The sequence below is a fragment of the Lissotriton vulgaris genome, chromosome 6 (assembly GCF_964263255.1).
Source record: "Lissotriton vulgaris chromosome 6, aLisVul1.2, whole genome shotgun sequence".
Lineage (NCBI taxonomy): Eukaryota > Metazoa > Chordata > Amphibia > Caudata > Salamandridae > Lissotriton > Lissotriton vulgaris.
Genome location: NC_141694.1, coordinates 313,252,695 through 313,324,783, shown reverse-complemented (window position 1 = coordinate 313,324,783; position 72,089 = coordinate 313,252,695).

Sequence of the window (72,089 nt, the reverse complement as noted above, 5' to 3'; positions counted from 1 at the left end):
GTCCACCGTTTTACACGAAATATCTACCCAGGTGGAATACTTTCTACTGGTTAATTAGTAAGTGGTAACTCATTGGGTAAATACCCAATGCATATTCTACACCACACCTGTGTAATAGAACAGGAGGAGATGTCTCCATTGTCCTTTTGAGAGTTTAATTTTGGCAATGTGATTGTTTCTGAAGCGTGTTCTTCCAGTAATCTGTGTTAACATGAATTCTCCTATAGAGAAGATGACGAGACTACAAAGAAGTGAATCTACACCAAACAAGGGTACTTCCTCTTAACTATATAATGTAACTGCTTTGGTGGAGATGTCCTCATTTTCAATTCAATTCAATTCAATAAGCTTTATTCGGTTCGTATAAAAAACAACCATAAAGCACATGGGAAATTACATCATCATATATATGAAGACAAAACTATACATATATGATTAGGAAACCAGTAAAAATTACAGTTAAAATATCATGCTCTTCCTTGCGTTGATCGATGAAAGGATAAAGGTTGCAGTAGAGAAACATATATCTGGTTCCTGCATGATGAAAAGCAGCCTCATTGCTGCATCCGTGGTAAAAGTACCATATTTTAAAAACAGTGGTTTTAAAAATGCGATGCGAAAATTCATATAAAGGTCACATATAAGAAGAAAGTGCAGAGTGCTTTGTTTCGTGTGGCCATCACAAGGGCATGGGCAAGCTGGGTGCTGTTTAAGTCGTGGGAAAGCTACCAAATGATGGACCAGCCCGAACTTTAGTCTTGTGAGAACGTATCTATGTGAAATTCTAGTCACCTGGCTTAAATATGTCTGGAAACCTTCATAGACTGAGTAGCTATTATAAAACTTACAAGTTGATAATTGCCCATTGTAGCTCATGCGCCTCTTTATTCCTTGTAACAGAAACATATTCCTCATTACTGCTTTGGGCATCTCTGCTCCGCATTGGGGTCGTCCAGAATGTTTAAGTCAAAGACTTCCTTAAAACTGTGTATAATATACTTCAGCCAGGGAATTATAAGACAATTATCCAGTTGAAGGCAATCTTTAAATATTATTCTATTAAAAGCAGTCTCTTCTTTTTGCCATATGAATCTCCAGATAAGTAAGGGCTTAAGAGCTATTAGGCCCAACTTCCCTATGGATTAACTCTGTGGGCGCTGAAGTTGGTAAACAGAGCCATTTTTTAAGGAACTAGGGGCCAGATGTAGGACACCAAAGATTTCGGCCGTTACCGACCGGTATTTGGTTTTTGATATGTAGGGGGCCTAAAATTTACAGAATCGGTAAATTTACCGATTCGGTAAAATACCGAATCGGTAAAGTTACTGAATTGGTAAATCTAGATGTAGGTGGCACTGAAAACAGTGCCACAGGCCCTTAAGAATTCGTTATTTACCACGAAATAATATTTGGTGGTAAATAACGAATTCCTGTGTACATGCACACAAGCCAGAATCAGGGGTGCAATAGGGTGTCAAAGTGACACCCTGTCCCCCTTGACAATTCGGTAATTTTACCGAATCAGTATTTACCGATTCGGTAATTGACATTGATTCCTATGGCCCTCAAGGCCCATAGGACTTAATGGCAATTACCAAATCGGTAAATACTGATTCGGTAAATACTGATTCGGTAAAAATTACCGAATCATTTCCTACATCTCATTTACCAAATCTAGAATATCGAATCGGTAAAATTCGGTATGCTAGAGTCGGTAAATGAGATTTGCCTACATCGGGACCCTATTTTCCACTATGTGAAGACTATTGTCAGTATAATGACCCCACACCCCTGCTCCATAAAGTGCAATACCCCACACCCCTGCTCCATAAATGCAATAGAGGTGCATCTTGACCGGTAAATATGAGTCATATCACTGATACGTCTATCACTCAGCTTGGCTGCAAATCTAAAAACACAGTGGACACTTTTTGCCATTTTTGCCCGGACATTCAACATCTCATGTGACCATGTTCTGTCTCTTGCAAAAGTAATCCCTAGATAACAAAATGTGTCAACCGATTGAACTTTCTGCCCATCTATGTAAAAAGAGTTCGATTTTTTATGACTACAGCAACAAACCGTGGTATAAGTTTTACTCTTATTGATCAGCAACTTCCTTTTGGTTATAAAATCAGCGAACGTGTCTATCAAACGCTGAAGGCCTAATGATGTCCTGGACAACAGCACGGCGTTGTCTGCGTAAAGCAGTACCGGTACTTCGATGCCATTAGCCTGTGGAGCATCTGATTTTACTAATTTGAGTGCTGCATCCACTTCATTAATAAAAAGAGTAAAAAGTAGAGGAGCAAGGACGTAGCCTTGTCGGATGCCACAGCTGACATTGAATTTAGAGGTACATTCCCCCTAGTCCCATACCGTACAGAAGTTTATAATCTTTCATAAAGCAGTGCCCAAAAATAAATTATTGACTCAGGGGCCCCAAGCTCTAGTAAAGTTTGCCATAAAATAGAATGGTCCACTAAGTCGAACGCACTGCTTAAGTCCGCGAAGCATAGATGAAGGGGACCTTGCTTAGCGTAAGTGTATTTCCCGACCAATAAATCTAGATTGATTCACTGATCAAGCGTACCTCGCCCTTTCCTGAAGAAGTATTGTGTATTAGCTAAAATCCCTTTATCCTCCGCCCACTCCTCTAGTCTGACAAGTAGAATCCTGCTCATGATTTTAATAGAAGAGGCTAGAACTGAAATTGGGCGGTAATTTTTAGCAGCCAATTTATCCCCTTCTTAAAAATGGGAATGATAATGGATTTACCCCATGTAGAAGGAACTCCATCAGTTACTGCGGCATTAAAAACAAAGGTTAGTAGAGGGCCCCATAAAGCTGATACAGCTTTATAAACATCAATTGGGACCCCATCCGGGCCCTGGGCCTTACCTCCTTTACTGGTTTTAATACCTTGTTTGACCTCTTCTAGGGTTAAATATAGCGGTACAATAGGCCAGGTACTAGGGTTAGTAGAATTATCGCTTGTATAATTACTAGATTTAAAAATACCAGAAAAATGGGTTACCCAAGCCTCGCTACTGACATGTGACATTAATTCGGGGACCGCCTCATCCTTTAAAAAAGGGGAATTAACTGTCGCCCAGAACAGTTGGCAGTTTGAGGTCTCGGCAGCCTGAGTACGGTTATCCCAGGCCTCTTGTTGCAGCTCTTTTTTCCTCTGTTTTAGTATAAGTTTGTAATCTGCTCTTAATTTTGATACAAGCATCAGGTCCCTTGGTCTACTCGTCAATGCCTGTTTTAACTGAAAAAGAGAAGAGGTGCAAGCATGGTCGAACCAACCCTTATTATGAATAAATTCCCTGTTAGTGGTCTTGGTAAAAATGGTATCAATGGATTTGTTAATTTTACTAAAATTCATTAGGATCAATGCAGCCTCACAATTAGCATTCAGGTTATCATGTATCTCCACAAAACACTAATTAATGATCTTTTTTAACACCTTATCCACATTCACCCCTTTCCAATTAATTCTTGTACCATTGGGTCTATGCGGTTCTATGTTACCCACATTAACCGTCGGATTTGCAAACCTAATTTCCCAAATTTCAACTGTCAAGATGATACAGTTATGGTCGCTGAGTAGGGATTCTTCAATCCTGGGGCTGGTACACAAAGGGATGATATTAGAGGATACCAGGACATGATCAATAATAGAATTCTTATTCCTGCCTGTAAAAGTGGGCATCGGATTATCTATATCATCTCTTGCACATTGCATAAATTCCAGATCATAGTCCGCCATAAATGTGTTGAGTGACTCGCCATATGAATTGTGGGGGAAGTGAATGTCATCCTCACCTATATCGCTCCTTGCCCCATAGACCCTTGTGTTGGACATAAGGCATATAGGTATATCGCCGACCCAAATTAAATAAAAAATAACATCCTGCTCTATACTTAGCTTATCAATGGCATTCTCTAGGTCCGTAACAACTTTAGACCGTGAGCTATCGAAGATGTTACTATGGAAATTAATTAAAAGAACATCCTGGGTGTGTTTTTGATAAAGCCAGACAATCTGCGAATGAGACCCGATGTTCATGTGCCTTTTCACTTCTATAGGTAAGCTGGTTAATAAAAGAATTAAAAGGCCCCCCTTAGCTCTGCCAGCCACAGAGCTCTGGGCTGGTAGGTCGTACGAGGCGAACCCCTCAAGGCTAATCAATTCCGTGCACCAGGTATCTTGAAGGCAGATAATATCATGAGATCTAAGGAAATCCGCCCATCCCAACATTTCCCTCTTTTGAGCCAGCGCAGCTATATTCCAACTAGCTATAGAGATCCCTTTAACAGGACATATAATTTCTCGTTCTATGGGTTGGGCGATGTTACCTTCGGGGAGCACCCCTGTCTCTTGGCTAGGTTGTCTTTCGCCAGATGAAAATGTAACATTCTGTAAATTAACCAAATCCATAGATCCCTGTCCTACTATAATTTCGCCCTCAGATGCAGATGAAACAATCCCACAACTAAGTTGGGCGGTGTTACCTTCAGGGATCGCCCCTTTCTCTTGGCTAAGATGATTTTCACCTGATAAATATATAGCATTCTGTAAATTGGCCAGAACCACCGATCCATGCCCCACTGTCTTTTCGCCCCCTAGTGCATCAGACCCCTAGCTATCCGCCATATCTGTTAAATGGCGGTCCGGGTCCCGTCAATCATTCTCATCAAGAGAACTAAGGGGTTGAAATCGGTTAGATGCAGGTAACTTAAACAAAGGCTGGAACAGTAAATCCTTGCTAGTTATTTGTTGGTCCTAGATTGTCCCTCTAGGGAGTACCTGCTTTAGATGGCTGTAAAAGAAACCAAGTGGGAGTAAAGAGGCGCCCTGTTCATTTATGGGTAGAGCTGCTGCTCTGTTCAGGGAGGTCCTAGCATAATGTGGATTTTTAAAGTTAATATTAACACAGTCACCCCCTATGTGTTTTTTTAATGGGCCTATCCAATTGACCCTTCTTGTAGTAAGGATCTGTTCAGCGTGATTTACTGGGAACCCACAGTGATGGCTAAGCCAGTGAACCGTTTTGTTTTTAAGTGATTCATGGGTTTCCGTTAAAGTCGGATTAAGGGCGGGAACATTTACCAAGAATGCCACATATGGCGAACAGTCTGGGGGTAAATTAATTGAACTGCAACGTTTCACCTCCACAGGTACTCTCTCTATCCGGGTTTCAATCTCCAGTATGCTCTCCTTTCTACTAGTGTTTGAATTACTGTCAACCCCGGTATGATTATTCCCTGCCCCACGCTTGGTAAGGCCTGGAGGGTCTAAACTATCCCTCATAGCCAAATTATGAGTATTGGAATTGGTCCTCGGCCACCTAGAAGTACCAAGTGCCTCTTCCGGACTTTCTACTATTCGAGGATTGCTAATGATTTGGGTGCATCTATCACTCAAGGTTTTCAGTAACTCATTATGGAGTGTCAATTCCCCACCTAGCCTAGTGACTTCCCCATTAAGTGTATCAATTTTATCATTCAATGGTTTTAAATATATTTCAATTTTAGCAACTAGGGCGTTAATAATCTCATTGACTTGTATATCATTTAATGCCCCGGAATTAGCTGGATACTCTCCTGCACTAGAGGCAGGGGTAGATATAGATCCTTTACCTTTGCTAGTTGTTCCCTGTTTAAATTGGGGTTTCCTACATCCCCTTTTCATTCTTGGGGTGGGCACCTCTTTGACTATCGGCAAACAGGAGTCATCTCCATGCTCTAGAGACAGTGATGTTAAAGCTACCACGGCACAATCCACATTATGTATAGTACCTGGGCTGGAGGGTTGACTAGGTTCTACGGAGGGTTCAATGAGGATAACAAGGGCCGGCAGGCTACCTAAGCCCAGGGAAAGTCGGGGTTCGGCCCTATCGATTTCAACATTAATGGCTCTCACTGCCTGTACAAGATAAGTATCAATGGTAGCGCCTACAGGCTCAACATGGGTTTTGTTTCCTTTGCGCTTTGACATGTCTAAAATAACGTATTAAGCAAAGCAATATAACATAAAAAGTCCACAAACCGCAAACACAAATCTTATAGAATAATTTTATAGTAAATAAATTGTGAAATTTAAGAAACACAGTCAACCAGGCTCTGTGCGGCCAGTAGGAAATCATTTGCCAAAAAGGTGTATACTAGTTGGAGTTAAGGGAGCCGACTACTCACAGTCTCTGCAATTTGTCCATGGGGGCATGCCAGAAGTAAGGACCAAGAGGTATGGCCCAGCCTCGTACAGTCTCGGGCGGGCTCAGACAGGCCCGCCCTTGGCCCGGGCTTTGGCCGGCGCGCACCTGCGCGCGTCCCGCGGAGCGGTAGGTGCGAGTTGATTAAATGCTCCTGGTGCTGGTGAGGGAGGGGCTGCGGGTCGGCTTCCTGCCCCGCTGTCTCCTGGGGCTTGCAGTCCGTTAGAGTGCCCCCACAAGTTGCACGATGCGTCTCCCGTGGAGCTGGAGGCGCAAGAGGTCTTGTACTGCTCCCGGTGCTGGTGAGGGAGGGGCTGCGGGTCGGTTTCCTGCCCCGCTGTCTCCTGGGGCTTGCAGTCCGTTAGAGTGCCCCCACAAGTTGCGCGATGCGTCTCCCACAGAGTGGGAGGCGCAAGAGGTCTTGTACTGCTCCCGGTGCTGGTGAGGGAGGGGCTGTGGGTCTGCTTCCTGCCTCGCTGTCTCCTGGGGCTTGCAGTCCGTTAGAGTGCCCCCACAAGTTGTGCAATGCGTCTCTCGTGGAGCGGGAGGCGCAAGAGGTCTTATACTGCTCCCGGTGCTGGTGAGGGAGGGGCTGCGGGTCGGCTTCCTGCCCCGCTGTCTTCTGGGGCTTGCAGTCCGTTAGGGTGCCCCCACAAGTTGCGAGATGCGTCTCCCGCATTTTCATTGCATCAAGAAGATGTCACCAAATATGTTAGGAAGCGAGCTGGGGTACCCTTTTGGTAAACTGACCATCATACTGGAAAAGGCAGGTATACCTTTGCATATTACTAAGGTGGGTGGGGTGGGGCAAAATGGACGAGGCTTCTAGGTGATTTTTCACATGTGGACACTGATAGTAATTTAAAGGGATAACCATGGCTTCTGCTGCCACCAGGAGAGGACAAGAATGAATCCACTCATCACAGTCACTACAGATTGCCACTGATAGATCAACAATGCATTCAGATTTACCAAGGAGTTCAAATCATTTTTGAATGTGGAATTGCCAAGAAAACACACTTGCTTTGCCTTCGTCAAACCCAGGAAGATAAGATCATTTTTCATTTACAGAGGTGAAGCTTCTATTGGGGCACCTGCTATATTTATATTTGTTAGTGCTTGCCTTTGAGGTTTAATTTTTGTTAAATAAGCATCAGGACCAGAAAAGAACCTCACCTGCCAGTTTGTTGAACAAGAGTCTACAGTTTTGCACAAAATGTCTACCCAAATTGAATACTTTCTACTGGTTAATTAGTAAGTGCTACCTCGTTGGATAGATGTCCAGAGCATATTCACCACTACTGCTTCATAATGGACACAAGGAAATATCTCCATCGACCTTGTGTGCATTTCAGCAATGTGATTGTTCCTTGTGCCTCTTTATCCCAAAATCTGTGAAAATCATAAATCTTCCTCTAGAGAAGACAACAAGACCTCAAAGAGGTAATTCTCAACCAAACAAGGACCCTTCCTCCTAACTATATGAAGTAAGTGCTAATTTGTTTGGTGGAGATGTCCTCATTATCCTCTGCATCAAGAACATGTCACCAAATTTGTTGGGAAACTTGCTGGGGGGGTTCTTTTTAAGTGTCCATCATCCTGCCAAAGGACGGGAAGACCCTTTGCATACTACTCAAATCTACAGGCCAAATGGGTGAAGTTTCTAAGTGATTAGTGTATTTCCATGCTCTAGAGTTTGTCAGGGACAGACCATAATATATAATATCAAACACAATTCCTTTAAAATATTATAAAATATTTCAAAAGATATACCATACTATTAAATATTGAATAATATTGTATGATTGATTGTTGAAATATTCAACTCCCAATGGATTGACTTGATCTCCAGCTGACACATGAGTTCACCTGTTTACTGCAACCATTGCCAATAGAGCCCTGAATGGGCATTTTCAGACAAATATATTCACATTCTTGGGGAGTAATACTCCACTTTTTTCCGCCGTAACCAGCCATTAAGCCCTGAATTGGCATACCCAATGATTGGTCACTACTCTTCTAGCCGCTATCTGGACAACATATTCTGGGGTTTCCCAATGCAGTATTTACGTTGTATGTGCAGTACAAGATACAAATGAATGTTCATTGTCAACTGCTCATTACTACCATAGTTGTGTAGCCCCACCCAGTACTTGAAACATCCAAATATTGTGATTAGTGTTGACCACCCATTAAAAACATAGATCATCATTTCATTAGAAAAGTTGCTATACAACACATTTACAAGGAGAGAATGACCTACCAGAAAAAAGGGAGAAAGGGTGAAAAATGGGGAAGGAAGGGGGAAGGAGGGAAAAGGGAAAAAGGGAGGGGTAAAACAGAGAGGGAGAAAGAGCGGGGAAAAAAAGGAAGTTATTCTGACTGTGGGGGACGGGGATTTACTTCAGCCTAACCTATATGGACCCACAGTTCCTCTTCACTATTTAATACTAGTGGGGCGAGGGATCTCAATTCCACAATATACTTTGAAATTTTCACCCAATCAACACCTCTTTCTGAAATTGATACCTGATCAACACAAAAGAAGCACAGGAGATTACTGTTACTCTGGTGATGTGTGACAAAATGCCTAGCTACCCGGTAACTCTTGTCCACATTGGTATGGCCTGCATGTGCTCTAGCACCCTTTTCTTTGCCGGATGCACAGTACTCCCAACATATCTGAGATTACATGGGAACTGTAGGCAATAAATCACAAAATCAGTGTTGCAATTCAGTAGCTTCATGATGGGCTTCCTGAGTTTGTTCCCTCTGACCCCATAATCTCTAACTTTCCCACTTCTTCTACATGCCTTACATTTTATGCAAGAGAAAAATCACTTCACTTTAGTTTTCATAGCACCTCTCCTTGAGAAGTGACTATGCACTAAAATATCTTTCAATGAGGTATTCTTTCTGTATGTTATACTGGGTAAGGGTGAAACCACTCGACCAATCACACCATCTGCCTGAAAGATGTTCAATGCTTTAACAGGATACCACGTATCTCATGGGAATCTTTACAAATGTGAAGACTAATCTAGTAATCACCTCTTGTTCTTTCCTGCACTTTTACATTAGTAGATTTTTTTCTGTCTTGTTGTTCCACTCTGGCTGCAGCTGTAGCCAGAACCCTGCTGGGATATCCCCTTCTCTAAAACCTGGAAATCGCCTCTTCTTTCGCTATCTCATGGTTCTCTTGGGTCGTACTATTGCGTTTGATCCGCAGCAGTTCCCCACACAGCATGTTATTTACCAAGGGGGATGTTGGCTTGTAAAGTGTAATGTGGCATTTACGGCCGTGGGTTTTCAATATAGTTTGGTCAATAACTGAGTTTCATCTACATACACAATCAAATCCAGAAAGGCTACCTCTACATCGCTGATATGACTGGTAAATTGCAGATTGAATTAATTCATATTCAAGGCAATATAATCTTCAACTCCCGACTGGTACCAATGCCAAACAAAGAAAATATCATCAATGAACCGAGCCCACACTGCCACCTTATGGGCCCAATGTTCATAGGTTTCCGCCCAGGCCACATGCTTCTCCCAGTAAATCCACATAGCTGGGGGCGAAGCACGTGCCCATCGCAGTTCCTTGCTTCTGCAAATACAGCTGGTCACCAAACAAAAAGATGTTATTACGCAAGCAAAATGATATCAGTTGTCCCTACACCTGAGGCTCTTTCCCTAAAAGACGCGGATGTGGCAGCACAAGTTGTGCATGATTCCATCTTGAATGCTGTGGAAAAACTTGCCCCTGCATCCCTGCGGTATGTAGCCCGGAGGAAACCATCAGCTCCTTGGTTCTCGGACCATCTTAGATTATTAAGACAGGGTTGCAGAAGCAGTGAGAGGAGGTGGAGGAAATCCTGGGATCCTATTGATAGGGAGGCTCATAAGTCTGCTCTACGGGAGTATAAGCAGAAAGTGATACTGGAGAAGCAGGGATACTTCTCCAACCTCACTAGCTCACTCACTTCCTCCAGGGAGCTTTTTAAAATTGCGGACTCACTATGCTCCCTCCAACTTCCAGACCCCGTAGTCAGCTCTCAACGTCTGTGTGACGATATTGCAGACTTTTTTCATAAAAAAATCTTTGATATTCATACTTCCTTAGAAGTACAACGTCTCTCCCTGACTGAAAACAATCCCCTAGGCATTAGCCTTTTGGAGTCACTTGATACAGCCCCTTCCAGCTTTCTGTCTGATTTTCCGCTTATGTCTCTGGAGGGGTTGAATCTTCTCTTAGACAAGACCAAATCCTCCTCCCCTCTTGACCCACTGCCTCTTAAAAAACTAAAGGAGTGTAGGAACAGCCTCCTTCCCCTTTTACTTGAGGTGATGAATAAGGCAATTGCCCAAGGCACTTTTCCATTAGTATGGAAGAAGGCAATTGTGAAGCCGCTTCTCAAGAAGCCTTCACTTGATCCCGGTCTATTGAAAAATTTTAGACCCATTTCCCTGCTCCCTGCACCTGCTAAAATTTTAGAAGCACATTTGAATCGCCATCTATCTTCCTTCCTCGAAGCTTCAGAGTACCTGGACATTACCCAGCATGGATTCCGAAAACATCATAGCACAGAATCTGCCCTCACCTTTGTAGTCGACAACATCCGACGCAAGGTTGATGTTGGACAAACAACTGTTCTGGTGCTATTGGACCTCACGGCCGCATTTGACACCCTGTCTCCCGCCATTTTAACATCTCGGCTTAGGGAGGCAGGTGTCACTGGTTCGGCCCTGAGCCTCCTCAACTCCTTTCTCCTAGATAGGGAACAGAGAGTGATGCTCGGCAACCACCTCTCCCCAGCAAAGTCATTGCAATGTGGGGTGCCACAGGGGTCGGCATTAAGTCCGACCCTATTCAACATCTACGTGGCCCCCCTTGCTAGGCTTGTAAGATCGCTGGGGATGGAGGTGGTATCATACGCCGACGACACCCAGATTATGATTTCACTCACCCAGTCCTCTGTCATAACATCTGCCTCTAGCTTCAGGTCCTGTATGCAACATGTTGCAGATTGGATGGTTACCAACTCCCTGAAGCTAAATGGCGACAAGACTGAGGTTTTGGTCTTTGGGAAGGACCAAGACATCTGGTCGAGTGAGTGGTGGCCTTCCTCTCTTGGTACTTGCCCCACTCCCTCTCAATCCGCCAAAAATCTGGGTGTGGTGTTCGATACATCACTCTCAATGTCTCTACAGGTGAATCGGACTGTTGCGACCTGCTGGGGCGTGATCAGGACACTCAACAGAATCCGCAGCTACTTGTCTCCTCAAGCACGTAAGCAGATTGCAGTCGCCCTTGTTGGTTACAGGTTGGATTACTGTAACTCTCTCTACATGGAGGCCAACAAGGGCCTTATACATTGACTGCAAGTAGTGCAGAACGCTGCTGCACGTTTTGTCCTGGATCTTCCCAGGTCTTCCTCTGCTACTGCTGCGAGGAGAGACCTTCACTGGCTGCCTATCCAGCACAGAATTCATTTTAAAATTCTGTGTCTGACCTACAGAGCTCTCGAGGATGGACCTAAAGGCGCTATCAGCTCCCTGCTTACCCGCTATCACCCCCCAAGGTGTTTACGCTCTTCTGGACAACTCCAACTTGCCGTCCCCCGCTTCAAGCTCACCAGATGGGGAGCTAGGGCCTTCTCCGTCGTTGCTCCACAGCTTTGGAACATCCTGCCGACGGAGATTAAGACGCTATCCTCTCTGGCGCTGTTCAAAAAGGCCCTAAAAACATGGTGTTTCTCTAGAGCCTATACAGGTTGAGCTGCAGAGTTCTTTTGTTATGAGCTGGATTTGGAATTAGTAAAATATGAATTGGCCAGCAAGGGATTTCATTTATATGAGTTTGCAGCACTACTTTAGGACTTGTTGAAAAACAAACAGAGTACCCAAATCTGAGTTCAATCAGCGGCTGTTCGAAATAAAAAAGTCTCTAACAATGAGAAAACACAGGATGTTACCACACTAACATCATAACTAGAGTTAATGAATAATAAAACATGAAACCAGGATAGTTTTTTTGTCTGAGGAGTTATTATTTTTGAATTCAAAACAAAGAATAGTTCTGTACAAAAAAATCAATCAACAGTAACATAAAACAGGGTACATACAAAGATATATGTTGGATATTAAAGGTTTTGGTTGCTTTTACAATAGTATATCCAAGAACAATTGTCCAGACTGCTAAACAAGGGGGTGACAACTTGATTTCTACTATCAATCAGGAGAAAATCAATAATCAATACTCACCTTCCTAACCATTGGATTTGGAATTAGGCGCCTTGATGCCCATTGGGCTAAGTTCGCGCATGATAAGATCCCTTTATTATTATTATTATTATTATTGTATAATCATTTATTTGTGATATTTCAAGGGTCTATCCATCGAGGAAAGTTGAAATCGCCTTTATTCCCTGTTCATGATTAATGCTAGTGTATAGGCTTGTGATGTCCAATGTCATTTGCAGAAAGTTCTCTTCCCATTGGATGTTGTCAATCAAACTGATGACATCTGTGGTATTCTTGATGAAGAGACCAGGTCTTGTACAAACGGTCATAATATAGCATCCACAAAGATTGACTCATTCTCAAGAAGACCAGGTTGATTTATATCATCTTTATGGATCTTAGGTATGTGGTAAAAAATAGGGATCACTAAATGATCCACTTTCAGGAATGTGTATACATCTTGCTCTAGGATCCCTCTATCCCTCCAAATAGTGATGAGTTGGAGAAATGCATGAAGACTCTGATTTTTTTCCTTCGTGTGATGGGTTTATAACAACTCGTGTCACTTAATTGTCGTGGGGCTTCCTGTTCATACTGACCCTTACCCTAAATTACCACATTGCCTCTTTTGTCGGAGAGTTTGATCACCATTGTTTCATCATTTTTAATTGATATTCCTTCCCATTCTTTCTTGGTTTTGTTCGATTGTTTCCAACCTTTATTCACATTTCCAATTTTTTGTTGTCTCATTTTGTCAAGATCTTTAATGACAACCTTGTGAAAACTGTCAATCATATAAAAGGTAGACCTTGGAATAAATTTAGATTTGTTTTCAAATTGGCTTCTGCCACTTTTCTGAGTGATGTCCATTTGTTCCAGGAACTGGAGACTGCTTTCACCTAAATCATCTACTGATTGCATTGAAAAGGTCTCTAACGGATGTAAAGTCCATGGGATAGGTAGATCATTGACTGTAAATATGTCAGTTGGTTCTATCCTTTCCACTGATGTACCTTCCTGCTTCTTGATTTTACCATGGAACATCTTTTGCAATTCTAGCTTCCTAATGAATCTGTATATGTCAATTCTTGTTTGCACATAGTCCCACCTGTTGGTTGGACAAAAGGTTAATCCCTAACGTGAAACTTGTGTCTCATGTGTCGATAGTTTCCATTTCGAGAGGTTGATCACAGTGAAATCCATTAGTCTCATTTCCTAAATGTTCTCCTTTTGCTTCTAATTACTCTTGGCGTTCCATATTGTTTTGTTTCTTTTGTTGCACCTTCTTGGGGTTCCAGGGGTTTCATTTTTTGTGGAAACTGATGCCACGATGATTTGATACTCCTGTGGAACATTTACAGCTCCTCCTGAGGTTTTCGCTGGTGTGGAGTGGGCGCCCTCTGCCTCTGATTGATCAGCTTAAATCTCTGATTCCGATGTGTCCCTAACAGTTGGGGGAATGGCTCTATTACTTGCTTCCTGTATTATTCTCCCTGGCTGATCGAATATCTTGGCAAAAGTCAGAACTCTACCAGATTCATAATCTCTTTGATCTCTCATAAACTTGTTGTGCTTATGTTGCATGAAGGTCTCTTCATGTTTAAGCAGATGAAATTTCATTTATTGTCTCAAATTTTCAATCGTCTCTTTGCGCGAATCAAGTTAAATTGTTTCTTTTAGGCTCTTGATTTCCTCCAGGAGCTTGTCTCTATCCCTGACAGCATATTTAATAAGGATCGCCGCCATCCTCTTTGCTGATGCTGTTGTGTGCTCCGCTCACTCTGACAGGAGAGTCGGATCAGGGTTCTGGTAGGAAGGTACCTTATAGTTCCGGAGACCCCTTGAAATCCGATTGACCTCCAAGTAGCGCTGCAAAAATGTTGCCTCCCACCATTTGCGTCTCTCTTTCTCGTATGTTTTCTCTAAAGTCTGAGATAATCCTCGTAAATTGCCAGCGGTGTTCTTTTTTTGTTGAATCATTTTTATTGGCATTTCTATTATAGTACAGTACATAGTTAGCAATTGCCTCAAAGACAAACATCATACCAATTGTACATCATGCCATTGTTTAGAGCCACGCCTCAAAACATGACCCATACATCATTTCTGTAAGTGGCAGCGCTGATGTGAGAAGGTGTATGGGTACAAAGCATGTGTCCATAAGAGGTTGTCTATGGTCCGTACTGGGAGCTGGGCATAATCACTCAACGCCAGCCCTGCCATTTACTTGTTGCTATGCTGTAAATAACGATCCGAACTCTTCAAACTGGGAGAATATAACTGGGGTACACTGTGTCTGAGTGAATGTCACGTGATATGGACCGACAAGCGAATGCATCTCGATTGGGCTACTGACAGGGAGGCTGTTCTGGGGGCGGTGCATGTACTGTATATCCTCTGCTTCTAGCTCCGACCCGTCAGGTGCCTACTCCACGGAGGTACTGCAGTGGATAGACGCGGGGTGTGCGTGTGCTATGAGGGAGCAAATACTCTGGGACAGTGGCTCCTCCGTCGTTTCCTGCTTGAAGGAATGTAATAGGATAGCCCATAGCATGGATATGGGGTGTTTTCGGATTCCTTTAACTTCTTCAGATCGAAGCACCTCTTCCTCCGCAGCACCCCATTTGGTGACCGCCCCACCCAGGCCGCTGGAGGAGGCTCTCCCAGCGCCCGCCAATGCATTGCTATGCACTGTTTAGCTAAAAGAAGCATCAGGGAAGCTAAGCACGTCTCTACTTTTCAATTCTTACGGCGTTTGTTTATGCCCAACACGCAGGCCTCCCATGTGTGAATGTCAATAAGCCCTGTGACTGCGAGGAGGGTGGTGTGGTTTCTGGATGCGTTGGGTTATGGGCATCTGGGGCACATGAAGGACGTGTCTGGGTAGTGCTGTTGGAGCTTCTCAGGGGTCAGGTAGGCATGGTGCAATATGTGAAGTTGTATGTTTTTGAAACAATAGTTGTCGGACACCTTTTTGGGGAATTCTAGTGCATGGTCCCATTCTTTGTCGTGGAGTGGTCTTTGAAACTCAACTTCCCATTTCTCCTGAAGGGGCACTAGGTTGGCTGGATTTAGGGCTCACACCGCTTTGTATATCCAGGTGACCAGATGACACCCCTGACCCATCTGCAGCAGTGTGTGTATCACCGAGTGCGTAGGGGGCTCAGTTGCTATTGTGTGCCACATTCTACAGCAGTCTTCGAGCAGTTGCCGGTGTAGGAGAAATTGCCCCCTGGGAAGCTCCATATCAGCTACCAGTGCTGCAAATGTCTGCAATTGCCCATTCAGATGTAGGGAGCCTACCTCTGTTATTGAGTGCACTGTCCATTCTCGGAATGCCAGCTCTGTGTATTGTATTGTATTGTAATTGCATTTATATAGCGCTTACTACCCCTGACGAGGCGCCTAAGAGCTTTTTCGGCGGGTAGCACTCTACTCCTGGACACATAGAGGATTAGGGTTGAATTAGTATAGTGAAACATGCAAGTACATTTTAAGTGGTGGATAGGTTAGTCAGTTATTTGGAATTGGAATGATAGCAGAAGGATAGAGGAGGACAAAGGTTTGTATTTATTTATCTCTTGTTGACGCACGCTATTCATAAAGCCTATAAAGGATTAGTGGTGAATTAATATGGTGAAATATGAGGTAATTTCAGTGGTGGATATTAGTCTGTTACTTGGAGTGAGAAGGATAGCGGAGGGATGAAAGGGGAAGAAAGATTTGCATTCATATAGCACTTGTTACTTCTGATGGGTGTTGAAGTGCTTTTCTGGCGAGTAGCACGCCACTCCGGAACCATAAAGGATTAGTGTTGAAAATTAGTATAGTATAAATATGAAGTAATTTGAGTAGTAGATATGTTATTCAGTTTTTTGGGCAGTATATTAGTATAGTTGAATATGGAATTTGAGAAGTGAACATGTAAGTGTTAATTTTGATTGAAAAGGATAGTGGATGGATAAAAGAGGGAAGGATTTATTATTATTTCTTTAGGTCTTAGCAGTAGGAAGAGGCTTTTGGATGAGTAAAAAGGAGTTTTGGAGGGGAGGAGTCAGAGGGGAGAGTTTAGAAAGGTTTGTTTTAGGGGATCGGTGTAGTAAAAAGAGGTGTCAGATGATGCAAGGAGGGGTAGAGCAGGAGAGAGTCTAGAAAGGGTTATTTTGGCGATCAGAGTAGTGGTATGGGGTTTGGGATAAATGAGAGAGTAGATGTAGAGGATATATTGATAGATGTATAGGATGAGAGATAGGGTAGTGCATAGGAAGGAGTAGTAGAAAGAAGTTTGAGATGAGTCAGAGGGTTGGGCTACAAGATATATTGAGCAAAGTATAGGCTGAGAATTAGGCTAGTGCATTGGAAATGCTAAATTAGAAGAAAGTGATAAATATATAGATCCATAAGTACATTGAAAGTATATAGATACAAAAAGGAAGTAAGTATATTTAGATTAAATATATTATTAGAGGCACAGGATGAGAAATAGGGTAGTGCATTGGGTATGGTTTTTCAGGAGAAAAGTAACAGACATACAGATCCAAGTACATGGAAGGTACATGAATGCACAATGGAAGTATGTACATGTAGACCAAAGATGATTTTTATTTATTGAAAAATATTCTTCTTCTTCTTATTTTTTTTTCTTTTCTCTTAACAACATAATTATTTTACATGTTTTATAAAGTAATACACAAAGATAGGTACATATCTATAGTGAAAACAAATGCTTATATACAGAGGGATATGCTGTAAATTTCTGTTTCTGCATGGTGCTTATGTGGGGAAGAGCCAAATCTTGAGTAGTTTTCTGAAGATAAGGTGGTTGTCTGTGGATCTTATGTTGGGGGGTAAAGAGTTCCATAGTTTGGCTGCTTGAACAGAGAAGGATGTGCCACCCATGGTTTTTTTCTTGTATGGTGGGATTTTGAGGCGAGATGCTCCTTTAGAGCAGAGGTTCCTTTGTTGAATGTGTTTGGTGATTTTATTCCTGATGAAGAGTGGTCCTATTCCATGTATTGCTTTGTGGGTAATACAAAGCAGCTTGAACGTGGATATTCTAGAAACTGGTAACCAATGCAGGGCTTTCAAGGCAGGGGAGATGTGGTCTTGTGGTTTGATACGCAAGAGTAGTCTGACAGCCGAGTTATAAATCCGTTGTAGTCTTTTCATGGTCGTTAAAGGTGATCCGTGGTAGAGGCTATTGGCGTTATCGAGTTTGGATAGAACAAGGGAGATGGTAGCTTGGACCTTGTGTGGAAATCCCAAATTAGGGAAAATTTGTCGAAGCGTTTTTATAGTAGCAAAGCTTGATCTTGCTAGTTTATCCACTTGGGCATTCATCGACAGCTTGGAGTCCATGGTCGTTCCGAGGTTTCTTACTTCCTTCGATACTTTAGGCAGGTTTCTGGACCAGGGTCAGCAGACTCGATAATTCTCTCGCCTCAGTGCCCACTCTGATCAGCGATCACTCTCGGCAACTCTGGGCATTAGCTTGCCTCATCTTCACTAACGGCCCCACCAGACCGCCGGGGATGCCTGGTCTCACCCTGGAGATACCCATTAAGGGACCATCTCTCAGGGAAGCCAGGAAGGGTTTCGCAGCGGTCGAAGCGCCTTGGGACCCTACGGGTAAGTAGTGCGCTATATAAATGCCAATACATTTACATTTACAGTGATCCCAGTTCATCAGGCCATGCGGCAAGCGGGTTGTAATTTTTCCAATCGCCACACGTGAGTTTTTCAGTTTTTGAAGCATTCAATTTGAGATGGCTCCAAGTCATCCTCTGATCCACGGCTCTGAGACAGCTGAAAATTGGTGATTTTCCAATGTCTTTGGGGCATTCCAGTTGAAGGAGTATTTGCGTGTCATCTGCATAGTTGTAGCACGTGAGGTAAATTTGTTGATAGGTACTGGTAAAGACGTCATGTAGATGTTGAAAAGCATGGGCGAGATGATAGAACCTTGAGGGACCCCTGCTTTTGTGGAGTACGGTTTGGACGAGAAAGGTGGGGTATGGATGACATTAGTTCTGTTTCGCAGGTAGGACGCGATCCAGTCTAGACTCTATGCTGGCTTCATAAAGTCTTTGTTTCAGAGTGTCATCGTCAACTGTGTCAAAGGCAGCTGAGAGGTCCAAGAGGAGTAGCGCAGCAACCCTGTTGCGGTCAACCGTATTCTTTAGGTCATCCCAGATGGCAAGGAGGGCAGATTCAGTGCCTCTTCCCGGACGGAATCCTGTTTGGAAATCTGAAAGTATGTCATTCTCTTCAATGAATTGTGACATCTGGGCGAACCCTGCTCTTTCTATCAGTTTGCCCAGGAAAGGTCCATTTGTAATGGGTCTCTAGTTCTCAGGGTTCAGCGGGTCCAAGTTTATTTTCTTCAGTAAAGGGCGTATGTATGACTTTTTGAGTTCTTCTGGAAATATTCAAGTAGTTAAGGAATTGTTGATGGTTGTTCTTACTGGAACGGCAGCAGAGGTTGTTAAAATAATTGTCTTGAAAGTTGGTGGTGGACAGGGCTCAGAAGGGCTGCCGGCAGGCCTGCTTGCTTTGACCAGGTCCATAAATTCATCGTGTGAGATGTGTTGGAAGGAACGGAGGGGCTTGATTAGAGCATTCTTGGATAGCTGTTTTATACAAGGGTTAGTGCTGGTGCTTTGTTTCTCTTTTAGGTACGAGTCCAACGTGTCTGCTTTGTCCGTGTAATTATTTGCCAGTTTGTCTGTGAAATCTTGAGTAACAGGATGAGTTCCTTCTAGGCAATTTGGTTTTTGAAATTTATTGAGTATTTTATAGAATTCTTTATTTGCACATTAAGAGTTTTGAATTCTGTCTGAATAGTACCTTTTCTTAGCTTTTTTGATAGCTGACTTATGTAAGAGCCAGGTACGTTGCAGCTTTCTAATTTGTTGTTTTATGTCTTTTATTTCTATGTTTCTCCAAGGAGCTTTTTTTCTTTTGTTCTGTTGTGTGGTTTTGAGTGGTATCAGGATGTCAAAAGCTTCCTGTAGCCACTCAAATAGATTCCTAACAGAATTTATGGTTTCCAGATTTATACTGGATGTTAGTTGTGTTTGCAAGTTTTCCAAATTGAGTTTATTCCACGGCCGATAGGTGGATGGATGTAAGGTAGTTTTAGGTGAGTCGCTTAGTGTTGTTTTATGTTGGAAAGCAAGCAAGTGGTGGTCTAATCATGTGACTTGAGTTATAGTTTGAAAGGTAACTAGTTCAGTATTAGCAAAAATGACATCTAGGATATGTCCAGCGGTGTGTGTCGGATTGTGGACAATCTGATGCAGGTTCAATGCGTCTAGGCCGGTGATTATTGTTTTTGGATGGGTCATATTGGTTTTATCAAACCAAATGTTAAGGTCACCCAGAACGCATAGGTTGGAGTGTATTGTTATCAGGTTTGAAACTGTGTCTAGAAGTGCGTCTGGGAATGTTACCTTGCTAGGTTGAGCTCTGTAAAGGAGCAGGAAGTTACAGGTGGAAGACGGTGTAGGATTGCATCTTGTTAGAAGAGCCTCAGAATTCTTTATGGCGATGTTGTCAACTTTAGTGATATGTATTGTTTGCCTGAATACAACAGCTAGATCACCTCTATTTTTGGCTATACGATTTTGGGTGATTATTTGATAGCCTAGAGGAATGGCTTCATGTAGGACTGGAGCCATATCTTCTCCCAACCATGATTTGGTTATGAATAGTATGTCTGGTTTTGCATCGGTGAGAAGGTCGTAGATGTGATGCTTGTTTTTAGAGAGGGTTCGAGCATTTATTAGTAGACAGTGTAGAGAGTGGCCTTTGGTGATAGTGGGACTTTGTTTTGTAGAAGAGTGATCAGAATTGTGTGGGTGTGTAGCAGGTGTGTTTTTAGTGCTGGTATTAGCTGTATTAGGATAGCAATCGTGTAGCTGTTCTGTATCGTGTTCCTCCTCCAGCATGCTAAGAAGACATTTTGCTGGGTCTGCATGTGTATGTGTTGGAGATGGTGTTTTAGAGTAAGTTGGAGTGCTGTTTTGCTTTTGTGGTGTAACATTGTTGTGAGGTAGACTTGGGGAAGCAAACTTGTGCGGTGTGGCATGTTGCTTATATTTTTTGCTTGTGTTTAAGGCGGAAGGTGTATGAGTTGGTGGTGCAGCATGTGGATCATGTAGTAATGTTCTAAATTGTCCAATGGATGCGAGGCGGTTAGAAGAGAGGTGCTGTATTGCTGTATCTGTGTTAGGTGTGGTGGAAGAATGAAAGCTTGGCATTGGAGTGTGTTCCTTTGTGTGGTTTGAAAGGTAGGTATATGTATGTATTTTGTGATGGTAAGTATTATGAGGTTTTGTGCTCTGAAGATCTTGTTGTGCTGGTGTGTGTGATATGTTTAGCTTTTGAGGTGTAGTGAAAAGGGGTGCTGATGTATATGTATCATGCACTGGATTTGGTTGTGTAGTATTGTTTGTGAGAGGAGGTTGTGATGTAGAGGGGGTGGTGATGTGTTTATGAGTAGACTGTATGTTGTGTGTAGGAGGGAATGAAGTAGAGGTGAGAATGTTTATCTTAGACTGGTTTGTTTCAAGAGTTACAAAGTGTGGTGGTGTGCAGTGTGTGTGTTGTGTGTTAGTGTTATTATTGTAGAAGGGAGAGGAGGGTGTTTGTTGGACAACTGATGGAAGGATCATTTTATGTTTGTTAGTGATAAAAGGTGGTCTGTTAGGTGTAAGTACAGCAGGGGGATTGTGTCTGAATGGGATGTAGATATGTATGGTGTTGATTGGCGTTGTGTTAGTGATGAGTGTATTGGTTAGTGGTATAGGATAGAGTTGTGTACTGTTTGTGGTTGATGGTGGATATGTGTGGTAGTTTGGATAGTAGGGTGTGTAGATGTGTTTTGGTTGGGTTGGTGGTGCATGCTGGTACATTAATCTGTGCATAGTGTTGTGCGTGGTGTATATTTGGTGTGAGTGTATTGCTCTGTTTATGGATGTGGATGGTATGGGCTGGGTATTGCTAAATGAGAAAAAGGGCAGCATTTCTGGCCCTGGTCCTGGTCAGTTTCGAACAGGCTCAAACAGGCAACTACCCTTGTCCTCTCCGCCCTTAACAGACTCAAACAGGCAACTGCCCTTGTCCCCTCTGCCCTTTACAGGCTCAAACAGGCAACTGCCCTTGTCCTCTCCGCCCTTAGCCTCGACGCCCGGGATGAGATGCCCTAAGCCTAGCATTTTATAGCCCTAGTAATCAGGTGACCCTTTCAGCCAATGGGAACCCTAGCCCTAACACTATCCAATCACAACACTAGCCCTAAAATCTAGAACCAATAGGAGACCAGGACCTTACAGCCAATTTTAGCCCTAGTCCAAGCACCGAATCAGTTCAAAAACCCTGATCTCTACGTCCAATAAAGGCCTTAGCCCTACCAGTAGTCCCAACCCATGTCCAAGCAGCCAATGGTACAGGTAGCCCTAGTCCCTACTTCCAATAGAAAACCCAACCCTACTCTTAGTCCCACAACTAGTCCAACAACAAGTTACACCAGGAGCCCTAAATAGCTACTTCCAATTAAAGGTCTAACCCTAGCCCTAGTCCTACCCCACTCCCAACAGATAATAACATAGGAAGCCCTAGTCCCTACTTCCAATAGAAATCCTAACCCTAGCCCTAGTCCCAACCCTACAATGATTTAATCACAGACCCAGAAACCAATAAGAACCCTCAAATACCCAACCAATGAGGACATTAACCCTAACCCAATAGAAACACCAGATACAACCACCAATCAGTGTACACATGCGCCAACCACTAGCAGACCATATAAGGTCCCAGCGACCACAGGCAAGGTTTGCTGGCAAGGGAGTTGGAAGCTGCTTCTCCTGTTCAGAATCTCCTAGGATACAGACAGGCTCGATCCACACTTTGGACTTCTGCAGGTAAAGGCTTCACTAACTCGAAATCTAACAATACTGTTTGAATAAAACCTTACTCCCCCTGCTGGCCAAAAAACGAAGTGTACAGGCCCCAGTAAATACAGTTTATACAGCTCACATAAGCACCCTCTGATGTAGAATATCCATGTTGCTGGGGGGGGGGGGGGGGCAGGGGGCTGGCCTCACTGGCTTGTGAACACAAAATGGTGGCTGGCGGTGCACTGTTTTACCACACAGGTCCTAGCACAGAGCAAAAGAGAAATTTGGAGGGACACAGATTTGTCACCAAGAAATGAGAGGGACAAACTACAGAGGTTGGACTGCAAATCTCACAATTCAACACGTTAAATGCATGCAATCATGGGCAGGGAAAACCACAAGTTTAAAACACAAAACAGGTGATAAAATATGCAATCACAGGCAGGTCAAAACTGCAATTTTAAACTGTAACAACCAGTGCCCAACCTCTAGGGAACCCCACCAGCGGCAGGTCAGGGGAGTACATGGGTGCCTTGCGGTTCCTTCTGAGGACGCGTGTCAGGCAGGCACGCGCCACTGTCATTTGTAGGGGCCTTTCCCTTATTGACTTCGCCCCTGGCAACAACATGCGGAGTATGGTTGGGGTCGGAATTAGCCCGGTGGCCGTGGTCGTTTGCCCTAGTGCACGGCCCGCTTTCCATCGCGACACCCATTGAAGCTGGGCCGGGAGGAAATATGCCTCAAATGAAGGGGTGCCTAGCCCTGCCTGATCCATAGGCAACTGTATATATATATATATATACATATATATATATATATATATATATATATATATATATATATATATATATATATATATATATATATATATAAAAGCTACCTCGACTTACACCTACTTCGCGTACTCAAGGGACGGGTGCTTTCGCGGACGGTGTCTCCCGCAGTAAATTAAAGCTCTGACTTGCCTCGTATTTAGAAAGAAAAGAAAAAGCACTCTCAGGAGCGGGTTCAAAGTTTATTTCAAGACCCACAGCGACCAGACGCGTTTCGGCGTTTTGCCTTCTTCGATGGTAAAAGTGCGCGTCTGAGGCAGCCATTTTTATTTACATCGTGTGCAATGCCCATAGACACTGCATGCAATATATGTTAGTCACCCCAACAGCAGGCCTTATAGCCCCAAAGAAGGTGCAATATATTGTGAGTAATTTCAATAAAAAAGAGGGACCCCCTGAGTCTAGATATAGTTCCTAGGACAGGGCAACAGTAGTATTATTACGAATATTTTTCCTCGGCCACAGAGCACCTGTTTAACATCAGGTTACATTCACAGAAAGATAAGTAGCTACCTTAAAATATTTTACAAACAATACAATTAAAATGTAGAAAACACAATTTAACAAGCAATACAATTAAAATGTAGAAAACACAATTTATTCTTTTTTGTAAAAAAAAGAGAAAGAAACATAATAAATACACAGATAATTACTTAAAAAGGACAGTGTAATTATTACAACCTTATCCAGCTACAACACAATTTATAAAACATATTCTTTTTGTTAAAAAAAACACAAAAATGTACATAACTAAAAAAAATTTAACAAAGATGTTCAACAATGTCAATGTGAATGGTGACAATCTCTACGCGCGTTTCGGCGAAAAGTCGCCTTCTTCAGAAGACCACCAAGATGTTTCTAAAAAACAATATAAGTATATCAGAGACAACAAAATGATACAATTGCAATACATGAGGTAGCGACTGATGGTGCTAGTAAGTGATAGACTTTCAACCAAGATTCATGTGATTTCCCCCTAAAGACGTTACACCGAAGTATTTATACTAACGGATATAATGAAAATTGAATTAATAAACAAACACGTAGATGTGCAAAGATCTAATAAAGAGTGAAAGTCACCCAAAAGATGCAAAGAGCCAGAAAGATGGAGTCTTACCTGTACAGCCAAGGGGCTGTGTATATACTTGACAATTCTTAAAGATCAGAGTAAAGTCTATCTATGGATGCTATAAAGATGAAACAAAAAGCCACATGAGCGTACTGATTTAAATGGGAAACGAGCTGTCTATTAACATCACTTTCAAAAGATGATAGATAGCCTCTAGATTAATAGGATAGATACCTGAATCTAACAAGGTGATTTGCAAGAAGATAAGAGCATGTTGATATTTCAGATAAAAAATATGGAACTGAGCCTCAAGGGATGACGAATCTGCAAGAACGATTTAATGAAAAAATATACAATCCAATTCTAAGTACAAAGAAATGGCCAATGGGCTTATCTATATTCAAATAAACATAATATATATATATATATATATATATATATATATATATATATATATATATATATATATATATATATATATATATATATATATATATATATATATATATATATATATATATATATATATATATATATATATATATATATATATATATATATATATATATATACCTGATAAAAAAAGGAAGAAGAGACAGAAAAAAGGCCACAGCTTCTTCCCAACGAGGGACAAAATGACTCGCACGTTTACAGATGATCTACATAAAATAAGTAACAAGTATAAGTAGGACCAAGCTCATACTACTAAATTGCGGCGCAATTATTCTCTATCGTGATTAGTTTACCTGAATCGAAAGGTGTCACAGCACTTCAAAGATGTATGAAAAGCTAGGCCCCTATTGAATTATATATATATGGACAATGATTACCATATATCAGGATAAATCTGCAAGAGAAAATCGTGAGATATCAGGTGCTAGTCCAGATTTAAAATGCCAACAAAAATTACTGCAAAAACCTACTAACTAAAAGCCAACTCTATGCTTATAGATCATTTAATTACCTTTGATATTGCTATAAGCCCGTGTATATTCAGAGTGATTTGGGCTTATGTAGAAGGCAAAGGGACGTGGATCATCCGGATATGATGATCTGAAATAAACATCACATCGCAATACGTTTTAGTGTGGATTACTGAAAGTTGGAAGAATAATAAACATTTGTGCATTAGAGTAAAAGCTATACTGATGATATCCGACAGAACTAGGTATACATATTGAATGTATAGTAGCCTGAAGCAATTCAAATTTAAACGCAACAAGCTCTCATAGAAGTAAAAGGGGATTATGAACAAAAATAGTATGATACGAGCGCATTATATTGTGAGGACATATCTGCATGAGCAGATATGCCCCTATGCAGTTTAGTTCAATTGCTAGATAGTACGAGTAAACAGGGACACCATCTTAAGTATATGTACTAGGCACTGGCCCATATGAGTTACCCTGCTACATGATGGTTTAACTGAACCCTATTGTGTTTGGTATCTTATAGATCCTTACTGATGCCAGTAGTGAATTTAATAGGCATGCACCTAGAGGGCACCTTAGAGGTGCCCCCTGAAAACCTACCACCCTCTTAGTGTGCTGGCTGACTGGTGTAGTCAAATCTGCAACCACAGACATGTTTCTGACCTGCTGCAGATGAGAAACCACGCTCTCTGAGGCCAGAAACAATGCCTGCTCTGGAGAAAGGTGTTCATGACTCCTCCAGCTGGATGGCTAGTGAATCTGCATTAATTACAAACAAAATCTGGTGGTCAAATAAGAAAGGCGCAAAAACTGGTTCATTACCACACAAACAATGTGTAAAACTCCAAAAGACTTGCTCATTAAGTAAGAACGACATATGAGAAAGTGACCATTACGAAGAAGTGCATCTGCATACCAGGTCCAGGAACTTCAAAGTCCCTGCCACCTTTGATATGGGATCCTGGCTTCCCCAGAACTAGGAGAGGCCACCCCTACCCTGGGGCCCATTTGGCACCAGGACAGGTGAGAAATTAGCTATGCTAGTGTTGCAGGGATTCTTCTCAGGAACAGAACTGTGCTTGGGACCATAGAACATCAGCATGTAGGAACTGAGTCACCTTACTACCTTGGTATCTATGAGCCCAAGTCCAACTAGCTATAGTGCCTCACTTGTCCTCCTAACCTTCCAGAGAGACAATGTGAATTTGCACCCCAGTACTAGACCCTCTCAGAGATCGCAGTACCAGGACACCCCTTTCGCTCTCTCACTTGTACTTTTCCACAATGAGATAAGAAAGAGACACAAAGGAAGTTTACAATATTTATTTAAAGTATTAGAAAACAAATGCATACCAAAAATACCTTTAGCAATGGTAATGCAACCATATACCATAAAAAGCCATGTCATGTTTCAGACAGATTAGCCTAACTACTCCTTCTAATGAAGCTAAATGATTCTATAACAAAGATCTCCGGGATGAGTTGCGGAGCCCGTACCTTAGCATTCACAGATGGATGTTCTACATCACACCTGACACAGTAATCTTTCCTCAGGACCTTCGCTCAGTGTATATTTCTAGAACTCTCATCCTGATTAATATGACAAGACATGTTTGCTCACAAACAACAGCTGCATTCTCTTGTTATGTCTAGGTGCTCATATCTGACCAGAGAGAATAACAAGGGACATTGTTATTGTACCTTGTCTATAGTGTTCAGACTAAATCCAAGGAAAAAGAATAGAAAATAAAAATATATGACAGCTCTGTGTGAAAATACAATGTTGCACAAAAGCAAGCATGTTTATATGGTAATGTGCGCAAATGAAAATGTACCCTATAATGTGCACGACTAGGATAACATAGGGAAAACGACAACGGGACATGTAGAAACCACATGATACTAGGAGGCAGGAGGCGTGGTGCACTACCAGGCCAGTCACACCTCTAAGGTGGGCTGCCTGATGTACCCCATGAAATAAGGGTTCCACCATTTTGATTTTGTCGAAATAGGAATTCTGGGACAGGGTTAAGCCCACTCCCCACAGTAAGTGGTCATATAGGGGCTATCGTGACCCCAAGGGCAATTAGCCCATTGGCTACTACCCCTCACACCCCTAAATTGAGTATTTAGGTGTCCCCCTGACACCAGGAACTCAGACTCATCTGATTGATGATAAGAAGAGGACAAACAAGAGCCGGAGAAGCTAAAACTGCGGTCTGCTGGTGGACTTTGGCACCAAACCCTGTCGGCCTATCTGCTTCTGTCCCGATAATTGCAGCACCTGACTTGTCCTTCAGCTGTGTATCCTCCAAAAGCCTTGGAGGGCCTCCAGAACTTCGCCAAGCCATCTTCATCTCCCTTGAAGGGGAAGAGTCACTTCCCTGCAGCCTGCAGACACTGACCGCAACATCCAGTTCACCAATTTGCTGCTCATTGGGTCCACGGACGCAGCAGCCAACCAGGAAGAGGTCCTTGTGCTCCTGAAGGACAGATCTGTATGCCCACCAAGTGACAAGATGTTAGGAGCAACCAGAGCCATCCTGCACCAATCTTCGGGGTACCCCCCCTCGCTGCAACCAAAACGTGTTTGATTCCAATCTAGACTGCAGTGCGGCACAGACCGAGCAGCCAATTAGGGACATCAGCATCACAGAGACCAGCACTAAGACTGGCTCAGGTGTCCTGTCTTGTCCCCCTTTGCAGGTCTTGCCAAGATCTGAGGATGCCTTTGACGCATGTGTACCAGCAGACCAACCCTCTGCACCCAAGCTCCCCGACATGGGTCCACAACAACCAACAGTGCTCCCCCTGTTTGATTTTTTCCCGATTTTCTACGTTTGAAATGTTAGGACCTTGTTAAGTCCCCCAGTCCTATTGTATTACAAATGAAACAAGAGTACTAGTTGGTTATACCTTAAACGTCTGTTCAGAAATTTTTTCAATCTTCTAAAAAGATCCCAACTTTGCTAGAAATGAATTTCGCAGGGGAGATTTTTCAGGAGCTCGACATGACCCCTTATTTACAGCTCTAAACACAGCAGTTAAGGATCTCTGTAAAAACTATAAAATTAAAAATGACTCAAACCCTACAGAACTCAAGCTCCAGGAGCTTCTTGCAGAATTTGTTCCACTTATTTTACAGATGACACGGACAATCCCATAGATGAGGAAATGATCAGTGAAGATGAGTCTGGAGACAGTACTCCTGTGGGTAGAGTCCCTCCAACCTATTTAGAGAAGGTGATGAAGAAACCCCTCACATCTACCTTAGAACTGTACCTGGAGTGTCTGCCCTAACCAGGGGTAGGTCAGGTCACTCAGGACAGGAAGAAGAGCTGAAGAAAGAGGACCTAGGGGCATAGTTACAAGGACTTATTGTCACCAGAACGTCACGTTTTATGGCGTTCTGATGGCGATAGGCCCTTTGCCTTATTTACAAGGCAGGGTGAAGCTACTTTGTAAATAAGGTCCCTTTTATCATAGCACTTTGCGTGAAACGGGCGGGCAATGGGTGTTGTGGTTGCATAATTTTCTGGGGCGGTGCCAAAAATATGACCAGGGAAAACTTTATCTTAACCTTGCGAAATAGGAGTAATTGTCATTTTCTCCTTGTTTTTGCTGTTTCTATGTGTACTGCATTCTGCAGCACACATAAAAACAGCAAATCACCTTTAGTGATTGTTCCTGTGCAGGAAGGTGTCCCTTGCTGCACATAAACAATCGTTTAAAAAGGACGAGTTGCAACTTCTATGTGTGCTGCACAAAGCAGCACACATAGAAGGTACAAATCGCCAATATGGATTGTTTATATGCAAGAAGAGATACCAGTATCATCTTCGGGCCCTTCATTCAACTTTGGCCAGTGAGCATTTCAAGTAGTTAAGTCATATGCAGATTGGGTATGATGCATGGACGCCTAGAACAGTAGTCCTTTTTGGCTTCAGAGTGGAACAGGATGAGGAATGAACAAGTGCTCATTGACATCGAAGGGACATTTTCTCCAGAGGAAAATTGATTCCAAATTAAGTACCTAAATCTGCTGGCTGGTATACCTTCACTGTGCACAGGGCTGGCCCTAAATTGGATTGACCTGGACAGCGGCCTGGATGGAAAGAAAATGTGGTTGTTGTGGAGTTGTGGGGGGGTCTTTGCAATGTGACAGCAGGAGGTGTGAAGAAGATGAGAGGAGGGCAAAAGGTGGGTTGATGGGATGCTATTAAGCTGTGGTACATTAAGGGCTGATTACAAAGTTTTTATCGGGACCGATTGAGACCAAATGGGTTGGACAAGCTACTGTTTGCATGACATTAAGGGGCCTACTTACAAGCCCCTTGTGCATCCGGTGCGCCACTTTTAATATGGGACAAAGTGATGTACCGGCAGCTCAAGGGGCTTGTAAATAAGGCCCTAAGTCAGGAATCTCCCTGCTGCGCCCCTCGGAATATTTAGTTAGCCCCCCGGACCTGGACCCAGCTCCCCCATGTCCAAGGCCTGCCCTGAATGGTCAAGACTTCCCTTGATCAAAACCCTTCCAGAAAATGTTCCTACACGCAACATCCTTGAGGTGCATTTTCACACACAGCTTGGCAACACTTGAAGAGCTTTAAGAAGCATTAGAACATGTGAGTAAAGCAACATCTTTAATGATCATTACCAGTGCCCTTGTCTTTGAGATACCTATATATGTTTGTTGAGTCTGAATTGAGTTTACTAGAAGCAGTATCAGTGTTGTCCAGAGAGAAAAATGCATCTGATGCATCTTCATTTCCTCTGCTGATGTGTGAAGAATTCTGGGAAAGGTGCTATCCCAGAGCCATATCCCAGACGGAATACTCCACCTTAGCCCTCATATACGCTCCCTTTAAACTTGTCAGAATCACTGGTAACTTGATCTCAATGACCAGCTGCATTCATAAACTTCCTCTAAGCTCCTTGACCCCCCTTCTCCCCCAAGAGATGGAGCTGGGTTGGGAAGGTGAAGCCGGACATAATGGGGGCCCGGGACAAACATCGTCCGGAGGCGGGAAGCCCCCCTGTGCATTTACATAGCCCGCAAGAGGGGGTGACCAGGATTGGCCACCCCAGGGCAAACTCGGGCCCCCCAAACTGGGGACTAGCTGAGGGGCAACGAGGGGGATAAATAGGGCACCAACACCCCCTTTCAGAAGATCAAGAAGAATACCGCCCACCCACACCAGAAAGAAGTGGGCGTTGTAGCCGCAAGGGTACGGGTGAAGCGGAAGGAACACAAGGAAGGTAGAAAAAGAGAGAAATTACTAAAGGTAGATGGAAGGCTTGCACAGTGTCCTTGGGATGCCTCATGGCAGGGGCACTGAGGGAGCCAAGGTCGGCATACCGCCATAGAAAGAGTAGATGTGATGCTCCCGCAGGACCCTTTGGGATGCCTCATGGCAGGGGTACCGACGGAGCAAGATGTAAGGACTCAGCCTAAGGAAGGATAGTGTAGATGGTCAAACAGGGTCCTTGGGATGCTGCATGGCAGGGACCCCTGGGAGCATGGATTGCCCATGAAGGGGTCCAGGGCAAGCGGACAGCACTTGCAGCCTGGTCAGGTCCTGATGGACTCCATCCAAGTCAATACCAAGTTGAAGCCTAGACCTGTGAATCGGAGGCCCAGATAGGTGAACAATTGAGTCGGCTGGGTCCACATAACGACCAGAATGTATGAAGATAATGGCAGAGACAATGAAATGTGTTAACATGGATATTAGGATGACAATTGGAATGACCATGAATTTGGAAATGTGTAAACATGGTATGTCGAATAAACTGTGACCTTTTAAGGCACCAAAGCACGTTGTCAGGTGTGTGATTGGAAGGGTAAGATGGACGCAGTTTGAAGCGAGGGGACAACTCGCCTTCTGGGAGTGGTTAGAGGGGCTGCATGAGATCAACTGCTGCACGAGAGGGTGAGGCAATGGAGACTCCACTATCATCTATATTGATCACTTTAGTTTTTCTGATCATTGGGAGGTAGGCAGTATCTGATCTGCAAGGGAAAATGTGCAAAAATAAATAAACAGTGAAACTGAAATAAGCCGAGATTATATTAATACATCGGTGATTGGAGCCTTGTTCATAGGAGAAGTAAAATAAATATTTCAGAAGCATCGTTTTATGCATTAACTTGCTTTCATTGGCTTCTAAGAAAAAATGTCATTAACACGCCTGGAAATCAACGTTCAAAGCACTACGGGGAGACCTATTTGTAGATCTGAACTCCCGTCTGTCGGCTGAATGGCCAACAGACAGAAGCCATGTATCACGGCGTTGACCGAGATTGTCTTCAGTCCGTTGTTGCCGTTTACCCTCGTTATTATCCTGGCATCATTTGCACAGACTTCAGATAAGGCAGAGCTGCACTGATAGCTAATGACAGCCATGGAAGTGGCAAGGCTGGCTGGCTGCTATTTATGAAGAATTCACTCTGTGGGCAGGACACCATCTTTCTCTTGGAAACCGGCCAGGAGTTCACAGTCGTGTACATTGTTTTGTTATGAAGAAAATGGGAAACCCTTGGCACCATATGGTTGATAATTATTTCAGAAAAAAATAATGCAAAACGTAATAGTTAACAGCCAGGGAACAGAGGGGCATATTTCCAAGGGGGGCGATAGGCAATTATCGCTGATTTAGCTGCCGTTTTCGGCCGCTAAGCGGCGATAATTCTATCGCCCTATTAGCAAGCTGCCGCTAACTGATGTTAGCGGCAGGTTTTAGGCGATAGCGAGCGGTTTGGGGCCCGCTTTGCATGTCAGCGATGTTTATCGCTAATGACATGCAAAGTGGGTGTACCCAGTTAGTGACTGAAAGCAGTCGCTAACGTCGCTATCGTCTATTAGCAAGGCAGGCGTAGCGTTGGAAATATTTGCGGTAAGCGCAAATATCTCCAAATACTAACACCTGCCCAGACCAGTTCTTAACCATGTTATCCAATGGGAGGTGGATAACATGGCTAAGAGCATTTAGTCGCTAATGCGTGAATATCGCTGTATTCTCAGCGATATTCACGCATTTCGCCGCTATCGCTGGATATTTTAGCACAATGGAGAAAAACGTTGCTAATAGCATGTTTTCTCCGCTCAAGTTCAAGTTCGGGCATTTATATAGCGCACTACTCACCCAGAGGGTCTCAAGGCGCTTGGGGAAGGGGTTCATTATTTGTCGAATAGCCAGGTTTTAAGTTCTTTTCTGAAGGAGATGTGGTTTTGAGTAAGGCGGAGGTGAGTGGGGAGTGAGTTCCAGGTCTTGGCAGCCAGGAAGGAGAAGGATCTGCCACCCATGGTGGATTTTCTGATGCACTGGACTGCGGCGAGGGCTTGATTGGACGATCTTAGTTGGCGGGTGGGTTTGTAGAAGGACAGTCGAGTGTTGAGGCATTCGGGTCCTAGATTGTAGAGGGCCTTGTGTGCATGGGTGAGAAGACAGAACGTAATTCTTTTGTTGACGGGAAGCCAGTGGAGGTCTTTTAGGTGTCCGGTGATGTGATCTTGGCGAGGGATGTCCAATATGAGTCTCGCTGATGCGTTTTGGATGCGTTGGAGTTATTTCTGTAATTTTGCTGTGATTCCGGCGTATAGTGTGTTACCATAATCTAGTCGACTCGTGACCAGTGCGTGGGTGACAGTCTTTCTTGTCTCGAGGGGGATCCAGCGGAAGATCTTTTTGAGAATGCGAAGTACGTTGAAGCAGGAGGATGAGACTGCGTTGGCTTGTCTGGACATCGAGAGAGAGGAGTCTAGGATGAAGCCAAGGTTACGTGCGTGGTCTGTGGGTGTGGGTGCTGTGCCCAGAGCGGAAGGCCACCAAGAGTCATCCCAGGCAGAGGGGGAAGATCCTAGGATGAGCACCTCCGTTTTATCTGAGTTGAGTTGTAGGCGGCTATGTTTCATCCATTCGGCTACTTCTTTCATGCCTTCGTGAAGATTGGTTTTGGCGGTGTTAGGGTCTTTGGTGAGGGAAAGGATTAATTGGGTGTCGTCGGCGTAAGAGATGATGTTGAGGTTGTGTTGGCGCGCAATGGATGCGAGGGGACTCATGTAAACGTTGAAGAGGGTGGGATTGAGTGATGATCCTTGTGGAACTCCACAGATGACTTCAGTGGCCTCTGAGTTGAATGGGGGAAGTCGAACTCTTTGAGTTCTCCCGGCCAGGAAAAAGATGATCCAGCCCAAGGCTTTTCCTTGTATGCCGATGTTGCTGAGGCGTTGTATAAGGGTGCTGTGGCAGACTGTGTCGAAAGCGGCGGAGAGGTCGAGTAGAATGAGGGCCGCTGTTTCTCCGTTATCCAGTAGTGTTCGGATGTCGTCTGTCGCTGCAATGAGGGCGGTTTCGGTGCTGTGTTTGGCTCGAAACCCGGATTGAGATGGATCGAGGGAGTTGTTGGATTCAAGGAAGGCGGCGAGCTGGCTGTTGACGGCTTTCTCAATGACTTTGGCCGGGAATGGGAGGAGGGATATGGGTCGGTAGTTTTTAAGTTCAGAGGGGTCTGCTGTGGGTTTCTTCAAGAGGGCGCTGAGTTCGGCGTGTTTCCAGCTTTCTGGGAAGGTGGCAGAGTTGAACGAGCAGTTGATGACATCATGGAGATGGGGTGCGATGATGGAGTCAGCTTTGTTGAAGATGTGGTGGGGGCAGGGGTTGGTTGGCGAGCCAGAGTGGATTGAGTTCATTAGGCGGATGGTGTCTTCAGTGGTGATTGGGTTCCAGGCGCTAAGGTTGTTAGTTGGCGGAGTAGGATCTGAGGGGGGTGGGGAAGGTTGATCGCTGGGAGTATTCTCAAAGCTGTTGTGGATGTCGGCAATTTTGTTGTAGAAGAAGGAGGATAACGCATCGCAGAGGTCTTGGGAGGGAGTGATGTCGTTAGTTGCTGCGGTGGGGTTGGTGAATTCTTTGACGATGTTGAAAAGTTCCTTGCTGTTGTGAGTGTTGTTGTCGAGATGATCCTTGAATGCTGATTTCTTGGCAGATCGAATCAGTTGGTGGTGTTTGCGGGTGGCTGCCTTGAGGGTGGCCATGTTGTCGGTGGTTGGGTTTTTTCTCCGCTACTTGTTGGTAACATGCCCCAGAACCCGGTGCAAAACTAACACTAAAAACACCACAAGGCATATTTATAAAGAAATGACACAGTGAAGCGCTGCAAGCAATTTAGCAGTGGCTGTGTTGCTAAATTTAAAAAATACAGGGATTCCCTATATTCCCAGGAATAAGGCATACCCCTGTGTTTTCCCTTGCACTAAAAGAAGCTGCCTAGTGCCAACACAGACACCCTTGCGCTATTGTGCAAGGGTGTCTGCGTTGTATGTATGATTGTTTATGTGCAGGAAGGAACACCTTCCTGCACATAAACACTCATAAAAGGCAATTTGCTCCTGCTGTGCGTGCGGAAGCACACATAGAAAGAGCAAAACCAGGAGGAATAAAAGTATTTCTCCTTGTTGCACCAACCTAATGCTTGCTTTTCAACGGCGTTAGTTTTTGGCACTGCCTCAGATTTACAAATCCTGGTAAATCTTAGGCATCATCAAAAAGCAATAGGTGTTGCAGAGGAACACCCACAGCAACACCCATTGCAACCTCTTTCACACCGGTACCTCAGTGGAAGGGTACAGGGGCATATTTACAAAGAAATGACTTTGCACGGCGCTACAAGCAAGTTACCAGTGCCGTGCTGCGTCATTTAAAAAAAAATGCTGGGATGCATCGTATTCACAAGATTATGGTGCACCCTTGTGTTTTGTCTTCTGCTGCCACTAAAAATGGCTGCCTAGCGCCAACACAGATACCCTTGCACCATAGTTGCAGGGATGATTCTTTATGTGCAGGAAGGGACACCTTCCTGCACATAAACAATTGTTAAAGGCGATTTGCTCCTTCTATGTGTGCTGCAGAATGCAGCATACAGACAGCAAAAACCAGGAGAAATAAAAGTATTTTTCCTCATTGCGCCAATCTAACGCTCAGATTTACACATCCCTGTAAATCTTGGTCAGTGTGTGGATGCAACGCCCACAGCAACACCCATTGCACGCTCCTTTCACGCAGATACCTGCATGAAAGGGTACGATATTTACAAAGCGGCGTTAAGGCATGCAAAGTGGCTTAACGCCGCTTTGTAAATAAGGAGCAGGGCATTGCGCCACCGGAGCGTCCTAAAAAGTTATGCTCGGGCAGGCCAATGCCCTTGTAAATATGCCTCCACCTGTCCAAAGCCAGCTGAACAGGCAGCTAAAAAAGGCGCCGTGCCTAATGCATACAATCTTCCTTCAAACATAGGCATGACATCATGTGGCCTTGCACAGCGCCCATTTATTTACAGGAGCGAGCACAAGGCCAATGCGTGCTCTTTAGTCCGGGATTATGTAGGATGAAGCATCAAACATGTATTTGATCCCTCAAACGACGAGAGGGGCCTTGCAACAGCGCAGATAGCATCATATGACCAGGACGTTCAAGTGCCTGTGTCGGCCAGAGGTGCAGCTCTCTGCAGAAATAGACTGGCAGTTCAAAGACGGGCTAAGGTTTCAAGGCGCCCTTGCTGCCATAGTTAACCCTTTCAGCTGCTCATCAGTGTGAAATGCGCCATTGCACCGCAGCTGTTCGAGCAGGAAACAAAGGTGCCATGGGGAATGCCACTTCCCATGCGGTGTGTACTATCTCCTAGATAACCTGCATGGCACTGGTACGCCCAGGTCGCGGGGCTTGGGACTCTGCTAACCTCGAAGTCTAAGAGGTTGTGTCCCAGAAACAATAAGAAATGACTGACTCAAAATGGAATTCGAAATCAGAATTTTAGGAAAAACCATGAAAGATTATTATAAATTCAAAAATTCCATACAACAAATAAAAAAATTTAAATACAGGAGTAGTTTAATTGAAATGCATAAAAGTTATTTCCCATGAAGGATCTTAAATACAGATGAATGCAATAATGAGCAAAAAAATCAGGGATAAAGACTACAGGACACATGTATCAACGTACCATTTTTCATTCCCTACATAGAGCATTTTAGGTAATTGCTATTTAGGCAATGGAAAATGGTATGTAAGGAAAATATCGATTCCCTAATAGCAATTCCTACAGAGTCGCAATCGCAATTAGGTAATCGCTCTTAGGAAATGCTACTCCATCCATTCCTATGGGCCTAAAAGCCCATAGGTGCGAATGGTTTTGCATTACCTAATTTGCGATTACCTAATTAGTAATCACAAATTAGTAAATGCAAAACCAAGGGTACCCGGGGGCCTAAGGCACCCCGGAAGCACCCCCCAAAACAATGTGCTCATGTAAAGCGCACACATGCCCTACGGGCATGTGTGCACTACATGACATTTTGCAACATGAATTTTTGGTGCATTTTCAAAAATTGCACATGACTACAGTTGACTTGGGGGCATATGTATCAAAGAATGGTTTTGCGATTCTCAAATAGCTATTTTTATAGAATCACTATTTGAGAATCGCAAAATGAGATGTAATTAAAAATTAGCAAATATTTTGCGATTCCTTAGCATTCCTTAATTGCGACTCGCAAAGTGCAAGTCACAATTAAGGAATGGCTTTCTATTCATTTGCCAAGAGTCCTATAGGAATGAAGGGAATTGTAATCGCAATTTGCGAGAACCCAATAGGTACTCGCAAATTGCGCATGTAATTTCAAGGGTGCAAGGCTTCCAAAAGGACACCCTGTTGCACCCCTGAAATGTGCATGTGTGCACATGTGGCGCACATACATACCATAAGGTCATGTATGTGCACCACATGGCACTTTGAAAAATGCAGAAAGTGAATTTTTCAAGGAAATCGCAAATTACCGCCAACTTGAAGTTAGTGGTAATTTGCGATTCCTTAAAGCAATATCGCTATTTGCGTGGGCTACAAGGAAAGCATTTAGGTAATCGCAAATAATTGCGATAACCCATATTGCGAATTCTCAAAGCTTGATATATTGGAAAACGCATTTTTTCAATTTGCAAACAAGCCGATTCTGAGGATCAGCCCATTTGCGAATGCAAAAAGCTTTGATACATCTGGCCCTAGGAGTCCATGGTAATAGCCTTTCCTAAATGCCCAGTTTGCATTTAGAAAATGCTTGGTACATGTGCTTAGGGAATTACAAATTGTGTTTCCCTATTTGGAGTTGCAATTTTTGGTTACCACAAAAAATTGCTATTACCTAAAATGTACAGCCAAAGCCTTTCATACATCTTGAAAGGCTATTTTGCATACGTAAACACAGTCAGAGTTTGTGATTCGCACTGTTTGCGAATGCAAAATAGGTTGATACATGTGCCCCAAGTCTCAAGTGTGCAGCAGATCGATAGAAAATGGGGCAACATTCCTAGAGGCTTGGGAAAGAGTCTAGCCCCCCCCCCCCCCCAAATTAAGGGATTATATAGCCATTTTCAGCATAGAAGATCATAGAAACTGCAAAGCCATCATGGTGTGAACATTGTTATAAAAATCATAATCCTTACTGCTGAAACATCACATAACTCTACCATCTTAGCACTAACCTGCTACATGAATAATGATTTGTCCCCTCTGACCTAATGTAATCCGCAGGTGTTAGCTGCGTAATCAGTGGAAAGTAATACTGAATGGACGTGATATTGTGTTTTAGTTGGAAAAGCCTTGTAAATTAACAAAAGGCTTCCACCAGCGGGTTCTTCCAAAGCAATGTCATACAAAATAAACAGTGCACATCTTGCTGCATGTTTTGTCAAATGAGTAAATGCGAGGCTGGGTGTCTTGGTGCAAGCAAAAGTGAAAACACAACATGTCATGTCTCCTACCACTGTGTGTGATACTTGTAAATCAATCCAAAAAGTGTGATCAATGGAGCATTGATGACATCCCTTAAGGCACTCAATCTGGTGTATTCCTCCTGAGTTATTCACAAGAGAGTACTACTGCGTTTCAAAGGTTTTATTTTCAATTCAATAAATGATATTCACTTCATATCCATTGTCAATAAAGTTTTCTTTTCAAAGAAATCCAACTCCATAGGAATGTACTATTACATCCAGCTCCAATGCATTTCGGGCAACCGCCCTTCATCGGGGAGCATCGAAAGTAAAGACGACGTAGGTTTTAACCATCATGGTGAAAAAAAAAAATGTAAAAATCGTAAAGGATACCTTAACCTGATAGTGGCACCGGAGTGATTTCCAACGTGATATAATAGACTCGATGTGACTTAACAGGTAAATGGACGGTGAATGAACCGAAGGTGCATCGTAGATCAAACAGTTATGTTTAACGAGGTGAAACGAGGTGAAAATAGCGCGCAGTGAGATCAGGAAGTAAAAGGAAAAACATGAAACAGGTTCGTAAAGAGTTCAAAGCGGTGCAAATTAACTCGTAATATAAACAATAGTGACAGCACGCAAGGTTGCGGTGCTCAAAGTTTACGGCTACTTACGATGTGAAGCAGGGGTCAGAGATTGTTAGGTAATGTCGAAGAAGATCGGTAGCTTGCGGATATTTAGCCGGAAGCTTAACACGGGCTTCATAATCAGAAGCCGGGAAGTGTGTGAGTCATGTGATCAAGGAGTATGGATAACGAAAGAGGACTGATGTGAACGTGAAAATAAGGAATACAACCCTATCGAAAAAACTGTACATTCGAAACATAATGTGATTAAATAAGAAAAATAAAGAAACTGTTAGGTTAAGAAAACGGTCCAAGCAAGATCCTAAGTGTACAAATGTAGATGGTTAATCACAAAAAGGAGTAAGTTCAGAACCATAAAGCTCAAAAATTGAGCTGACAGTCAATGTTACAGAACAGTTACAGGTAGCATGAAAACTCAATCCGTTCATTGAGACCATATGGCTTGATTGAATTAAGTTTGTAAATCCAGTGGTTCTCACGTTGTAATAACATCCTGTTATTGTCTCTTCCCTCTGTTTTTTTGATAATTTCAAATGCCATGAACTTGAGTTGAGCTATGTTGTGGTTCATTTCAATAAAGTGTGACGCTACTGATGATTTTAGGTTCTTGGTTCGAATATTTGATTTGTGTTCGTTAAGACGAATCTTCAGCTTGCGTTCCGTCTTTCCAATATAAACCTTCCCACACGGGTATTTAAGTAGATAAATAAGATTATTGGTGTCACAGGTAGCTGTAACATTCAGGTTTATGTTATAGCCTTTCATTGGATGAGTTAGTTTATTGCCTGGGATTATGTTATGACAGTTATTGCTGCAAAGTCTGGTCCCTTTTGAAAAAGAAGAAAGTTCCGTAGGTTGTTTTAAAATTTCACCCAAATTCTTTCCTCTTGTGTAGGCAAATAAAGGTCTGGCTTTAAACAGGTCTTTGAAATCTGTCTCCAACTCTAACATTGGCCAATGTTTTAGTATGATGTTTTTGAACATCGAACTAACGTTGGAATATTTTGATACTATGACCATCCGGTCACTTTCCTTTTTCTTTCTTGGTAGTTGTAACACATTTAGACGATCTAGTTCATCCACCTCATTTTTTGCATGTTTGAGTAAATCTTCTGGATAGCCTCTCTCTTTAAAATGGTCAACCATTTCATCTGTTCTTATTTTTGCCAAGTTGGGATCAGAGGTGATACGTTTAACCCTGAGTAGTTGGGATTTAGGTAGATGTTTTTTCAAAGATGTCTGGTGAAAGCTGGTATAATGTAACATATTGTTACGGTCAGTGGGTTTTCGAAAAATGTCTGTTGAAATTTGATCATTTTGTAGAGTTATTCGAACATCCAAGAATGTTGGAGCTGGATGTAATAGTACATACCTATGGAGTTGGATTTCTTTGAAAAGAAAACTTTATTGACAATGGATATGAAGTGAATATCATTTATTGAATTGAAAAATAAAATATGAACGGATGAAATTGTAGACCGTTTTAAAGAGAGAGGCTATCCAGAAGATTTACTCAAACAGGCAAAAAATGAGGTGGATGAACTAGATCGTCTAAATGTGTTACAACAACCAAGAAAGAAAAAGGAAAGTGACCGGATGGTCATAGTATCAAAATATTCCAACGTTAGTTCGATGTTCAAAAACATCATACTAAAACATTGGCCAATGTTAGAGTTGGAGACAGATTTCAAAGACCTGTTTAAAGCCAGACCTTTATTTGCTTACACAAGAGGAAAGAATTTGGGTGAAATTTTAAAACAACCTACGGAACTTTCTTCTATTTCAAAAGGGACCAGACCTTGCAACAATTGCAATAACTGTCATAACATAATCCCAGGCAATAAACTAACTCATCCAATGAAAGGCTATAACATAAACCTGAATGTTACAGCTACCTGTGACACCAATAATCTTATTTATCTACTTAAATGCCCGTGTGGGAAGGTTTATATTGGAAAGACGGAACACAAGCTGAAGATTCGTCTTAACGAACACAAATCAAATATTCGAACCAAGAACCTAAAATCATCAGTAGCGTCACACTTTATTGAAATGAACCACAACATAGCTCAACTCAAGTTCATGGCATTGGAAATTATCAAAAAAACAGAGGGAAGAGACAATAACAGGATGTTATTACAACGTGAGAACCACTGGATTTACAAACTTAATTCAATCAAGCCATATGGTCTCAATGAACGGATTGAGTTTTCATGCTACCTGTAACTGTTCTGTAACATTGACTGTCAGCTCAATTTTTGAGCTTTATGGTTCTGAACTTACTCCTTTTTGTGATTAACCATCTACATTTGTACACTTAGGATCTTGCTTGGACCGTTTTCTTAACCTAACAGTTTCTTTATTTTTCTTATTTAATCACATTATGTTTCGAATGTACAGTTTTTTCGATAGGGTTGTATTCCTTATTTTCACGTTCACATCAGTCCTCTTTCGTTATCCATACCAATTGATCACATGACTCACACACTTCCCGGCTTCTGTTTATGAAGCCCATGTTAAGCTTCCGGCTAAATATCCGCAAGCTACCGATCTTCGTCGACACTACCTAACAATCTCTGACTCCTACTTCACATCATAAGTAGCCATAAACTTTGAGCACCGCAACCTTGCGTGCTGTCACTATTGTTTATATTACGCGTTAATGTGCACCGCTTTGAACTCTTTACGAACCCGTTTCATGTTTTTCCTTTTACTTCCTGATCGCACTGCACGCTATTTTCACCTCGTTTCACCTCGTTAAACATAACTGTTTGATCTACGATGCACCTTCGGTTCATTTACCGTCCATTTACCTGTAAAGTCACATCAAGTTTATTATATCACGTTGGAATTCACTCTGGTGCCTCTATCGGGTTAAGGTATCATTTACGATTTTTACATTTTTTTTTTCACCATGATGGTTAAAACCTATGTCGTCTTTACTTTAGATGCTCCCCGATGAAGGGCGGTTGCCCGAAATGCATTGGAACTGGATGTAATAGTACATACCTATGGAGTTGGATTTCTTTGAAAAGAAAACTTTATTGACAATGGATATGAAGTGAATATCATTTATTGAATTGAAAATCAAACCTTTGAAACGCAGTAGTACTCTCTTGTGAATAACTCAGGAGGAATACACCAGATTGAGTGCCTTAAGGGATGTCATCAATGCTCCATTGATCACACTTTTTGGATTGTATATTACTCGCCCTAGGGTGATGGGCGACACCTAAAGAGCACCAACAAAGTTGAAACTTTTTTGTCTGAAAATAACTCAAACAGCTTGTGCACAGGCCAATCTATTAAATACTTGTAAATCACCCTTACAGCAGGCCTGACAGCCCTAAGGCAGGGGGGCTTAGTATAACATGTGAGGGCATACTGCATGAGCATATTTGCCCCTGTGCTGGTCAGTTTAGTTACTGCCAGTACAAGTGACCAGAGAAGCCATTTTATAACATTCTGGGCCCTGATGAAAACGAGCTCCCCAGCTACATGATGGCTTCACTGAAAATATGGATGTTTGGTATCAAACATCTCGTATTGGTAAACCCACATGGATGCCAGTGTGAGATTTACCAATACATGCACTCATAAGGCACATTAGAGTTAGTTACCCCCTGAAAACCTACCAGCCTCTGGTGTCCTTGCTGACTGGTTTCTGCCAGCCTAGTGTGAGTACCTTTAGCTCTCAGGAGATCCAGAACAGAAGGGTAAATCACCTCCCACAGTATGACGTGCTGATTAGCCTCCTTGGGCCGGTGAGCTTCCAAGCAGATGCCGCCTTTGGAAAGCGAATCTGGCTCCCCTCAAAGGAGAGGAAGTCATCCCCGTCTAGAGCCCCCTTGGCTCCTGGATAGGCAGAAAAATTAGGCAGGTGTGCCACCTCCAGGCCCTAAACTGGGGTGGCATGGTGAACAAAAGAAGGATGGATTTAACCTAGATCTGTGACTGGGGGTGAGTGTCTGAAAAGTTTCATTACTCCGTTGATCATCTTGCTTTGTTTGCCCTAAGGGACAAGGGTATGCCTGGACGTAGGCCACTGGACTCAAGCTAGCCTGGCTGATGAGGGGTGAAACCTCAAAACCGTTCCCAGGATGCTTCTTTCCAGTACAAGGAGGACCTACAGGATGGTAGTTCAGGCTGGACTGTTTCCACGGGAACAGATTCAAAACTGATTTGCATAAGGGTGGGTCCAAACTTGGGTTGCACAGTGAGCAAATGAACGATGGATTTAACCCAGATCTTTGACTGGGGTTGAGTGTTTTAGAAAATTCAGAACTCCGTCTATCATCTTGTTGTGTTGCTAAGCACCTGACTTGATCCCAGCCTTGCTATCCTGTCTGCCATTCTCTGTCAAACCTGCCCCAAAGATAACTCATCCTGCAGCTGTGTGCCTCCAAAACCTGCGAACACTGCCTGCCATCAATAGGGCTCCCAAAGAACATCATAACTGTTTCATGTATCCTGCAGAAACTCCAAAAGAGAAGACTCTGAGGCCTCTGGAACCGCCTAAACCTGCCACCCGAAGTCACCACTGCATCCGTCATCTTCATTCAAAGTTGAAACAGGCCACCTGTGCCAACAAGGTTCCTCAGCCCTACAGAGTTAACGTCCATCGTGGTTTAACCCCTCGTGGTCTCCGCGACATTGCCTGCAGCATCTGTTCGCAGACCCTCTCCACCGTGACTGCTCCTAGTACGAGAAACCCGACACCTAAAGACACTTCTGCATCTGTCTCCCCTGGGCCATGGAGAAGTGGACCCCAGGTGTCCCTACATTCTCGAGTATCACAAGTCTTGAACCCCCATGTTGGTTCAACCCGACTGGCTAACTAACCAGAACCTGCAGCCTTTTTTACAGAATCCGATCCCAATTGAAACTTATTGGCCGCCCGACTCTGATCTGCATCCTGCACCCGGCCACCCTCGTGCCGCTGGTGGTGTACTGCTGGTGCTGCCCTAGCCCTTGCTCACTACTTACCTTAATATATGGAAATTGGTCCTGAAAGTCTTGGAAGAACTTGTTTTTCCTTCCAAAGGAATACATTGCAGAACTCAAAAATTGCAGTGTGTCTACTTTTAGAATCTAAAAGAATTTATATCCTAAAACTTATTTACCTGAGCGATTTTTCTCTGACGCCTAAACACATATAAAGATACTTGCTATTTTTATAAATTGGTGTGGATCTCCATCTTGAGTCGTGAAGTTATTTATTAACCAATGTGTGTATTTATAAATGTCTTGCACTCCTTTGTGTGAATCCTAAGGCTGCTCGACCACACTACGCCATAATAGATCACTTTGGGATTGCGTAGCAAGCCCCTGTCCAGTGATGAGGGATCCCTCAACTCTTAACACGGTATATCACATAAAGACAGCTTCCTACAAAAACAATGCATCTAGGTGAAAATATTAGCATTAAACAACTAACATATTTTGAGATATATGTTGAATTAAGGAAATCTCAACTCACCATGTTATCAATCTGCTCAGCTGTTGCCTTGGGATTCATGAATGACAGCATGAAAAGTCTGTTGTAATTAAAAGATTCCCACTTCGTAAGTTGGAGTCAGGTAGCCAGTTCACGTAGGATAGCAGATTGTAGGTTTATTCAAGAGGTTATCAGTTACTCACCAGCATTCCATGGCATCGCACACTACTGAGCAGAGCAGGGAACAATGTTGGTGTGCACAGAATGCTTCACAAGCATAGCAGATGATAACACATCTCCCTCCCTAAGAAAATGATAAAATGCTAAGAGAAAACGCACGATAGAAAATAATGAAATATAATGAGGAGACATAAAAGACACTAGTTTGAATCAGCCCTATAAATTATAGAAGCTGAAGACATAAGAGACTCTAGCTACAATAAGTCCTATAAATTATTCAGACAGTGGTCAAATCAGAACCCATCCACATGAACCAAAAGCACACACATACACAGATCACAGAGAACCCATCCTACCAAAACCTTTACAACTTGCCCTCTGTTGTGCAATCTTTCCGGAGTAGGGACATAGAATTAAAACACCCACACTAACCCCCTACTGCATACTCTTGCAGGGCCAGGGAATTAAAAAAATTCACCTCTACGGCATGCTCTTGCAGAACAAGGGAACTAAAACACTCACCGCCTACTGCATACTCTTGCAGGACCTTGGAACTAAAACATTCTCCCCCTACTGCAATCTCTTTCAGGACTAGGGAATTAAAAAACTCACCCCCGATTGCATGCTCTTGCAGAACCAGGAAACTAAACCACTCACCCCTTACTGCATACTTTTGCAGGACCACGGAATTAAAATATTCACCCCCCACCACATACTCTTGCAGGACCAGGGAACTAAATGACACTATACATCAATCAAACACATGCAAAACATGCACACACTTGCTGGACCAGGGACCTAAAACATGGAACACAGCAATAGCCACAACACCTCATGAGACTCATGCATACTCTTACAGGAGTAGAGACGCAAACGAGGAGCACTAACTCCTCCCAAGACTCTTTCATACAACAAGCATGATTTATTTTTTTAATTCAGCATGGAATTGGAAAATATATTCTCTTTCAGCACCCGATGTCTTCCACTTCGGTGAGTAGCATAAATTCGGGACCCCCTCTATTACTCACTTACGGCCAGGGAAAAGAGGGGACAATAGTAAGCAACAATACAAAAAATTCCCTCATGGCCTCAACCTTACTTATCAATCGACATTGTTCAACTGTTTTCAAAAGATCATTTCTAATTAACACGGGTAAACTAATTTATTCAAAATATATTTGTTTGTTATTCATTTTTTTCACCACATATCAAAATTACTTTTCATATTTTTTATATATATTTCATTTTTGAATTTTCATTGCATTATTCTTTTCAATTGCATTTGCTAAAAATACATATGTAACAAATTTAATATACAAAAACACATTTTTTGGGGGGGTTTCTTCTCATAAAAGAATCAAAGATACCCTTGTAGTCACACACCTATCATCAAACATACATAACACATTCATTCCTATCCACACACTTCACTAAACACTTCAATAGTCAAGACAATCTCTTTCCTCTGTATCAGAGGTTGTACAGGTAAAAGTTGGTTACTCTTCACGCCAGGTCGAAGGGCGTTTCGGTGGGCTTGTACCACCTTCCTCAGGACCAACAGACAAGAGTATGCCTCTTTAAAGTGTGGAAACAGGGTATCCTTTGAGCACTCTCAAAGCATATAGAATCAGATGCCAGTAGTTAAGCTTCCGTAATCTCGTGGCAAGACGCCTTAACAAGGAGCACCGCAGATTTCCAACATATGTCACTTGAGTTGTGTGTTCAGAATAATCAATAGCATGGGTTCCATTGGCACTTTACTTTTAATTTGACAAGTGTATCTTCATCGATATTAACATTAACCATATAGTTCCTCCGAGTTCTCTCATGCGGGCGCCATGCTGATTCCACCGCGGGGAAAGAGATTGTCTTGACTGTTGAAGTGTTTAGTGAAGTGTGTGGTTAGGAATGAATGTGTTATGTATGTTTGATGATAGGTGTGTGACTACAAGGGTATCTTTGATTCTTTTATGAGAAGAACCCCCCGCCCCAAAAATGTGTTTTTGTATATTAAATTTGTTACATATGTATTTTTAGCAAATGAAATTGAAAAGAATAATGCAATGAAAATTCAAAAATGAAATATATATAAAAAAATATGAAAAGTAATTTTGATATGTGGTGAAAAAAATGAAAAAACAAAAATATTTTGAATAAATTAGTGTACCCGTGTTAATTAGAAATGATCTTTTGAAAACAGTTGAACAATGTCGATTGATAAGTAAGGTTGAGGCCATGAGGGAATTTTTTGTATTGTTCCACTTCGGTGACTGACATCTCTCCCGTCCTTGTCGCCACTTTGTAATTTAAAGATTCCCACTTCGTAAGCTGGAGTCAGGTAGCCAGTTCATGTGCATGCTGTAGCTGTATTGAACAGTGTTGGACCCGGCCCGTTGGGCAGGTTCACCCCTAGACTTTTTGCTTTTTCCTAGCCTGTTTATGGAACCTGGTGTTGGTGATTTTAGGCCTCTGCGCACTTCTTCACTGTGGTACAGTGTAAAGTGCTTGAGCTCTCTGTATGTGTGGTGAGTGACCTGCCCTCCCATAGGAATGAATGGGGAATATGTATGCCCATGGTACTTCCTGATGTGTGGGGAGTGCAGGGGCGAGTTTGGTATGTATGAACTCGTGAGAATGAATGCTGCAAAATGATATATGCGGCATGACTGTGTCTAGTCTAGAAGTACTACTTTTGGAAGTTGGCATATTTGTGTAAGTTGTTGCTGGCGTGTGATTGTCTGGTGAGCCTGGCCCAGAGTGCCTAGGCCTGCTTGTGGATTGACTGTCTGCTTTGAGGATGACAGGGGCTAGAGAGCCCAGGAGGTTGTCTGAAGTCAGCCCATGGATGAAAGGCAGCATCTGCTGCCAGGGAAGTGGGAGGAGATGGCACCTGATAGTGAAGGGCTGTGCCTGCCTAACTACAAAGCTGGCTCCACCTCCCGCTGGGCGATTGACACCTCTGTCCCTGATACTGAAGGGACTTCCCTGTAACCATTTCTGGCTGGTTCTCACACTGCCTGCTTCAAAGGACTTCCAAGGACTTCAAAGACTTTCCTGTGTATAAGAAGGGGCTGTGTCCCCTTCCAAAAGGTTCTTGTTTCTAACTTGAATCTGCCAGGGGCATGCTGCTGCTGGGGCTCAGGGGAATCCCTGGGCCCTGCCCAGCTCCTGGACATTTGATGGACTGCTGGGGGACTCTCCCTGGCTGTCCCCCTGCCTGGCTGTATCTTTGAGGACTTTTGCTGGACTTTGTATGTCCTTGTAGCGCTGGGGGCGCTGTAATTTGATTCTTGGCGCTGATGGTGCTTTGTCTGTGCTCCTGGGCTTGAGGGCGCATGTTCTTGCCCTTTAGCGCTTTTGGAGCGCCTTATTTTGCCCGAAAACGATCCTGTGACGGGGAGGGCGGTCTCGTTGTGACCTGTGCCCTTATAAATTCTCTTCCGCCTGATCAGCGCCGCGGTCCGGGGGCCAGAAGCACCCTGTAAAGATCGCCGCCCTGATCGGAGGCTGCCACGGTGAAGATCGAGCCGCTGCGCTCCCATTGGCTGGGAGAGCCGAGCCCCCTCACCAACGCCGCGACGGGATAGGCCCGTGCGGCGCAGCGTCATTGCCGTTGTCATGCCGTGATTGGCTGCAGAGCGGAGCGTCATCGTAGGCCTGACCCAGCAGCCGCACTGCCATTGGCTGACTCCCGGGTGAACAAGGAGGCTCGTCGCAAGTGCCGCGACGTGATAGGCTGGTCCATCGGGACCTCCGGAGGAGCCGCCGAGAGCCGGGATGGAAGTGCACCTCGGCGAGGAGAGAGTGAGCTGACCCCGCCGAGGGATCCTGCGTGAAGAATCTCTGCCCCCCTGGCCTGAGACCCGCGCTGGAGCGCCGAGTCAGCTCCCCGCCGCTCCATGAGGACCTGAGAGCGGGCGGAGGGCTGCCGGGACCGGCTGGGGCAGGGAGGAAGCAGAGAGTGCTGGCGCGTAGGCGCTGAGTCCATCAGCGGTGCAGGTCGGCCCTGGAGTGACCCGGGGCCACGCGGTGAGGCGCTCTTTCAGCGCTTGATGATCCTGAGGCATGAGGGCTTCAAGGGCGGCCCTGGTTGGCAGTGGGTCGCCCCAACGTGTTTTGAGAGCCCCGTGGGGTCCAGTGTTGGTGGTGCAATTAGGGCGGCCCCAGTTGGCAGCGGGTCGCCCCAACGCAGTCCAGAGCCCCGAGAGGCTCCCTGAAGGCATGTTTTGTGCCAGAGCCTGAGAGCTCCAACGTGGGGCACGTGTTATGCCAGAGCCTGTATGGCTCCAACATGTGTAGAGTGAGCTCAGAGCCTGTGTGGCTCCAGCAGTGGCGCAGTTGGCGCCTAAGGGCCAGTGAGGGCCCTGGCGCAGTTTTGTTTTTTCCCAGCTGCCCAGCACTTTGTGGGCACCTGCCACGTTTAGGCCTTTTGTACTCTGTGACTGGCGCTGCATGGCAGCGCGCCCTGACAGTGGACACAGGGTATCCTTGCCCCATCAAGGCCAATTGGCCTAGGGACTGCCACAGGTGGTGGCATATGTAAGTTATGCAGAATGTGATTCCTATGTTTTTAATAGAGATTTCCTACTGTGTGTTTTTGCGCTATTGTTCTGGCACCGCTGAATGTTTATGCATCATGTGTCTTTCTTTCCATGCGCTGCACCTCTGAATGTTTAGTCATAATGTGTCTTCTTGCGCTGCACCCCTGAATGTATTTTATTGCATCATGTGCTTTATTCTTAACACCTCTGAATGCTTTAGGCATCATGTGTTTCTCTTTATTACTCCTCTGAATGTAGGTTATTGCATCATGGGTAATGTGTTCTTTTCCTAGACCCCTAAACGCTGAGTGATACTTAGGTGGTTGTCTTTTCTACTCCTCTGAATGTAGGTTTATTGCATCATGAGTAATGTATTCTTTCTTAGACCCCTAAATGCTGTGTGATACTTAGGTGGTTCTTCTTTCTTAGTACAGGTGGTCCTAGTAAGGTCCTGGTTCCTGTTACCAGTGGTTACTGGTTGTTATCTGTGATTATTATTTTATGTTACATTTATTCTTTATTCTAGAAGTGATTTTATATTCTACATTTTATCTAGAAGTACTATATCTGATTCTGACAGGCGCCCATGTGGCCCTGTCTGGTGTACATAATCCCTGTGAATATTGCCCGTGCCAGTTGGCACAATGTATATGTGTGATTTTATCTGATATGTTTTTACAATACAAAAGTTATTTTTATAATAACCTTGTGTGGAGTCTCTTTTGTGGTGTGCCTAGGATGTTGTTGCTGTTGTGCGCTGACGCAAATGCTTTACACATTGCCTCCGAGTTTAGCCTTACTGCTTGTGCCAAGCTACCAAGGGGGTGAGCAGAGGTTATCTTGGCGTGTGACTTCCTTGCCCTAACTACAATGGTGTTTTCTGCCTGGATTTGGCGTCAGCCTTAGCCTACCAGAAATAGCCAGTTCTAACAAAGAGGTTATAGGTTAGATTACAGGTTATAAGTCACATAGTGAGTATCCCACCAGGATCAGCATCCTCTCTTTTCAGCCCACTCTAACTGCCAAGCAACGTTTAGTCACTCACCAACATTCCATGATATCACAAACTACTGAACAGGGCAGGGAACAATGACAGTGTGCAAAGATTTCATCACAAGCATAGCATAATATAAAAAGGCAGCACACATAAAGCCACATTTTCTGGATTGTTCTGCTTTTAAAAATAAATACAGAAAGGAAACACATTGTTTTTTGTCTGTATTTATCTGTAAAAATCAGCAAAAACAGAAAACTTGGAGCCTTAATGATGACGTGACATCCATTGAAAAGAAAGAGGGCATCAAGCTCTAACTGAGGTCTGGTTTTAATCAACTACATTTGCAGTGTTTTTCTGTGTATATTTTCTTATTGCACACAGTTATAGTTGAATAGAGTGGAGATGTGTGGCTCAATGGTTAGAGCGGCGGACCCTGATGCAGAGGTCTAGCCCGGGACCAGGGTTCAATTCCCTGCCTCGGCAGGTCTTGGGCTCAAAATTCCACGGACCTGATACATTTTTGCCTCGGTGCCTATTCCAATCATGGAGTCCCACTCTGCAACTCTGGGCAATAGCTTGCTTAATCTCCACAACGGCCCCCACAACGCTAAGGATGCCTGGACTCCACCTTGGGGGTGCCCAGGAGAGGACACCTCACAGGGAAAGCCAGGATGGGTTCCACAGCGGTATTCGTACAAGCGCCTTGAGACCCTTGAGGGTGAGTAGTGCGCTATACAAGTATCAATTTACATTTACATTTACAATAGATGCATTTTATTTAAGCCTAAACGTGTGTGCTGTTTTACTCTAAGCCAGAAAACACATTTAAACTCATTATAATGATTTTGTTACAATTACAATAGCTCTATGACTATACACATGTGTGAACTCAAATGCAGAACAACCCTTATTAATGGAGTCAAAACATACAAAACTCCCTCTAGATTAAACCAAAGTAGCTAATATCAGGACCCAGGGGTTAGGATTATCAGTTTTAAAAAACACTATGCACTTCCTTTTGGTTTCTTCATAGTGATAAAAGAAGGCGTGAAAGTTGGAGTCCAATCAGATAGGGTTGTAATGTGATCTTTTGACATTTGAAATTATGCTTGTATTTTTTCTTACGTACCATGTGCAGGAAAGTACTCTTTTTGCCATGGTTACCCCCCACATTTTTGCTTGACTCTGATGCATCTTTGACTGAATGTGCACTGGTTACCTACTAACCAGGGGCCTTATTTATGAAGGACTTGCGCCGCCGATGCGTCACTTTTTCCCATGTTAAAAGTGACGCACCGGCGGCGCAAGTCCTTCTTAAATAAGGCCCCAGGTTGCCAGTGCCTGTGTTCTTTCCCAGAACTGCTCCTTTGTTTCCACAATTGGCACACCTTTGGCACACGTGTAAGTCCCTTGTAAAAGGTACCAGTGGGACCAAGGGCCTTGTGACCAGAGAGGGTCTGTCAGAACTCAAAAATAACTCTAGGCTTACCGACTCTTGCAGAGGAACAGAGATGCTTGAACCCAAATCCCTCTTAGCAATGCTGGTAGGTTTTTTACTCAGAACCTCCCATCATTACCTTAAGGGACGGGGGAATTGGATAAAATAACAAACAGAGAAGAGACTGATCCTGCGTTGGCTCCCTCAGTCTGCTACCTTCTGGGCGGACTTGTTTGAAGGAAACCTAAAACAATAAAACATTATTACAATCCTGACCTCCAATTGTCTATGTGAATCTACTCTATATCTTCTCTCACCCACCCTTATGCTGCTGGACCTTAGCTCCTCTTCAGAATTTTTGGTAGTGATTGTTTTCTTTTAATTAGTTGCCACTAGCGTGAAATAAGAAACAGGTATATTAATTTCCTTCTCTAGTGAGCCTAAAACTAATATTATCTAATAGTCGTAGTAAGTGCACTTACTTCACTAATTAGCGGAGTTTTCCTCTAATTGGGGGTTCTGTTATTCTCTGTATTTTGGTACGGCTCTTCTGAGTGTCTAACCCTTGCTTTTTATTGTCTTATGCAGGTTGGCAGAGTTATACACTACTTAGCAGTTCCTTGGTGCGTATTTACATATTTACATAGCATTTTTATTTCTCTTGCATGGCTGGGAACTGTTCTTGTGACCACTTCTTTTCTTTTTCTCTTTAGGTTTCTCAACAGGAATGCTGTGACTCTAGGGGGCATATTATCAAGCCTGTGCGCTAGAATTATCGCCGCTTTATCGGCCGAAAACGGCCGATAAAGCGGCGATAATGGGCTTGATAATATGCTCTATGGAATTCCAATCGAAGCACATGTTAGATGTGAAGACATCTAACATGGGCTTCGATTGGAATTCCACAGAGCATATTATCAAGCCCATTATCGCCGCTTTATCGGCCGTTTTCGGCTGATAAAGCGGCGATAATTCTAGCGCACAGGCTTGATAATATGCCCCTAGGTTCTTCTCTAATCAGGTAACTTTGTACAACTACAATTACTCTAAAGTCTATGAGCGTTCACTTAGCTTATCTCGTCTGGTGTCTGTGTTTCAGCGCATTAACTCCTTTTCTCAGGCATGTCAATTAGTCTTTTTATTCTCCGAACTCTTCTGAAATGCGAAGTTCCTCACGTTTCTCTTCACTGCTTGACGCCTGATACCCTTCTCCTCAGGCTTCTGCTCGAGCGGCAAATCTCCACAAGACGTTCTTATTTACTACTCGGAATCTCGCGCTTGACTTTACGCGCCGAGTTCCGACCTGAATTTATCCGCACATTAGATTGCGGCAAGGCAGCGACTCTGCTTCTACACTATGATAATTTCTTCAGGACTCTTAGCGTTTGTTCAGGAAACGAACCACTCCGGTCAAATTCTTTTAGTGAAGTGCGCATTCCCCGAGGCGCTCGCGCTGCACACTGATTTCCCTGCAGCTGGGGCCTGCGAGACTAGAACGCCTACTGGCCATCTGCCATGGCAACAGCGGTGGCCATCTTATGTCTCCAGGTCCGCACCTTCTCTGCCCAAGTGTCGTTCGCAGCACCTTGACCAGTTTGCCTCATAGTTGGGTAGCCGAGAATAGAACCCATGGTTCGGGTCCTGACAGTACCCCCCAACAAAGCAGGTCCTCTCTTCTTTGGCTTGGTGTGGAATCGTTGATGAAAGGATCTAATTAATCTTGGTGCATGAACATCCTCCTCTTGTTCCCAAGATCCCTCTTCTGGGCGATAGCCTTTCCAGTCTATTAAATAGTACAACTTCCCTCTAGATCTCTTAGAGTCCAAAATTTCTTTTACTACGTACTCAGTTTCTGTTTCTAACCGAATTGGCTTCGGGGGTGATTGGTTTCTCAGGTTTGCAGGTGCCTTCTTTAACAGTGATACATGGAAGACTGGGTGTATCCTTAACTTGGGTGGCAGTTTTAGTCGATAAGTAACCTGATTGATTTGTTCCTCGATAGGATAAGGGCCGATAAATCGAGGTTGAAACTTTCTGTTTCCTTTTAACCTCAAATTTCTGGTGCTCAACAAGACCTGATCTCCATTAGCCAAGGATGGCCCCTCACGTCTCTTCCAATCGGCATATTCTTTGTACTTTTCTTTGGCTACTCGTAGATTGTCTACAGCCTTTTGCTGAATTTGAAGCAGGTGCGACATGACTTCCTTAACTGCTGGAACTGCTGTTTCCATTTGCCGAATGGTAGCATTTGGGTGCCTACCATAGTTCACGAAAAAGGGGGAGTACCGGGGGCGTGGCCAAGATGGCGGCCTGAGCAGTCGCAACCCGCGGAGGCTCCTCGTCCCAAACCCCCAAGGCGATATTTTCGAAGCACTTCCCCGCCTCTGCAAGCGATCATAAGCTGCGGGGGCGACCCGGTATCGACCCGGACCAGAATAGTTGGAGCAGGGGGCAAAGTTACAGTCCCGCGAGCATCGACCGCCGCCATTGGCAGCTGGAGGGACGGAGTAGGCGAGGCCTTCCCGCAGGAGCAGCCGGGATCCTGCATTGCCGCCAGCCGGAGGTCGGGCCAGAGAGCAACGGCCTGTGCAGGCCATAGGAGCTGAGGGGGGACCGGGGCCAGAGATCTGAGACGGCCACCCGGTGACCAGCGGAGCGGAGGGCAGCGTCTGGCGGCGAGACATACCGCCGGAGGCATGGAACGAGACGTCTGCCGTAGCCCGTCGCCGAACCAGAGAAAACGAGGTAAGATACGGGCGGCCTAAGCGCGTGTGGGAGGCACATCGGGGGGCGGCCATCGAGCCCCCTGAACGGACAGGGCCCGCCCAGCGATAGCGGCACAACGCGAGGCCCGGTGGAGGACGGCTAGACGGCGCAACGGAGGCAGGCAGTAGAGGGTGGCAAAGGCCCAGACAGCCAACGGCTACGATTGCAAGTCGGGAGCGGGAGAACTTCAGAAGCTCCGACGGATAAAGGCTAGAGGCGCACGCTGTGCTCCCAGCGGTCGGCGGCGGGGTGGCGAGGCCCCTACGAGAAGGAACGGAGATTGCAGGAAGCAAGGACGGCCTGGGCCGCGCAGTGAGCCGGAGGCGTAGTTGCGGGCCCGAGCTGCCTTCTGGCAGACGAAAACAGGAAAACGCGGCGCCAAGGCCGGGCTACCTGGACACGAAGAGACCGGCTTCGGGGGGCATACACCGAGCCCCCGGCGGAAGGTATTAAGGCGACACGACCCAAGGGAAGCCGAGTATACCCCAACGAAACACCGGCGAGGACATAGGGCGGCGAAGTGCCTGGGACACTAAGCGTGAGAGTGGCCGCGCGATCGACCGCGGCAGCAAACTGTCTCGAAGTGAGTCCCCCGCACGGACCCCCGACATAACGCGGAACACCCTGTTGGGGCCGGAGCAGACACAGCACCGCAACAAGATATCCACTTAGCAGCCGCCATTTTCAGAGGATCCACGGCTCCCTCGCGGTCCGGCGGCCGGTCATTGAGGATAGCGGAGCTACGCTGACAAAAGGATAGCGCCAACAATGTCCTCCACGAATCACAGAGGGGGGCGCACCATCCCCGAAATGCTCTCCAAGGGATCACACAAAGGGGAGAAAAGCTCAGACAAACTAGCGCCACAGTCTCAACCACATGACAAAGATAGGGACGAAGGAGAAGCTCCCGCAATGAAATCGTTCATGGAGAACCTCTTTGCGTCTCTGAGGGAGGACATTCAGACCCTAAGGCAGGATATGGCAGGCGGCTACAAAGAACTTTGGCGGGATATCGATGACATAGAAGCAAGGGTAGCGGCAGTCGAAAACTCAGAGAAATCCAGGAATGGAGAGGTGGAACTCCTGCAACAAGAAATCATCAGGTTACACGAACAGCAAACGGACTTACAGGCACACACAGAAGACCTGGAAAACCGCTCCAGGCGAAACAACATAAGGGTTCGGAATGTGCCTTCTAAAGCAGAAGTGGGGGACATCACGACATACCTGCAGGATCTGTTCCGCGAGATACTGGGTGAGGACGAGGACTTAGACATTCGCATTGATAGAGCCCACAGGGTGGGCCTTGCACGCCGATCGCCCGACCCCCACCGGACATTTTGGCTTTCCTGCCGGACTACCTCCTTAAAGAACGCATCTTGAAGGCGGCGAGACAACTGCGACCCATTAACTTTCGTGATCACACGCCCAAGCTCTTCCAAGACCTGTCCACGATTACGCTGCAGAAGCGGCGAACATTCAAGGTGGCAACTACCTTCCTAAGAGACAATGGAGTTCCGTACTCCTGGGGCCACCCTTTCAGACTGATTTTCAAGTGGAAAGGGGGCCTCCACCAGCTCAGGTCATTAAGGGATACATGCAAAGTTTTGGGCATCCCCTACTAAGAAGACGCTCCGGACGAGGGTTCATGTCGACGATCCTCCCGCCCAAACTCCTCACAACAGATGAGAGACGAATGGCAACAAGTGAGACGCAGACGCTCACTCAAGAAAGGGTTCAGGCCGGACCCCGAGACCGTGGCACACGAACATGAAGCAGCTATTCTGGAGGTCTCCAAAGACACCAATGCCGAGTCATAAGCACACAAGAATGGAGGTGCATACTCGCCTCTCAGTAGCATTGCCGGGGGGCGGGACGGGGAGCTTCGGGCTCACCATGGACACGCTTTCCCACTACCAGACAATATACCACAGGCCTAGACTGTCGTTGAAGAGGCCTGGGACAATGTTCACTGGTTGGGGTTTCAAAGTTGGGGTCGGGGCAAGGGGGAGGGGTGGAAGGACGGGGGACGGGGGACTCGGTGTGTTCAGTCTGATCAGAAGATGCACAGGATAGTAGGGGGCAGTGCTAGGTCAGGACGTCAGCGGATAGTGCATATCCCTCCCAATGGCTGAGAAGCCCATCCAAATTCTCACCCTTAACGTAAAAGGGCTAAACAACCCAATTAAAAGGAGGGCGATTATCTTGTACCTGGAACATTCTGGGGCGGATATATGTCCCCTCCAAGAGACGCATTTGCTGGCTAAAGATTGGCACCGTATGAAATCCAGGGCGTTCCCACACCAATACTACTCCTCCACGACTGAGAAAAAGGCAGGGGTGGCCATCTTAGTAGCGAAGCACTTTGAGGGGCGAGTAGGCGACAAAGTGGCCGAAAACAAGGGAAGACTCTTGGCCCACACGGTGCAGATGGGTGCTCTGTCCTTCACAGTGGGGTCACTCTACGCACCAAACTCCAAACAGGAAGCCTTTCTTAAAGGAGTACTATCTGACACACTTACCGGGGACACCAGACACATACTAATTGGGGGAGACCTTAACCTGGTCATGGATAATGTGCTGGATAGATCAGGACGGAGGGCAGGTGACTCGGGGGCCCTTTCCACAGCGGGGAAACAATGGCTAGCTGATAGGGGGTTGGTAGACGAATGGCGAGAGAAACACCACACAGCCCCAGGGTATACTTTCTATTCCCACGTACACCGTACATACGCCAGAATAGGCCACTTCATTGGGTCCGCTGAACTGTCCCCCATGGTGAGGGATGTAGAAGTCACCCCTGCAGCACTATCAGACCACAATGCAGTTGTCCTTCAATTGAATGTCCCACACACACGTTGTCACAGAGGCAGATGGCGCCTTAGGGAAAACATACTTACCCACAAAGAGGTTACGAAGCAATTGTCCCAAAGTATTACTGACTACATGAGCCGAAATGACACAGGGGAGGTGACGCAGGCGACCGTCTGGGGAGCACTAAAGGCGGTCCTTCGAGGAGAGATAATGGCGATCACGGCAGCAGACAACAAAGAGCGAAAAGAAATACTCAAGAACCAGGCGGAACAGGTATTGGAACTAGAGAGAGTCCACTGCCGAACAGGGGCCCCGAGAATCTGGCGAAAACTGAAGCCGGCCAGGGCGCAACTCGCGAGCCTGGATTTAGACCGGGCGGAATACGCTGCACTCCTCCTCCGCCATACATATTATGTGGGGGGAGACAAGACTGGTCGCCTGTTGGCCAGCAAACTGAAGGCAAAAATGGTCCGCTCCAAGATTCCCCTTATTAACGTAGAAGATGGAGTGGAGGCTAGAGAGGACGATCGCATTGTGGAAGCCTTTCGGGCCTTTTACGCCAAACTATACGCAGCAGATCCGGACTTGGACCACGAAGTTGGCACTGCATACCTAGAGGCCGCAGACGTGACGGCCATAAATGAAACTAGCGTACAGGCTTTGGAGGCTTCGATACGCCTGGAGGAGGTAATATCGGTGTCCCAAGGGGGTCAGAACGTTAGGGGTTTCAGTTACAGAACTGGTAGAGACTGCGGGGTTAGGGGAAAAGAGAAACACTGGCGCCTTTAGTAAAGGTTTCAGGGACGGCTTTATTGGCATGTATGTCTTTTTCATCAAGGGGGTTGCACATTCTCCTGGGGGCACTGTAGGATTCAAGGGGATTACACGTTCTCCTGGGGGCACTGTAGGATTCAAGGGGATTGCACGTTCTCCTGGGGGCACTGTACGGTCCAGAGAAAATGCAGCTTGCTCCAGCTTGACAATGCAGGGGTCAGGTTACAGGGACCGATGCAATCCAGTAGAAGGACGTCACTCTGCTCCATCTTTTGCTCCAATACCGAGAAAATAAAGAAAACTAGAGTCAGGGGGAGGCAGGCATCAGGGTACGCTTGGTAGGGCCGGGAGTGAGGGTAACCAACGGTGACACGGCGCTCTACTTATCAAAAGGCGTGTTAGGTGTGCACGTGAACAAGGAGGGTTTTAAATCAATGCGGGTGCAATTACACTCGGGGCTGACTCCTCCGCCCAACCCAACCCGCGACCCGGCCCCGTACCTCTTGGAGCCACGCTCCTCCCGTGGGAACGTGGCGTGGCGAAGCGCAGAAACGTGGCCTCCTGGCGTGTCACTCTCGGTTCCTCTCGGGTCGGTAACTCGCCGTTCTTCCTCCTGGTTGTCCACTCCTTCCGGGGATTCGCCGTCCGTCCGACAGCTACCAAAGAATCGGCGGTGAAAGTGGCCTATTACTGGCACCTGACACCGGAACGCCTACATCAAAGTAACCCGCGGAGAGATCCCGCATGTTGGAGGTGGTGCGGACAAATAGGGACCATGATACACATACTGTGGGAATGTGTGGAAGTGCAGGAATACTGGGAGGAGGTTCTCAAAGACATAGATGCATATTTCAAGACGTTACTTCCCCGTTTCCCAGCATACACGATCCTCGGCCTTCCCAACAGACTCATGTTCCCACTCAAATCCGTCAGAGGAAAGCAGATGGGACTGGCGCTAGGAGCAGCAACACAACATATTCTCTCCCTGTGGGGAAAGTCAAGGAAACCAACACACACAGGGTGGCTGCACCGACTGTGGTACATAATGGGGATGGAGAGGATCCAAGCTTCACTCACACAAACATCTGACGCTTTCAAAGAAACATGGCAGTCGATACTCACCCTGCTCACCCAAGAATTCACAGAACTCACATGCCCTAAATACCTACGGGTCCTCAGACTCTCAGATAAATTCCGCAATGAGACAAAGGAGGAGACGCACAAGGCCTAGACTGAGTCCCCTCAGGCGCTGGCGAAGGTTGGACACACCGAGGGGAGGGGGGCGGGGGGTTGGATGATAATGGGAGACACGGGACAGTTGGGGTTAGGGAGGGTCGAGGGAGGGACGTGGATATAAGGGTTCAAGCTTGCATTGTTTATACAGGCTCCCATCATACAAGCTTACATGGACATAAGACAGCCGTCCCCACAACTCAGAACTCCGGGGTATGTGAGCTACAACAGGAGGGGAATGGAACGCAAGATCATATTGTATTACAAAATGTGTTGTATTGCTTAGCTGAACCCAATAAAAACAAATTTGATCCAGAAAAAAAGGGGGAGTACCCTGTTGAGCTTTTCTTCGCATTATTGTGAGCGAATTCCGCTGTCCACAAATAATCCAACCAATTTCCTTCTTCTTTGAAAAGGAACAGCCGCAAATATTGTTCCAGTTCTTGGTTCACCCTTTCAGTCTGCCCATCTGTTTCAGGGTGGTAACTAGTGGAGAATCTAACTTCTGTTCCCAACCCTTCAATAAAGTCCTTCCAAAAGCGGGACACAAATTGGGAACCCCTATCAGAAATGACAATTTTAGGAATTCCATGTATCTTGACAATCTGGGAGCTGAAGTGGGCAGCTAACTGTTTAGCTGAAGGAACCCCTTTTAAAGCTGTAAAGTGGGCCATTTTTGAAAAGGCATCCACCACCACCAGGATGGTGTTGTACCCTTGACTAGTAGGTAAATCTGTAATAAGATCTAATGTAACTGTGTGCCATGGATTGGGAGGTGTGGGTAGAGGTTGCAATAACCCCTTTGGAGCCTGCTGTTCTGACTTCCCTTGCGCGCAAATCTCACAGGACTTAACATACTTCTCAATATCGGATGTCATCTTAGGCCACCAGTAATGTCTCTTAATTATCTCCTCAGTCTTGGCTGCTCCTTTGTGACCAGCTAATTTGTCATCATGGCATTCATGCATTACTTGTTGCTGTACCTCAGTTGTCGGAAGATACAAGGCATTCCGATGATAGGGCATTCGTTGAATGATCTTCCTGTCGGCATCCTCCTCCGCCCAACTCTGCATGGCCTCTGAACTCATAACGTCTGCAATCGACTCCTGTAGTTGAATGGAGGTTGTGGCTCCTATGATCTTGTCACTGGGAAAGATTGGCAGAACGTCTGTAGCCGTCTTCTGAAACTCAGTACCAATCCTGGATAATGCTCTGCTTTTCCATTTTGAGCTCCAGGATGGAACGAGATCACAAAATCATAGTCTGCAAAATACAAGGACCATCTCAGTTGTCATGGTGTAAGAGTTCTGGCTGTTTTCAGGAATTTTAAATTGCGATGATCCGTAAACACCGTTACTTGATGCCGGGCTCCCATCAAATAGTGTCGCCACTCCTTAAAGGCGTCCTTAATGGCCAACAGCTCCTTCCCTGTGATTGTATAGTTTATCTCCGCTTGAGTCAACTTTCTTGATCGATAAGCAACCGGGTGCAGTTGGCCTGTGGTCTTATGTCGCTGCGATAACACTCCTCCCACTGCTTGATCTGAAGCATCAGTCTCTACATAAAAAGGCTCCGGTGGATCAGCATGTAACAGGACTGGCGCCGTGTTGAAGTCCTTTTTTAAGGATTGAAAGGCCTCCTCCGATTCCTTTGACCACTCAAACTTGGTTCCTTTTCTCAGCAATTTAGTAAGGGGAAGAATCTTTCTGGAGAACTCGCTGATAAATCTCCGATAGAAGTTAGCGAATCCAATGAAGCTTTGGACTTCCTTTACACTCCTCGGAGATTCCCAGTTCGTCGCCGCTTCCACCTTGCGTTGATCCATCAGAATTCCGGAAGGTGACAGTACAAAACCCAAGAACTCCACCTGGAACACATCAAACACGCATTTTCCTAGCTTCACAAACAATTTATTCTCCTGTAGCTTCTGCAACACTCCTTTCACTTGCTCATGATGTTTTGCCACATCTGAGGAATAAATTAAAATATCGTCAATGTACACAATCGCACACTGATCAATAAATTCTTTCAGGATGTCGTTGATGAAGTGCTGCTGGGGCATTGCACAGTCCATAGGGCATCACCTGATATTCGAAAAGCCTAAATCTAGTCCGAAAGGCCGTCTTCCACTCATCTCCTTCGCGCATTCAAACTAGATGAGTTGAGTTTTGTGTAGATTTGAGCTCCCTTCACTTGGTCCAGAAGCACCGAAATCAATGGTAAGGGATACCGATTTTTTTGGTTATCTTGTTGATGGCTCTGTAGTCGATGCACGTCCGCAAATCTCCCTCCTTCTTCGGCACGAAAAATAAGGGAGATGAAACAGGCGACGGCCGGATGAACCCATTGGCTAGATATTTATCTAAGTACTCTTTTAGATGTTGGTGCTCCTTCTTGGTCAAAGCATAGACGCGACTGCATGGCAAATTTTATCCCGGCTCTAATTCTATCTTGCAGTCATAAACTCGATGTGGTGGTAAATGTTCTGCTTCCACTTCATTGAACACATCCGTAAATTCTTTATATTCTTCGGGAATTACCTGAATGTTTATCACGCACATGGAATGCCCAGTGGAACACAAAGACAAGGCTGGGTTGTTCCTTGCTAGACTGGTCTCAGAATTAAAACAATTCTCATGACAATAACTCAAATCCATTACAATGGTTCTGGAGCTCCAGTTGATGGTAGGATTATTCTCAGTAAGCCACGGGAGGCCAAGAATTAATTGGAACTGGGGAGCATCTATTAAATTAAACTGGATCTTCTCCTGATGTCCGTCATTAGTCGTCAATTGGATTACCTCTGTGTGGCTCACGATAGGTCCCGAAGAAAGGTTTGTCCCATCCACTGCACAAACAGGCTCGCTCTTTGCCTTTCGGATTGCCTGTATTCCAACCTTAGCAGCAAATCTTAAATCACAGAAAATCCCTGTGGCTCCCGAATCAATCATAACTGATACTTCCGTCAAGGTGGTCTGCCCGAATTTCACTTCCATGGTCAGAACTAAATGCGGACCGCTGATTGTAGTGCATTTGCCACTTGATGTTCATGCGGAGTTATTTCTTGAATCGCACTCACCTGCTTAACTCCTCCCGCAGGTGGTGCCGTTAGTTTTCCTTCGGCTTGAAGATGCCCTTTGGTTTCTTCGGGCAATCTCGAACTAAATGACTCCCGGATCCACAATACATGCATTGGTTATTTGCCCTTCTTTTTTCCTTCTCTTCCTTTGTCAAAGGGCCTCTTATTGCCCCAATCAATCTGCATCGGTTCAGCTCCTAGGAATCTGGGCTAAAGTGTCCTTTAATTATCTCTCAACCCACGATAGAACACCGCAGCCCTCTTGCTTACTGGCCAATCGGTCTCCACCACCAATTTATTGAACTGGGCCAGCTATGCGATTAAATCTCGATTTCCCTGTCGTAAATCTAGCAATTCATTATCCACCACTTGAGATATCCTCCGTCGGTCAAATATCCGTAAAAACTCTCATTTGAAATTTTCAAAATCCCTTAACAGAGGGTCATCTCGTGAGACTAAGGGCATGGACCACGAAGCTGCATTCCCACTTAGATATGAGAGTATGAAGGCCACTCTAGACTGCGCGTCTGGGAAGATCGAAAGGCGGCACATGAAGTGTAACGAGCATTGAGAGAGGAATATCTGCGCCTTCTGTGGATCCCCGTTAAATCTCTCTGGGCGGGGGAATTGGATAAAATAACAAACAGAGAAGAGACTGGTCCTGCGTTGGCTCCCTCAGTCTGCTACCTTCTGGGCGGACTTGTTTGATGGAAACCTAAAACAATAAAACATCATTACAATCCTGACCTCCTATTGTCTATGTGAATCTAATCTATATCTTCTCTCACCCACCCTTATGCTGCTGGACCTTAGCTCCTCTTCAGAATTTTTGGTAGTGATTCTTTTCTCTTTTAATTAGTTGTCACTAGCATGAAAGAAGAAACAGGTATATTAATTTCCTTCTCTAGTGAGCCTAAAACTAATATTATCTAATAGTCGTAGTAAGTGCACTTACTTAACTAATTAGCTGAGTTTTCCTCTAATTGGGGGTTCTGTTATTCTCTGTATTTTGGTACGGCTCTTCTGAGAGTCTAACCCTTGCTTTTTATTGTCTTATGCAGGTTGGCAGAGTTATACACTACTTAGCAGTTCCTTGGTGCGTGTTTACATATTTACATAGCATTTATATTTCTCTTGCATGGCTGGGAACTGTTCTTGTAACCATTCTTTTCTTTTTGTCTTTAGGTTTCTCAACAGGAATGCTGTGACTCTAGGTTCTTCTCTAATCAGGTAAGTAACTTTGTACAACTACAATTACTCTAAAGTCTATGAGCGTTCACTTAGCTTATCTCGTCTGGTGTCTGTGTTTCAGCGCGTTAACTCCTTTTCTCAGGCGTGTCAATTAGTCTTTTTATTCTCCAAACTCTTCTGAAATGCGAAGCTCCTCACGTTTCTCTTCACTGCTTGACGCTCGATACCCTTCTCCCCAGGCTTCTGCTCGAGCTGCAAATCTCCACAAGAAGTTCTTATTTACTACTCGGAAACTCGTGCTTGACTTTACGCGCCGAGTTCCGACCTGATTTATCCGCACGTTAGATTGCGGCAAGGCGGTAACTCTGCTTCTCAACTATGATAATTTCTTCAGGACTCTTAGCGTTTGTTCAGGAAACGACTCTGGTCAAATTCTTTTAGTGAAGTGCGCATTCCCCGAGGCGCTCGCGCTGCATATTGATTTCCCTGCAGCTGGGGCCTGCGAGACTAGAACGCCTACTGGCCATCTGCCATGGCAACAGCGGCGGCCATCTTATGTCTCCAGGTCCGCACCTTCTCTGCCCAAGTGTCTTCCGCAGCACCTTAACCAGTTTGCCTCATAGTTGGGTAGCCAAGAATAGAGCCCTTGGTTCGGGTCCTGACAGGGTCTCCAAGGCCTGCAGCATGTATTATGCTACCCTAAGAGACCCCTCACCAAATACATGCACACTGCCACTGCAGCCTGCGTATTTTGGTGCAGATAAAAGTGAAGAGTTGACCTGGCACACATTTCTTTGTGCCAGGCCTACCAGCCCTGCAAAAGACATAGGTAAGTCACCCTTACAGCAGGTCTTATAGCACTAAGGCAGGATGCACTATACCTCATGTGATGACATAACTGCATGAGCACAAATGCCCTTGTAGTGTGTAAGTCCATTCTTATACATTAGAAGTGCACTTTGAAGCCATGCTGAGTACATGGACTGAGAACTTGTCACTATGAGTTCCACAGCTCTATGATGGCTACAACGAATTCTAAGATGTTTGGTACCAAACATCTCAGACTAATGAGCCCACACTGATGCTAGTGTTCGATTAATTAATTAGTGCACTCAGAGGGAACCTTAAAGGTGCCCCGTGTAAACCTACCAAATGACTAGTGTGTGCCTGACTGGTCTTCACAAGCCTGCCGTCTCTACACATGTTTCTGATCCCTGAGGTGGGAGCCTTTTTCTCTGGTGGTTCAGATCAACATGGTCCGGTCGAGGGTGTTCCCAGGTGCTGAGTGGGTGCCAGGCGTTGCGGGCGGTGTGCCATTGTCGCCTCCACCCCCCCCCCCGAGGCCTATGGGGTGTGGATCATTTACCTAACAAACTATACATGTTCCTCTCAATTTTGAGGTAAATCCCACAACTTGTTGGTTTGTTTTTTGCACCTATTAATTTTTACACTACCTTTTAACTTTCACGTCCTACGGTAGGATGGGCATTAGCGCGCCCATACCGCTGAGATACACTTCCTATGGTCCTGAAGAAAGCCCAGTAAATTACACATAACAGGCAGAAACATGTCGACTCCACTTTAAGTGGAAATACCCAAAACATTATTTGGCAATTTCCCACACATACTTTTAACTATGTCAGGTTGACCACTGAATAAACATTTTTGGCGTGGTACACTACCTTGACATCTTTAACTCTTTTTTTGTCACATCACTGTCACGAAAAAAAACAGCTCCGCAGTATCCTGGCATTGTAGCACACCAGGGAGGCATTCGGCTTCTCCTGGTGGGCCCGATGATGAAGCATGTCACCACCTAGGGTGGTGAGTGAGGGCTTCCTTATAAATTCCAATGCGATTTATTAAGGTTCATTTATCCTTTGTATTTGTGCTCACACACTTACTACATGCGACACTCTTCAGTTGTTTTACATAGGTTCAGATACAAAGCGTGCTCTGGATGGAGGTGCTTCACACCTACCCCCAAGCAGGAACATCATAGAAGGCTTCCTTCTCTTTATTAGGGTAACCAGGGCCTCTCCAACTAGTGGAGTTGATGGCCCCTCTGACCAAGCCCCACTTTTGGCAGCAAGGTCAGCTAGAACATTAGTAAATAAGAGAGATGTGTACCCTCTCAGCCAGGATCACCCCTATGGTAACCTGAGCTGAAGTGAACCCCTCCTTTGAAAATCTCCCATATTGTTTCAGAGGATTCTAGCCAATAGAGTTAGGGGTATGCTCACTCCTGTGTAGTTGCCCTAAATGTTAGTAGCCCATTTGCTACTACCTTCTAACCCCTGTAATACCCCTAAATTGAAGTATTTAGGGGCCTCCCTGATCCTCAACCCTCAGATTATCAGTGACCTATGAAGCAGAGGACAAAGAAAAGCCATGCAGCAGACTGAGGACACCAACTGCCTTGGCCCCAGCTCTACCGGCCTGTCTGCAGCCCTCAAAGAACCTGGTACATAGGAGCAACTCATCCTGAAGCCCAGCGAACTCCAGAACCCTGACTGCATGCCTTCTAAAAAGACTCCTGATCTCCTGTGGACTGAGGACCTGTCCAGATGAAAACCACGTTTAAAGACTAAATTTCTGCAGTGGAACCACAAATTCGACCTTCTCTGCACTGACGCCCACGACCTGAGTCCAAGAGGACCACTGGTCCAGAAAAGGTTCGCCAACAATCCTGAGCAAAAATGCTCCATGGGTTGACCCCTGCTGGACTCCATGTTGACGCCTGCAGCCTCTGCACAACGACACCCCCTCCTCCAACTGTGACTGCACTGGTAAACTGACTTCCAATGCCAAATGACACCCCTGAACTCGGAGCTCCTGAGCCTTGGGGAGATCTACCAGTGGTGTTCCAACGCTCCAGCACATTCCAACTTACCAGTGCAGATGTTGGTTTCTTTCATCCAGCCTCCTGGCCTGACCCTGCAGCCTTTTTCCAAGTTCGAGATTCCCTATTGGTTTGCATTGGGCGCCCAATGGTGTGTTGGCACTCTGCACTCGCCCGCCCTTGTGCCGCTTGAGGTGTAACTTTGGTGCTGCCTTGCGGCCCACCTGTTCTTACCTTAACCCCCAGAGACTGGGTTCCAAAATGGTGCTACTCACCTGCAGTAGTACCACGTCTATTGCTCCCTTTCTCTATTGGATAACATTGGCACCAGATCCCAAGTTTGAACTCTACACCCGGCTGCCCCAGTGCCACTGGTGGTGCTGTACGGTCACTTACCTGAACCTTGCCTGCTACTGATTCTTCATCCAAAAGTTTAGTGCTGTAAATCGTTTACTTGCCTGCATACTGCTGATTGTGTTTTCTCCCATAGGGTAACATTGTACTGATTGAAAAATGCACTGTGTCCACTTTTACATTGAAAAAAGTGATATTGGAAAACCTATTCTACTGCAACAAAGTATCTTTGGTTCTATGAAATAAATATACTAAAAGTAATATTATTACAAACCATTGGTCTCGGATTTAGTCATTGAGTGTGTGTAATAATTTCTTGTCTGTGTGTGTGTACAACAAATACTTACCACAACCCTCTGATACGCCTAACTGCTCACACACATTACCACAAAAGAGAGCATTAGTATTATCTACTTTAGCCTCTTTAGCACCCCTGGGGATCCACTGCACCATGTTATTTTTTCCATGCTCAGTAACTATTAAATTGGTACTTTGCTTCTATCCCCCTGCAGCCCTGGTTTTACCTCTAGTCTTATAACCATCCTTAAGAATGTTGAGTTTGCTCTTTGATATTTGGAGTGAGAGCGAGTTGAGAGTGATGATGTTAATTCTCCTCTAATAAAACTCATATGTATTATTCTCTAACTTTGGGGGTCATTAGGATGACGGACGGACTTAGTCCGCCCGCCCTCCTATCGGATTACAGGACCGCCCGCCATAAGGGCGGGGATCCCGTTGGGGGTATTAGGATGTGCCCACCACAGTGGCGGGCGCATCCTGCATTTTTAACATTGTGGCGGGCAGTGCTCTCAGCACAGCCCGCCACAATGCTAAAAATGCATGTAATGCATTTGCTAACACAAAGTGGCAGGCACCACATTTGTGTATGCAAATGCAGGGGGGTACCACAGGTATGTAAAAAAGAGAGGGAGGCCTCCTTTTTAGTACAATCTGGGACAAGGAGCTAGAGAGTAAAAAGACATGGGAAAGTCCCAAGACACTCAGCTAAGAAGAACCCTTTCGTGTATTTGACTATTGTATCTCTGAATGCCAAGTACCATCTACGAATGTACAATCTTATGCAGTTAACACCATATAATACATGAATCAAAAAAATCTTAAACAATGTGTGAGTTTCTAAAAAATGTACAGTTTATTACAAATCGATGAAAACAATGTTACGCAACATGATACTAGTGCCAAAAAATCAAGTACAATTTCAGTGTAAACATAAAAACATTAAAATACACAGTTAAAAATGGTCAAGAAATCACAGTTGTTGGAGTAGTCGATGCAGCGTTTCGGTGTGTAAGGATACCACCTTCTTCAGGACAAACAATTCTATGTAAAAGAACATTACAATTAGATACACATCATAGTTCACAAAGCCTAGTACTCTTAAATATCACAAAGTTACTACTTTTTTTATGTTTAGGCACATTTTTTTAACACACACTAAAGTAGATGATTTCCCTTATTCAAAGAGGACTTCGCATTAATACATCTTGCAAGCATCTGAGATATAACAGGTTTCACACGTGGTTCTTAGCATTTGGTGAATGAAGGTCACCAAATAGGTAGCTTCAGCGGGGAATTTCAAAAAAGCATACCTGTGAAATGAGTATTTACTATTCCTCTTGTGTACAATTTAGGAGGATGACTGAATCGATGTCACTCAGTTTTGTCGAGCAGCTGGTATGTTTAATTCCAGTGCGAGTTCCCTTTCTGTAAGGAATATAGGGTCCCAAACATATGTTATTTTAAATTATAAACATAAAGTTTGTTATGTCATATTCAACCTAATGGTGATAGTTGGCCCGCCTCTCTTTACCTTATTTCCTCTGGAACTTTGTATTTGAAGAGGATGATGCTGGAGGGGTGCCACCGTATTTATCAATATAAGATCGCTGAAAGTAAAATGGATTGTGGTATTAGATTACCAGGCAGAGAGTGTATTTATTGTTACTTTACTTTCAAACTCTGCGTGGTAATGTCACAGTGCCTGGTTGGGCCGCTGATTTTGTGAACTGTTACCATTGGCAAAATTATATATTAATGCCACAGTTCCTATTGTGGGTTCTTATAGAGTTCAACTCACCCGTGATGTGGGGTTATATGTCCCACTCTGCAGTGCCACTTGATGCCTTTAAATCAGCATCAGATAATTTTATCTCTGCTTTCTTGGCTTTTAAAGCCAAAAAAGCGGGGATAAACCCCCTTGATAATATGCCCCATAGACGCCTAACAAGTCAACATAGGTTGATGTTCTTTGGTCTTAGGGTAGTGCAGTGGTGTTTGTGTAGTGTAGGGGGTTGTGCTGGGGGTAGTGTTTTAGGGTTTAGGGCATAGCAGTGGTGTTTGTATAGTGTAGGGGGTCGGGCTGGGGGTAGTGTTTTAGGGTTTAGGGTAGTGCAGTAGTGTTTGGGTAGTGTAGGGGGTAGTGCTGGGGCTAGATTTACGGTTAAGGGTAGTGCAGTGGTGTTTGTGTAGTGTAGGGGGTCCTGCTGGGGTAGTGTTCTAGGGTGTAGGGTAGTGCAGTGGTGTTTGTGTAGTGAAGGGGGTCATGTTGGGGTAGTGATTTAGGGTTTAGGGTAGTGCTGTGGTGCTTATGTAGTGTAATGGGGTCGTGCTGGGAGTAGTGTTTTAGGGTTTAGCGTAGTGCAGTGGTGTTTGTGTAGTGCATGGGGGTCATGATGGGGTTAGTGTTTTAGGGTTTAGGGTAGTGCAGTGGTGTTTGTGTAGTGTAGGGGGTTGTGATGGGGGCAGTGTTTTATGGTTTAGGGTAGTGCAGTGGTGTTTGGGTAATGTAGGGGGTAGTGCTGGGTGTAGATTTAGGGTTTAGGGTAGTGCAGTGTTGTTTGTGTAGTGTTTGGGGGTTCGTGCTGTGGGTAGTGTTTTAGAGTTTAGGGGAGTGCAGTGGTGTTTGTGTAGTGTAGGGGATCATTCTGACAGTAGTGTTTTAGGGTTTAGGTTAGTGCAGTGTGTAGTAGAGTTGGTTCTGCTTCCTATGGTAACCCCCACTTTTTGCTGTGATTCTCTGGTTTTTCGACTTTATTGTGGCTGTGGGCCTGCTAATCAGACCCACAACCCAGCTGTTCTCTCTCTAAATTGATACCATGTACTTTAGGTACATACCAGATTGGGTATTGGGTCACCTTTGTGAGCCCCTGTATAGTGTACCATAGGTACCCAGGGCCTTATTTATGAAGGCCTTGCGCTACCGGTGCGTCACTTTTAAAATGGGAAAAAGTGACGCACCGGTGGCGCAAGGCCTTCGTATGGGGCCCCCAGGGCATAGGTGCATCCAAGGCCTACCAGGGGCTGCAGCATGTATTATGCCACCCCTGGCTGGCCCTCCAAACTGACACCACAGGCTGATCACTCAGCTTGGGTAAGGTGGTGCAATCACCCCTTACTTAGATATAGTAAACCTATGTCTACCTTATATGTAGACACATATGCACCTATAAGTCACTCCTATGGTAGGCATCGACAATCCTGGAGGCAGAGTGCTTGGTTTTATGTGGGAGGGTGCCCTAGCATGAGCTGAGCCCCTCTGCAGCTTTCGGAACCATCTCCTTCTATGATTTAGCCACACCATATACTCTTAAGTGCATTATAATCCCCACGGTTAATGCTAACTTTAGTTTGGCTTTATTAAAACATGTTGTGTAAGGTGCCAAACACTTTGGAATACTACCCCCCCCCCTTGCCAATTCTGGCGGCAGGGTAGCATTCCACCTTCCACCCTTCTAGAGGGAAAAGACATGTATGTTACTGCTTTACCCGGTTAAAGTTAAACAGAGCCTCAGCATTACAAAATGGATGCTGCTGCCACAGACACAAGTCTGACCTCCTGTTGCTGGGGGAAACTCCAGCAAGGGTGGCATGGACAACAGGTTTCCTGTCCAGGGAGGTGCCAGCACCTCCCCAGACAGGGGTTTTGTGTATTGGGGCAGGGAGGGCTGCATTCAGTGAATGCATCTAGACATTGCCTGCGGCACACAAGGTGCTCCATGCATAGCCCGGTTCAAACCAGTTGCTGGGGCACTCCAGCCCCAGCTCTGGAGCGAAACTGGACAAAGGGAAAGGGGTGTAAACACCCCTTCTAAGGTCCACCCATAGGAGGGACCTAGGCAGGTAATCCAGCCCCTTAGCTTAGTATAAGTATATGAGTGTCCCCAGAGATTATCCTGGAAAGAAACTTTTATACAGAACTCTTGGACCTTCGACATTCTATTCTAGCTAGAAGACGGAAGACATCTCCCTTGTGGTCAAGGAGTGACCACCCTGTGCAAACAGGCACCACCAGTAAGTTGCCGGTCTGCTTTGTTGACGCTCCCGCCGGAACCCGAGGACTCAGCGACACAGAAACTGGACTCTCAGACTTCTCTAACTCCGACCCACATCCACAGCAAATCTGAGACCCGTGGCGGACACAAGAGACGTGGGACCAGACACCCTGGACATCCTGCATTTTGCTAACTGCTTGACTACTGAGGTACCCTCGCAGTTGTGCATTGGGGTACGAGAAGCCCCAGACCCGAGGACTATTTCCACCGAAGCTCAGCCCTCCACACTCCACGAGTGCTGCGTGGGGCCCGCTCTTGCATTTCAGCTCAACACGTCTTTGCGGTTCGTTGCCTGTTGGCTAATGAGCCCCCTAAAGACTTTTATTTTGCACCAAACTGCTTTTCTGGTTGCTCCAGGCTTGTTCCAGCTTCCCTTCAAAGGAGAAGCACCACCGACCTTGCTGGTCTGCAACAGAGCCAATCTTGACATCCTGCATGGGTTGCGGTTGCAAAGACTTGTTTGGTCCAATCCAGATACCGACACCGCAGTCACCTAGATCCTTTGTTGGGCAGCTCGAATCCAGCGCCTGGTCATCGTCGATGCCTCCTGACCTCGTGGCTGAAGAGACAAGCTCACCTTCTTCACCTTCAAGCACAAAATATCGCCTGGTTCCTTCCTGGTCACTGGCTATTGACCCAGACTCTGTCCCCTTTGCTTTCAGGTTCTTCACATCGTCGATCCACCCTTGGATCCACCCGGACACATTTCCTCTGGTCGCCTGCAGCACTTCTTTGCAGATCTCCATAGAAAACGACGACGAAACCTAACACCAAAAGGCACCTATGCACCCGGCTTCCCTGGGTGAGGTAACACAAGTACTCCGGTGTTCACGTGGGTCTTGACTCTCGAAGTGTCCTAGTCTAAAGGGGTTTTATCGTAGTCCATCTGGAAGTGTCCTTAAACAGTAACTTTGTAACTTCTTCGTTTCCCATTATAAGTCAATTGTAACTCGTATATGTTTAAGCGACAGACTAGGCAAGATATGTTTGACTGTGTATGAATGTGGGATAAAGAAGTGCGTAAATGACTGAAGCGTGAACAAGCCTCGATTGAAAAAGAACAGCAAAAGAGCATTCATGTGAAAGCCTTAAAAATGAAAAATAATGAAATGAAAGAATTAAAAGAGAGAGAGGATAGGGAGCGCCATTTGCACGTAACTGGACAATACGCTGTTCGGCGACCTCTCTATCCTATCCTTAATAAACCCCAAGATGATTTCTTGTTGTTGGATCGTTCTACGCCTCCGTATATTTTTCCTTCTGCTACTCATGAGTCAGATGAAGATTCTTCAGCACACCAGGAGAAAGCATGGGAAACTCGTTCTATGTTGTCCGCTGAGCATGCGTCTGATCTTAGATCCACTGCTCGTAAAGCCGTTCGTAGTGTTGCCCCTGCTTCTGACCTTTTAGATGGAATGAAAGATTGGCTTGAAAGGGAGCAAATATATTTTACCGAGGTATTTGCCGCAGAGG